At 36.9% G+C, this 71,853-nt stretch overlaps 2 protein-coding genes and 1 pseudogene across 2 annotated transcripts; 2 read left to right on the forward strand and 1 right to left on the reverse strand.

Moving 5' to 3' along the window:
* Positions 1–1,308: 1,308 nt before the first annotated feature.
* Positions 1,309–2,247, reverse strand: LOC149138552 (uncharacterized). The gene has a single exon (XM_089450390.1). The coding sequence runs from the start codon at positions 2,245–2,247 to the stop codon at positions 1,309–1,311; it is 939 nt and encodes a 312-aa protein (XP_089306516.1).
* Positions 2,248–28,360: 26,113 nt separating this feature from the next.
* Positions 28,361–39,106, forward strand: LOC149138553 (putative LRR receptor-like serine/threonine-protein kinase At4g37250; annotated as a pseudogene).
* Positions 39,107–42,019: 2,913 nt separating this feature from the next.
* Positions 42,020–48,426, forward strand: LOC149138554 (large ribosomal subunit protein eL14z-like). The gene is made up of 5 exons (XM_089453214.1): positions 42,020–42,265; positions 46,124–46,225; positions 47,625–47,754; positions 47,876–47,988; positions 48,091–48,426. The coding sequence occupies exons 1-5, from the start codon at positions 42,263–42,265 to the stop codon at positions 48,145–48,147; spliced, it is 405 nt and encodes a 134-aa protein (XP_089309340.1). The 5' UTR covers positions 42,020–42,262; the 3' UTR covers positions 48,148–48,426.
* Positions 48,427–71,853: the final 23,427 nt, after the last annotated feature.

Raw genomic sequence — 71,853 nt, forward strand, 5'->3', positions numbered from 1 at the left:
TTCTCCTCACTGTATTGTCCCTAGTATGTTAAGATACCTATCACAAAGCCATTGCATTTATCAGAGTTATAATATTGAATCAAAACTATTTCCCATTTGCCCGTTTTCTTTCCCTTTCCAGGGTTTGTTACCTTCGGGATTTTTGTCAGAATGGGTTTAGAGCCAGTCCTTTTTTTTATAAGGGTTTGGTCTTTGCTTGGGTTTCTTCCCATTTTCCCTCCATGGCAACAGTCTGCACATGGCCTTTCCATTTTGGTCATCCTCATGGGTTCCTCCCCGGATGAGGTCGGTTTTTTGTTCCGCCTTTCCCAGGATCTCCCTGGCTTGTCAACAGGTTTCCTCCTAGAGCCGGCTCTACATCCCTCCCCCCAAGGTTTCTTGATTTCCTAGTTCACTATAATCCTTGGGTTTTTTCCCCTCTGGTTGCTTCCATTTTGCCTACTGGCTCTCTCCCATCAATTCCTACAGGGCTGGCTAGGGTCATGCTCTGTCGGGGATTACTACGGGCTTCTGTCACTGGATGGCCCTCTCCCTTCCTGGGTACGAGACCCTCCCTCCCGATCTCCCTACCCCGGAAATTCAAATGCACTGCGAGATTGGTTTTAACAGTGTCGCGGGAGGTTCTATTTTCCTTTTTAACAGACTTATGCATGTTCCATCTCAGATATCCTATTTTCCTACTGTAAATAATCCTGAGCCTAGCAGGGATGGGGAGCGTAGGAACTACATACCAACTTGCCAGTCTGTTGCCTCTTTCGTCTGCCATCTGATTCTTCACTCTTCAGCCACCTTCCCTCTCGCCAGCTCTTCTCACCGTCGTCTGCATGCATTTTGCTATATTCTGATTTCCATTAAGTTTTATTCCTCTCTCCCTCTGGTCCCTTGCCTTTACTGCCACCTGTCTGGCATTATTACCTACACAGATCCCTACACCCTCCTCTCGGGATGCTGCCCCTCTGTCCTTACTGCCATCTCCTCTCATTAATCCACACTTTCTCCCGGATTCTCTTGTTGTGTACCTGTTGTCCTTGTCCTGCCACTTGTTATCATTCTTTTGCCCACCCCCCTACTCGCTGCCCTTCCCTCCTCTCTGTCGTTCTCTTTTGTCACCGCCCTTGTACTCTCGAGAGTTGTACCTTCTCTGCCCTGCTCCGTCACCTACCAGATTACCTGTCTACTCACTTCATTCTCCGCATCTGTCCTTTCCCCCACCTGTCCTCTTCCTCCCCCTTCCTGGTCGCGTCTCCCCGGTCTCTCTATATTTCCTATGATGTTCCCTGATTTGGGGTTCCTCTCTCCTCCTTCGTCTTATGCGAGGAGTTGCACTAAGTTTGCCATCTCCTCCATCTGGACTAGCTCTGCCTCGCTTGCATCTAGAGTTCTTCCACCATGCCTGCACCCCCAGTTTGCCAGGTTGTCTGCTGGTTCATTGCCTTTCCTTCTCACATGGGTGGGAAGGATGTAGTCTACCTGTCTTATAAGTTTTCTAATCTCCTGCACCAGCCAGGCAGTTCTCCAGCTACGACTGATTTTCTCTGCTTGGGTTCCTTGCTGTAGCTGTTTGACTATATCAACTACCATTTTCGAGTCTCCTTCAACCTGTAGATTTTGGTATTCCTCCCTTATGGCAATTTCCAACCCTTTTTTCAGTGCATGGAGCTCTACTTCATTGTTTGTAGCATTACCGCAGTCCATCGCATAGATTCTAAGAGTCCTTCCCCTGTCGTCTTTGAATACTCCACCAGTCCCTGCCTCGCCTGGGTTCCTTTTCGTAGCCCCATCAAAATTCAACTTAATAAACCCCTGTTGAGGATTTCTGTAGTGATTGGCCACCTCCACCTCGTTTTTTTGGTGTATCCTTACTGTCTTGTGCGTCATACTTGGCTTTAGTTTCAGGCGTATCATTATTCTTGTTTCTGTTGGGTCAGTTTTCCAATCCTCCTCGTACCACCTCTCTGTAAGAATGGTCTCTCTGATATTTTGTATGATTTGGTTCCATATCTCTGTTTTTGCTCTACCTTCCTCCTTGAAAATCAGGTGGTTTCGCTCTTTCCAGATATTCCACAGAACAAATCCTATCAAGAGTCTCCATGCCCTGTTCAGGATCGTGTTCTGGTAAGGTTTTTTTCTCCAGTTCTCTATCGTTGTTTTCATGTTGTTTATATCTCTGTCACTAATTTCAAATATTTGTTGATGTTGTTTCCACAGGTTTACGCTAACTTTGCAGGTGTTGGTTAAATGCTCCATGGTCTCTTCCTATTCTCTGCAGAGGGCACATCTCAATGGGCCTTGCGTTCCTTTTTTCCTCAATTGGTCCCATGTTAGTGCTCTCCTGTGGCTCAGGATCCAAGTAAAGAATGCTACCTTCGACCATGTTTTTGTTTTCCATATGCTTTCCCCTTTTTTTGTTTCTGGATGTCTGTTGTATCCTGCTTTTAGATGGTATCTTTCTGCTATTGTCAACATACCTTTGATTCTATGTCCCCATCTTAGAGTGTCTGTCCCATCTTTGATCACTACTTTCCTTGTTCACATTTCCTTTTCATAGATTTCCCATTGGGCTGTTGCTAGCGCTTCTAGCCAATTTTCCTTTTTTTTCCACTTTCTCCAATATTCATCAGATTCTAGGCATGAGTAGTTTCGTATTATGTCTCCCTCATTTAGGCTGGTGAATTGGTGGATCTCTTGGAGCTGCGGCTGATTGTTGAGTTTTTCTCTCTGTTGCCACGCTTCTTCCCAGAAGTTGGCTTTATCCCCTCCTCTGACTTCCCAGAAGCTATGCTCCCTGATCAGATCCCTGTTGGCACTGGCCAAATTCCAGATTGCAGAGCCTTTCTTCTCATTTTGACTTCTCAGCTTTCCTTCTGGAGACCTGGGCATCTCATATTTTCTCTCCCATAGTTTTTTCCACAGGTCTTCCCCTCCCTGTGTCCATCGCCACCACAACTTTGCCCCCATTACCTGGTTCAGGATGTATGGGTCTCTCAGACCTAATCCTCCTTCTTTTAGGGATTTACTTAGCTAACTCCAGGATAGAAGCGCCCATTTTTTTGTCTTACTAGACCCTTGCCATAGAATTTTTTTAAAAATATCTACCATTTTCTAGCAGATTGTTTTAGATGTGGCTTGGCTGGTAAGTTGATATATTGGGATGGACTCGAGCACCGATTTTAGTAGAATGATGTGGCTCGGGATATTCAGCGCCCTAAATGTCTAGTTTTGCATTCTACGTTGAATCTTTCCCATCAGGGTACTCCAATTGACCACTCTGTTTTGCTTGTCATTTAACAGGATGCCTAAGTACTTAGTAGGGAAATTCCCAATTCTAAATCCCATGGTTCTTGCCAGGAAGGCTTGGGAGGAAGCTTGGGTATTGAAGAAATAAATTTCCGATTTCTCTTTGCTTATCTCTATCCCAGAGGCCCCAGTGAAATCTGTGAGAATTTCCATTATTTTTTTTGCTTCTTTGAATGTTGTATGTCCATGTAACATAACGTCATCAACAAATTGTTGGTGGGTTAGAGGTAGGACATTTCCCCAAAGTCTTAAGCCCTTCAGTTGTTCGCTATTAACTTTAGCTTTTATCAGTCTTCCTAGTCCATCCGCTGTGAGGATAAACAGGAACGGGGATATCAGGTCACCCTGCCTGAGCCCTCTAGATGGATTGAAAGCTTCTGTAGGTGACCCGTTTAGTAGTACTGACATAACTAGCATAGTTATCATTGACATTACCCAGTTTATCCACCTGTCGTCAAAGTCGTATGCCTTTAAGATTTTTTGGAGGTATCCCCAATTAAGTCTGTCATAAGCTTTGGCTAAGTCTAATTTTATCAGCATCCCTTTGGTTTTTGAATTTTTCAATGAGTGAATTGCTTCTTGTGCTACCACTATGCCATCTGTTATTTGTCTGCCTTTGACAAACCCCATCTGCTCCTGGGATATCAACTCTGGTAGTATTGGTTTTAGTCGATTCACCATAATTGTAGCTAATATTTTGTATATAACGTTGCAGAGCGCTATAGGTTGGAATCCTTGTGGTTCTTCTGAGTTCTTCATCTTTGGTATCAGGGCTAGGAATGTAGCATTCAAGGCCGGATGCATTCTTTTGGTGCATCTGGATTCTTCTACTGCATTCACTATGTCTTGGCTCATGAAGTTCCATGTAGCTTGATAAAATTCTGAAGTGAATCCATCAAGCCCAGGTGCTTTATTCTTTGCCATATTTTTTATTACCTCCTCCACCTCCACTTTCGTTATGACCCTTAGGAGAGCCAAGTTCTGATCTCTAGTCACTATTTTAGGGATATGTTGACTAATTTTACCAATGTCATCCTCCCTTCTGATATTGGGTTCTGTCAAGAGCTCTTTAAAATGTTGTACCAGCAGATTCTCCATTTCAACTTTCTGCGTTAGCCTGTTGCCTTGGTGGTCTCTTAGGGAGAATATTCTGTTTTGTTGTCGATGTTGTACCATTGCCTTATGGAAGAATTTCGTGTTTCTTTCTCCTTCTTTTAGCCATTGGATTCTCGATTTTTGTTTCCATAGGATTTCCTCTTGTTTTCTTCTTTCTTCCAGTTTATTTAGCACCAGTCCTTCTTCTTCTACCAACTCTTCATTTCTTCCTTCATCTATGATTTTCTATTGTATTCGTTTCATCTTTATCTGGAGTGTTTCTTGTTCCTTTTGAATGTTTCCAAATTCTTCTCTGTTCCACTTCTTTATCCTTCCTTTTAAGTCTTTTAATCTGAGTTGGAGGGTGTGCATTTTGTTTCTTCCTTCCATCCCAGTCTCAGTCTCCTTCCACCAATTCTTCATTTTATCTATGAAGGTGGGTTCTCTTAACCAGAATGCCTCAAACCTAAAGGGTCTATTATGGTTCTGTTGATTCATAGCTATTTCTAATTTAATGGGCCAGTGATCCGACCCTAAACACGGGAGGATTGTTGCTTCATAGAAGATATCTTTTCCAATGAAGTGTTCTGTTGCTAAGAATCTGTCTAACCTGGATGCTATTTGTCTGCTCCCTCCTCTTCGATTGTTCCACATATATTTTCCATTTATGGTTGGGATATCTACCATTTTCAGTTCTGCTTGAAGATCCCTGAACCTCTCCATCTCTAGCTCTTCTCTTTGTAGTCCGCCTTTCTTCTCATCTTTTGATGTTGTCATGTTAAAGTCTCCTACTATCATCCACAGTTTCTCCTCATGAAGGTTTCCAAGCTGCTGAAGTTGGAGGAGAAAGCTTCCTCTTTCCGCTGGTGTATGAGGGTCGTATACTGCCGAAACTAGAAACCATTCTCTGTTTCCGATTAACCAGAACTTCCCCGTGAGTATTCTTTTCAGAAGATATCATGAGTACGGAAATCTATTTAGGGAAATTCCCCGTGAGTATTCCTATGCCTCCCGCACTGCCTTTCGCATCTATGGTCATGCATTCATATTTCAATTTTATTTTGTTTAGGATTTCCTCCATTTTCCTTCCTGAGATTTTTGTTTCCTGTAACAACATTAGTTGGGGTTTTTCTTTTCTTAGCCTTTCTAGGATGTAATTATCATTGGGGTGTTTGCCTTGTCTGGTGGAATACTGCCAATAGCGGTACTACTCTCCCGGTGTTCACTAACATTTCTCCCATGATCTGTATCAATTCCTGTAGATTTCTTCGACCTCTTTTCTTCCCGCCTTTTGATGGTCTTGAGTATTATCCTGTTGAAGGCCTAGTTGTTCTACCATTTCCATTTTTCCCTGTCCCTGTTTCGCTTGGTACTATTGAAAAGTTTCTCTGTATAATCTTTTTTGCTCTTCTGGAATGAATATTTCGTCCAGGTGTCTCCACTCATTTAGTAGTTTCCACAATACTTCTTCTTCTGAGCTTAGTTCTTCTCCTCTGCTTGTGTCAATTTCCATTATTGTGTTGTCCATCTTCTCCCTCGCTTCCTTTTCCTCCTTCTCTGTTAGTTCGCTTTATGCCTTCCTCTTGGTTTGTGATTTGCCTTGGCTTGTGCTTCTTTCCTTTCCTTTTTCTCCCTGATATTCCATTGTTTGGGTCTCTGAATATGGTTTTTTCTCTGTTGTTTGTTCGTGTGCTCCTCTTCTTCTATATTGAGTGGGCATTCCTTAAACAGATTTATGTACTCATGATATCTTCTGCATCTGAATGGGATATGTTCGTAGCCAAGGGTTTGCTACCATACCTCCTCGTGATACTCTAGCTTAACTGTGTCTGGAATAGGGTCAGCTATATTCATGTAAACACAAATTCTAGCATATGAGGTGTATCTTCCTTTTTTTGTAGTTTCTGTTATTTTCACAAAACTGCCTATTGTGTTTCTTATTCCCTCTAAGATCTCTGGATCCCAAAAGTCCATAGGTATCCTAAATAACCTAACCCATACCAGGGCTGTTACACAAAAATATCGTCACCATGACTATTTGCAATCAGTATGGGTCTATCATCACTTGTACTGTCCTCCTAAGCAAGTCTCAAACCTCAGCTCTTCAAGTCAAGCTTTGAAAATGAGAGAAAGACATTAAAAATCAACAAAGCTCTGGTTCTGCACTTTCTCTCACTGTTCCCTGCAGTCCCGCACCCCCTGTTCACAATACCTGCAGACCTGCCCGCTCTGTCCCTAAAGGAGTGGGTGCAGACCCCTGTGAAAGTCAAAAAGGCGCAAGTTTATTCTAAAAAACTCACTTTGGGTTAATTCTAGATGATTCTAGAAGGAATTTTGACGTGGATTGATCGCTCTTAGGTGGTTCATGCATCCCACAAGAGAAGGAGCTAATCCCTTGATGAGAGGAGCTATCCCTTTGAAGGAGAGCTTTATCCCTTTGAAGGAGGACCTAGTAACTTCCCTCCATTGCACTATAAATTAAGGCATTGGGTTGGTTGCTAGGGAGGTTAGAAGCTGAACATTTTTTAGGGTAAATGCTGGTGGAATTGAGACTTCCTAGTTAAGCTTGAGAGGAGAGATCACATACCTTTTTGGTTTCATTGGGAAGAGAGTGAAACTTGTCAAAGTAGAGGAGACTTCTTGTTGGACCCTGGGAGGAGCTTGTACAACATCAAGGCACAGGTTGTAAAGTTCTTCTTTGATTTGAATTAATACAATCAGATTCATTTTTCTCAACAAATTGTCTTATGTCATTTGTTTCATGAATTCCTTGATCATCATGTTAAGTATGCTTTATGATATTGGCTTTTCAGGTGCTATTTAATTTGTTTGCTTGTTTGTGTTTGCAGATTTGCTACAAGGGAGCTCATTTGGATCAAAGGAGCGAGGCTTCCACAAACTTGCATTGGACCCAAGGTAGGCCTAAACACTTGTTTGCCTTTGTTTATAATTGCATATTTAGAGAAAGATAGTTTTTGATTGGCTTGCCTGTCACTAGATATCATTAAATTCTAGGAAGGTCTATCTTGTCCGCAAGATCGACTCATTCCGTGTGACAAAATGGCGACTCCGCTGGGGAATTGATTTTTTCCTTGTTTTTACTTTGACCTGAGAAACGGGACAGTACGTTCCTCAAGGTCAACCCCAGACTCAATATGTACCTCAAGGTCAACCCCAGTATCAATATATACCTCAAGGTCAACCCCAGTATCAGTACGTGCCTCAAGGATATCAACCCCAAGGTCAGTACTCGAACCAAGGTTTCCAACCACCCTCCGGTCAATCATATGTTCAAGGAACGAGAAATGTACCTTTAAATTATCAACCCTACCCTCAACCCGGTTATGGTCATCAATATTCTCAACCTGTTATGGGTCCATACCCCGGAATGAACTTAGTGTGGGATCCATCGCAAACTCAATAGGTCTTGCAATCGAATGTACAGTTGTCATCTCAAAATGGACAACCCTTAGTTTCTGGTTCACCCCAGCAACCTATCCAGTCTACTATTCAAACTTTTGTACCTTCGGTAGTTTCTCAGCCTGGGCCTAGTACGCCTCGTACTCCGCCTCAAACGGCTGCTGCAACATCTATTCAATCTACCCCACCTACTTTTGGAGTATCGACAGCTCTGGTTTCCACTGTTCCTGTATCAACTCCTCAGACATCTTTACCTCAGTCTAGATCCACAATTCAAACTTCGGTTCAGATGCCTGTAGGACAACCTGGTTCAAGCAGGGTTGTCACAAGTCAACCACAATTTACTTATCAACCGTACCAGGGACAGTACCAATTCGGTCCTGCTGTGCAGCAGCCAGTCTATCAGTATCAACCGTACCCTGGGTATACATATCAACAACCTCAACAACCCTAGTACGGTCCGGTTAATCCTGGTTTTCCGGGAGGATACAATATCATAAATGCAATTCCAATTCCTAGTTATCCTGGATATCCTCCTCCTGGGGTTGGTCTCATGACCCGGAGTTTTAGGGACCCTAATCGTCAGTTACCATTTATCGCAACTTTGGACTTGCCTGACTTGTCGCGCCTAACGAACGATCCCATTAACTATCTTCCGTTTTGGCTGCCAATGCCGAATAAGTTGCCTAGTGATATTCCTAAGTTTGAAAGCAAATCAGGAGAGGACCCGTCGAACCATGTGATGACTTATCACCTCTGGTGTGCGTCTAATTCCATTTCAGATGATTCAATCCGTTTAAGGCTTTTCCAGCGCACTCTAATTGGTCTTGCGGCCAAGTGGTACATTGAGTTACCGCGAGCCACTTTTTATAACTTTAGTCAGTTAGCTACTTCGTTTTTAACTCATTTTCAATTGCCAGTGAGATATGACAATGGCACAGAATTACTAACTTCATTAAAGCAGTCGACGTCCACTTACATTTCAGATCACATTCATGAATGGAGACGTCGACGGCATTTAGTGAAGGTTTTTATTCCGGATCGGATCTTAACTAAATGGTTTGTAAAATCTTTATTGCCAAAGATCACTGAGGATGTAGCTAAGGCCGAAGTCGTTATTGAGGAGCAAGTAATTGCTCAAGCGCAATACCTTGACTTAGTTTATACTCAGTCAGGTACATTACACGAGAAAATCCCCGATCTTCCTAAGCAAAATCAAATCGCTGCAGCTCCTTCAGGGTCTCATGCCGCTGACGGTATGATTGGTACGGTTAATACCAAAAGTAAGAAGAAGTCTTCCAAGAATTCTTCTCCTATTATAACCCTGCCAGATTCCCCAACAGGAGATTCTTCCGCATAAATTTCCGTCGATATTCATGTTGTAGAGTCATCTACAGCCAAATCAAAATTCGGTGGTAAGAAGAAAGGGAAGAAGAAAAATAAAACAGATAAAAATTCGAAAGAGAAACCAGAAAAAGCGGAATCAACTGATGAGAAACGCAAACCTCGTTATCTTTGTCTCATTTGTGACGAAGAGCATTTTACAAGAGACTGCCCTCATCGTGCAGAGGTTGCGAAAATTGTCAAAGGTTCCCAAACGCCTACTATTTTGAAGGATCCTTTTCCAAGTCAAGACAGTAAGATGATAGGTTCTTCCTCAAATGCCAATGAAGAACCCATACTGATGATGTCCCATGTTAGGATTGCGACTCGATCGCATGATTATGGAAGTAAAAGTCATGTTGATGGTAAAGAAGCAGAATCTTCTCATTCTAACCCATCACCTCAGTTCCCGGTTCCGATCTGCTACAGATCGAGAAACCTAATCCAGACTTAGTAATCAAACCGCCCGCCAAGGGTATACTTCGAAAGTCAGCTTTCAATCCACATGCGAGAGCGGCTCAGAACTATAACATTGTTGAAGATTTAGCTATTTCACCTTCAGCGATGTCGGCTTTGGAAGTGCTACAATCATGTCCAGCACAGTGTAAATTACTTTTGTCGGCTATAGGAGCTGTTGACGTTCAGGACTCGAACCTAATAATTTTTTATCTAGAAAATAGTACACCTCGCTTACCTCATCAAATGGCTTTCCAGATCCTAGTGATAGTAAAAAACAGACCTATTCATAGGACTGTGATTGATGAGGGAGCCTCAACATGTATTATTTCGATACAGTGTTGGAAATCGCTTGGTTCTCCTTCACTAAATCAATCCCTGACGATTCTAAAGGCCTTTGATGGCCGTGGGTTTCATCCTTTTGGCATTCTACAAGATTTACCTATAGGGGTTGAAGGAAAAACTGTTAATCTAGATGTGGAGGTGGTTGATGCCCCTCTAGATTACAACCTTCTTTTGGGTCGTAGTTGGTCTTACGCTATGACAGATGTCGTTTCATCGGTCTTTCGGGTTATAAAGTTTCCTCATAATGGAAAGATCGTAACAATAGACCAGCTGGCTTACTTTTCGTCCGACCCAGCCTCTTCTGAAAGCATTCAGCATGTCGGCAAAACGACTATCCCATATAAGGATGTTGGAGTAGGACTAGTTAAAGATGTCGGTTTACTAGGAACTTTTCCTTTTCCTCTGATCAACGCATCGTCTTCTTTTGCAACCATTCATATGATTTCGTCAGACACCATTGTTTATGATGATCCTTGGATCGTACCTTCTGAATCTGAGATAGACTCATTTGGTGATGTTATGCCTTTGAGTCCATATGAAATTGCGTATCAGGCCGTGCAGTCATTTTCCGACGGGTCTTCAACCAAAATTGACTTAATGAATGTGTTCCATGAGGAATCACTTTTCACATCAAACTCGGAATCAACAACGTTTTCCGAACTTGTTCACTCTGATGAGCAAATTCGTGAAATCCTATGTGTCGATGATTTACCATGGGAAGATCTTCATCACAGATCTTCGTTTTTACCCGAGAGTGATCATTTTGAAAATGATTTCTCATCAATTTTTATGACTGAATATGTCAAGGAACCTCAGAGTCCAATGAAAAGTCTTGATTCCGAGTTAAATTTGGGAAACATTTCTCGAACTATTCCTATTGATATTTCGGTTAAGCCTGGAATTGTTGAAAACATTCATATAGGTGCCTCGTGTACGGAAGATGAAATTCAAATATATAAGGCCCTATTTCAAGAATTCCGCGACGTGTTTGCCTGGTCGTATGAGGAAATGCCAGGAATTGACCCTGCAATTATGGTTCATGAAATCAAAACTTACCCGGGCACTAAACCCGTCCGACAACGTTTGCGTCAGATTCACCCGAGAAAAGCTGCTGCTATTAAAGCAGAAGTTGAAAAATTACTCAAAGCAGGTTTCATTTATCTGATTCCGTTAACGGATTGGGTATCGAATATTGTTTCTGTTAACAAAAAGCAAGGGACAATAAGAATATGTATCGATTATAGGGACATTAATCGAGCCTGTCCAAAGGACAATTACCCAACTCCCTATATCGATCAAATCATTGATGATTATGCCGGCAGTGAAATATTCTCCTTCATGGATGGTTTTTCCGGATACAATCAAATCAATATTCTACCTGCCGATCAACCAAAAACGGCTTTCATTTGTCCATGGGGGACATTTGCTTATTGCAAATTACCTTTTGGGCTCAAGAATGCCGGGGCAACTATTCAAAGGGCCATGTCTTATGCATTTCATGACATCAAGCACATTGTGCAACCCTATCTCGATGATTTGCCTGCTCATTCATTACATCGAGCTGATCATCTCATCCATTTACAAGCAATCTTTATGAGGTGTAGGCATTATCGAATTAGGTTGAATCCACACAACTGTGTTTTCTGTATAGAAACGGGTCGGTTGCTGGGGTTTGTTGTTTCGAAAGCCGGCATTCGCGTTGATCCCTCTAAGGTTGAAGCTATTGTCAAATTGCCTCCTCCTTCGAGTCTTCGCCAACTCCAAAGTTTGCAATGGAAAGCAAACTTTTTACGACGATTCATTCCTAACTACGCCAAGGTTACAAAGGGTTTTACCCGGTTGTTGAAACAGAATACTCCATTCTATTGGGATGAGATAGCTCATAAATCTTTTGATGCACTAAAACACGCGTTGACCCATGCACCGTTATTGCATCCTCCCAACTACAACTAGGACTACTTCTTGTATCTCGCCGCCTCCCATTCCACCATTGTATGGTGTTAGTTCAGGAAGATGAATTCGGTACTGAACATGTGATATATTACCTTAGTCAAACTTTAAATCCAACTGAGCTAAAATACTCACATGTGGAGAAATTGGCATTGGCAGCTGTTCAAGCTGTCCAACGTTTTTGTCACTACATTTTACTAATTAAAACTACAGTAATTTCTGATTGCAACCCTATGATCTACATTTTGACCAAGCAATTGCTAGGGGGCAAGTACTCCAAATGGATTGTGATCCTGCAGGAGTTCGACTTGGAATTTGAAAAGTCTAAGTCTAAGAAATCTTTAGTTTTTGCGGAGTTAATGTGTGACTTCCTGCGTGCTGACATGGAAACTATGGCGGAGGAGCCCATTGCAGATGAATCCTTGTTTCTAATCAGCACTTTAGATCCGTGGTATGGGGATATCATCGTTTATCTCTAGACCCAATCCTTTTGGCCAGAAATTTCAAGGTCAGAACATCGAAAAATACGATTCCAGTCCCAACAATTCAGAATTATTGGAGATACTCTTTATCGCCGTGGGGCAGACTCTGTTTTTCGACGTTGTTTAACACATGAGGAAGCTGAAAGGGTTCTAAATGACTGTCACTCTAGATCATGTGGCGGTCATATGTCTAGGTATGCCACAGCCCAAAAGATATTGCGGGCTGGCTACTTCTAGCCGTCCTTGTTTAAAGATTGTATTAACGCAGTCCGAAAATGCCACAACTGCCAAATTTTTGATCGAAAGATGCGCGCTCCACCTGCTCCTCTCCACCCTATAATTGTCGTTGGTCCTTTTGCCAAATGGGGTATCGATTTTATTACATGTAACCCTCACTCGGCCGGGGGCATGCGTATATCATCCTTGCGGTAGATTATTTTACCAAGTGGGCCGAGGCGATGCCTACATTTGAGGCAGACGGCAAAACAGCTGCAATTTTCGTGTTCAATCATATAATTGCTAGGTTTGGTGTTCCACAAGCGATTATCATTGATCATGGGCGTCATTTTCGAAACGTTATGATGACTGAACTTACAGGCCAGCTTGGCTTGCGTCAAAATAGTTCAACTCCTTATTATCCACAAGTTAATGGTCTGGTTGAATCCATCAACAAAGTTTTAGTCATCATGATCCGACGAATCATTGGGATTCATCGGTCGAATTGGCATAACATGCTATTTTCAGCGCTTTGGGCGTATCAAACCTCAGTAAAAACGTCAACAGGGTTCACTCCTTTCCAACTAGTTTATGGTCTGGAAGTTGTGTTACCCATTGAATGCGAAATCCCGTCATTGCAAATGGCCATCGAGTTACTTCCAGCCACTTCCGAAGAGGAAAAACGTTTGTTATACTTGGCTCAACTAGATGAGAATCGACGTGATGCTGCATTGGCGATCGAAACTCATGCAAAACGTATTAAAGCTCAGTATGATCGAAATGTGACCCCTCGAAATTTTTCGGAAGGAGACCTAGTCTTATTGTACGATCAAGCTAATGATAAATTAGGCGCTGGAAAATTCATTCCTATGTGGCATGGTCCCTATGTTGTCAAGCGAAAGCTAGCAAAAGGGGCCTATGAATTGGTAAACTTTGACGGGGACTCTTTAGGTAAACCCAGAAATGGTCTTTACCTGAAGAGGTATTATGCTTAAAGAATGGGTGTGGAGATTTTTAGTTAGGATAGTTTTCTTTCTAGCTGGTGTGTTTTAGTTTTAAAAAGTGTGCTTAGCTTAGAGAGTGTTTTTCGTCATTATTCCTGCTTATCTTGGTTTTACTCTTGATTTTATAGATGTCGATGCCTCTCCAAACATACATTGGTTTCGTTGATGGTGCTTGTCGTAATACACGGAACATTTCTTCCGCAGCTTGGGTTATCTATTCGCCCTCTGACGAGTTGGTATCTATGCATGGGGTAAGCCTCAGTCAAACAACGAACAACATTGCAGAGTATAGTGCAGTGATTGAGTTATTATCTGAATCTATTTCATTTGGGATTCGAAGTTTGATAGTGAGGTTAGATTCTGAACTCGTTGTATTACAGCTTAATTGAGTGTATGCCATTAGAAATCCAGTGTTATTGAGATTGTTTTTGAGAGTGTGTCTCTTGGAACATGAATTTGATTATATTGAATATCAGCATATTCCAAGATCTTTAAATACATTAACAGATGCAATTGCTTCTCGAATGTTAAGTAGACATTTGCAATAATCATACATGTAAATATAAAAGCATTCCATAACATGTTTTACAAGATAAGCCGGTAATAGTGATATAGTATAATATAGGAGTGTGTCAAAATATACATCGTCCTCGATCATAGGTTGAAAAACACCTTATGATCGGCAAAAATGATAAGTACAAAAAGCAAAAAATGTCATATGTATCTACAATAGGCGATCATCCTATCACTGGTGATGATCTCGATAAGGAACCACTATACGGGCCACCTTACAAAGGAACCTCCTAAAAGGTCCTGGGACCCCAATCACATAGCGTTGTAGTCGACGAGGAATGTCATCTATGCCGGTCTATGGAATGTCCCCTGTCAAACGCTCTAGATGACTCTCCAACTCGGCCAAGGTCTCTGCTGATTCGTCCTGTGGGGCTGGTGCCGCTGCAGCTAGTTGTTTCCTCTCGTAAGGCCGGAGAGCGACGGTCGCTGTGGACCCACATCTGCATTTGAAACTTTCACTATCAATTTTGGGATGAGATAAAAAACAAAAAAAATTAAAATAGGAAAATGTTGAAAATGATTTTACCTGAGTCATCCCATTGCTCTCCTGGTGGAAGAGCCATGTCTGGGTCACCGCGAAAATCTACCCTAGCATAAGGGAAGTCCTGAATAGCAAAAACCTAGTTTTCCAACCAATGGAAATACTCAGGTTTGAATCGAACGACCTCTGTCCCCTCGTCAGGATGACGGGCCATAACTGCAACCTATCGCATCAGTTTGGGCTCTCGAGGAAGTCCAGCTCCAACAGTGAGGTGCTGCGGGACCAACATTGGGACCCTCTCCAGACCAAAGCTCACAACCAAAGCAACATATCCAAAGGTCTTCAGTTGTCCATTCTTGGCTCTGGTTAGTTGGCCTTTTACATTAGCCAACATAGCATCGCACCAGTTGAATATGGTGCCTCGAAAGCAGTCAACTGCCATCCGCATCTGGGATCCAGTGGCAATATGTAGTGCGGCACTCCCACAGAGCCTGGTAACAGTAAACGTGATCACCATGAGTCCAGGACGGGATATGGTTTTAATGTCTATCCCTTTGTCTCTAGCCTGGTTTTTGCAGAACTCTAGCTGGAGGCTATCGACAGACTGGCCACCTGGCCTAGTCCCGAATAGAGTCAAGTCTTTGCCTCTCTTAGGCAAACCAGTCAAAAAGTATATGTCTGCCGGCTCAATTTCGAGCTGGTGGCCACCAATGAAGAAGCATTGGTCCTGTATGCTCCACCTGTCTACCAGCCACTGCAAGAAGTCCACCTGGGCCCTCATGCTAGGTATGGCCCAGAATTTGTACAAGCCGCATGCCTTCAATGCATCGATCGAAGGTTGGTGATTTAATGCAGCAAGATCTACGTTCTCATGCTCCTGTTCTCACCAATCAAGCATGATGTATACTCTACATCCAACAAAAAGGCAAATTAGAATGCAAAAAATTAAATTGTTTGGGTCAATTTTGAGAAATTTAGGGTTAAAAACCCTTGCTGCAGGGACCGCACCCTCTCTATTAGAGACAGTGCATGGGTCCGCACCTTACCTTCACGACAGGTGCGGACCCCTGACTTTTTCCCCATTGAGAAAAAGTCGGGGTCCGCGGGCTGCCAGTGTTATGCCTGCGGGCCCCCGCACACGGTTTCTAGCCTAAAAACCCTCTAAAAAATGAAATAAAACCCTAGAAAATGATTTTAAACGGATGAAATTGAAGAGTAGGATGATGTGGATTACCTGGAGGAGACGGCGCTCGATTCCAACGGATGGATTTTCCGCAATCTTCACGGGAAGTTTCTGACCAAAAACACTATTTTCTCACCCAAATCTCAAACGGTAAAAATGAATTGACGAAGGCCCTTTTTATAAGTTTTTTGAATAAATGAATTGTAAATTTGTTTATGTTTCACTTTGGAAAGGTAACTTTTGCAGCATTTTTATCCGTCTCAAACAAGTATGAGTAATGTTTGCATTTTTGTTCAGGATAACGGATTTTTCAGGTGAAATCGGTCATTTTCGACAAAAAAAACATTTAGAGTCACCTTTAAGCTCTTTTCTGACTCCTAAAACATGAAAAGATCGTCGAGTTTTTCTTTTTAAACTCGTTAAAACGGAACTACAAAGACGGTCCACTTACAACTCTTTTTCTGACCATAAAAACATGAAAAGATTGCTGGATTTTTGTCATTTCAAATTCGATATTGGTTATAAAACGACGTGTCATTGATCGTTTTTTTACTTTTTCAGATCAGAGGCACTAATTACGAAAAGTACTCCTTGGTCGTAAAGATCAAGCGATTCTCTCAAGTATTATTTTATACTTTTTCGGGCTAGGGAGACACAAATTTACGAAAAAGGTCAACCCTGGAGTCTTCTTAAGTTTTTCAGACTCTCTAAAATTGAAAAACGCCGAGTTTCTCCTATATTGGACTCGTTAAAATTTAACAGTAAATGACCTGTGCAATTACAAACATGAATGGACCACTCCTTCTTAGGGTTCGAATTTAAACTAAGTTGGACTCATCCGAAGGATGAGCTTATAATCAAGAAAATGTTATCCTCCTCAAGCTTGTCAAAAATAAAGAGGTACTTGCCAGAAATGGTGGGGGAAAAGAGAGAAAAATGAGCTTGTTGTCATACTTTGTAACCACTCTTGAACACGACACTTTTATTCACCTGGGTTGGGAAATCTTTTGCCTAACAGTTGATCAAACCACATTGAAAGTCTTCAGCCGGTTTCTGGGTATTAACTTTGGGTCAATTGTCACCAAACCATCTGCTGTGTCGTTATGTGTTCAAGAAGACAGTGCCAATAAGCCATTCATCTACAAAATATCTGTCATCCATCTTGACCATCCTTGAGTCAGTCCTTGCAACTAAATTTCTTCAACTTGATCGATGATTTCGAGTTGTGGGCTTGCCTACGACGGATCGCTTTATATCGACTTTAGCTCATTATCTAGAAAGATGATCTAGAAATCGTCAGTACCTTGGGATCTACATGCCTCAATGGCAGGTTTCTCGCCTTCGACGATAGGTTGCATCATTGACCTTCGATCAAAGGACTCCGTGACATGTTTGACATCAACACATCTATTCACATCTCATGGATTGTACTAGGTACTTTGAGAGCCATTGACATTACTGGTGGTTTCTCTCACACTTGTTAACAGTTTACATCATTGGCTGGTAATCAAGTGGTTTCTACCATGTTCGACTCCAACACATTCATTCGCATGGATAGAATCGTACTGTTTCGGGAAGTAGAAATGAAGACCCTGGATCTAGTTTCCGCAATCCAGGCTGCGAGGAATTTTGTATTCATTATATTGTGGACTAATCATAAACAGATGGTTGCGTCCATACTGTGTCTACATGTGTCTATACTTGTGATGTATTACAAGATCATTCCTATATCAGAGCAGTAGTTAGTTTTCTAGTCAGCTTTGATCTAAGTATGGGAATGCCTATCTCAGCGATGATATGATCTCATATATATATTTTGCATTGAATGTTTTTACAAGTTCCAACCAGGCTCTCCACAAGATAATCCTCGAAATGATAAAGTACTTCACTCTTCCTAAATGATAAATGAAATGCTCATCTACTACAGACTTCGCACTTTAGGGGGCAATCTGTTACACAAAAATATTTTCACCATGACTATTTGCAGTCAGTATGGGTCTATCATCACTTGTACTGTCCTCCTAAGCAAGTCTCAGACCTCAGCTCTTCAAGTCAAGCTTTGAAAATGAGAGAAAGACATTAAAAATCAACAAAGCTCTGGTTCCGCACTTTCTCTCACTGTTGCCTACGGTCCCGCACCCCCTGTTCACAATACCTGCGGACCTGCCTGCTCTGTCCCTAAAGGAGTGGGTGCGGACCCCTGTGAAAGTCAAAAAGGCGCAAGTTTATTCTAAAAAACTCACTTTGGGTTAATTCTAGATGATTCTAGAAGGAATTTTGACGTGGATTAGTCGCTCTTAGGTGGTTCATGCATCCCACAAGAGAAGGATCTAATCCCTTGATGAGAAGAGCTATCCCTTTGAAGGAGGGCTTTATCCCTTTGAAGGAGGACCTAGTAACTTCCCTCCATTGCACTATAAATTAAGGCATTGGGCTGGTTGCTAGGGAGGTTAGAAGCTGAACATTTTTTAGGGTGAATGCTGGTGGAATTGAGACTTCCTAGTTAAGCTTGAGAGGAGAGATCACATACCTTTTTGGTTTCATTGGGAAGAGAGTGAAACTTGTCAAAGTAGAGGAGACTTCTTGTTGGACCCTGGGAGGAGCTTGTACAACATCAAGGCACAGGTTGTAAAGTTCTTCTTTGATTTGAATTAATACAATCAGATTCATTTTTCTCAACAAATTGTCTTATGTCATTTGTTTCATGAATTCCTTGATCATCATGTTAAGTATGCTTTATGATATTGGCTTTTCAGGTGCTATTTAATTTGTTTGCTTGTTTGTGTTTGCAGATTCGCTACAAGGGAGCTCATTTGGATCAAAGGAGTGAGGCTTCCACAAATTTGCATTGGACCCAAGGTAGGCCTAAACACTTGTTTGCCTTTGTTTATAATTGCATATTTAGAGAAAGATAGTTTTTGATTGGCTTGCTTGTCACTAGATATCATTAGATTCCAGGAAGGTCTATCTTGTCCGCAAGAACGACTCATTCCGTGTGACAAGGGCTGCCAAGAATTTTTCCTTATCGGGGTTATAATATTCTTCCCAATATCTCATGAACAGTCCAACATTATAATGAAAGTAAGGACCATTTTCAAACACTTTTTCTTTATCTTGCAAGTTCGAGAAAATTACCGTGAAGAAGCCTCTTGCTCCCAACTTTAGCTCAATGTGGCCTCGAGGTTGCCAGTTTTGCTGGAGCCATCTGGTGAGGTCCTTTTCCATCGACTATACTCCGATGAACATGCAAATGAGCGCATGGTCTTTCATGTAGCTTCTATATCGCTCCAATTTGTTCATCAGGATTATAAATCTTGGTTTCTCCATCGCACATGGTAAACACTTGCCTCTGTTGCCTGCCTGCCATCGTGCTCCAAGGACAGGTCCTGGTTTTCTTGTTTCTTTCACCTGGTTGCTAGTGTTCTGGCCTTTTCTTGTCGCCGCGTCTCGATAGGAGGGGATCTCTCCCCTCCTCTCCTCCTCTATCATTTCTTCTGGTTCTTGGTTTCTATGTCTGTCGCTTGATGCAATCTGTGGTTTTTCCTCGCGCCGCCTAACTCATGGCTGCCTGACCATTAGGGTCGCAGAGCGTTTTTTTTTATAAAAATCCTATCCTCCTCAGATAAACATATGATTAATCCCTACTTTCATTATTGTAATGTCAATGCTAAGGCATTTTATTTTTTGTCATGACAGCATGAGAGGGGATGTAAGAATCTGCTTCAAGAGTATACACAAAAGAGTGATTTACCACTCCCTATCTATCGTTGCAAAATTTTCAAAAAATTACATTTGCCAACTTACATAAGTTTTGTTGAAGTCTCTGGGATTCAATACAAAGGGGGTGCTGCAAGAACTAAAAAGGAAGCAGAAACGAAGGTTGCCCGAGTAGCATTACGGGCACTTGAAGCACAAGCTTGTGGGTTGCTACATATTCTGTTATGTGAATTGTTTTTTCTTGCATGTTGCTTTGATGATAATGTTGTTAGTTTCTTATTGGGATACTTATTTATGACATGCATATTGTAGATGTTTCTGTCTCAAGCTACTATCCCAAACATTTCTCCCTCTTAGGATGTTGGTTTTATTGTTTTGACTTCTCTGGTTGAAGCCTCTCTAAGAAAAAGGGACATAATACAATCAACCTCTGAAGAGAAGGAGACTGCTAAAACAAAACAAAATTTTACATCTAGTAATTCTATGCAAGTTGAAAATGGTCAGGGGAATGTTAGTAAGTTTGTTCCCTTCAGCATGGCATTGCACCCCCATAAGATGGCATCGATGTTGCAACTTGACATGTCGTACAAGGTGAAACTTTCCTTCCACATTCCCCCACTCCTCTTATCGACGTTCCTTTGCACCTCTTGGTGCAATTGCTAGTTTATAAAAGTGAGTCACTTCATAAAATAATTTATTTGTGAAAATGAACTTATAAGCAAAGCTAGCAAGAGAATAATGTCACGTGGTTGTTTGTTACTGTTGGTGCTTGAAACTGGCTATCCTTGTAGGTTTCGCCTTGTTTTTCCCTCGACATATGACTCATTTTGTATTCCTATGGTCAAAATTGCATACTTGAATCTTCATGACAAATCAATTATATTTGTCTTGCATTAATATTATCACTATAATAGTCATTATAACTTATAAAAATTATTATTATATTAAATAAAAAAACTAAAACCTTAATCTTAAATTGATAATTATCAAAAATTTTACAATTATAAGATATAATTATCATTATAGTAATTTTAAAAATCAATTATAATCAAAATACAAAATTTTAATTATTAAAGTAATTAAAAAATTAAAATATAAAACATAAATAATAAAAATTTCAAATAAAAATTAAAATTAAATAAATTTAATTTAAAATATAAAATATAAATAAATAAATAAAATAAAACAAAATTTAAACATATATAAATAAAATAAAATAAAACAAATAAAAAGAAAATAATATTAAACCTAAACTTGACCAAGTAACCCACTTCCCTTACCATTCGAAATGGCCAGACGTGAGTGTATTACTTAACATAAGGTATGAACACTTCATGTCCCATTAAAATATTAATGAAAATATGAGCGTGTGTGCATTACTTAAAATATTGGTGACCTATTTATATTAAAAAAGTTTAACATTTTTGCCGGATCACACTCCCCGATCAGGGTGTAACTAGGATAGAGTAGGTCTGTTCCTCCCAGTGAATTAATATGATGATTTTGATAAGGTACTCTGCGACCTTGTACATGCACAAGGCACATGGAACGGTGGCCTCTCGCATGCCTTTACTTAATGACATTTAAGAAGGTGGTAACAATATTCTTGAGGGGAAAGTTTCGAGTTTTCATATTGATAAGTTTGGTAATTTCTCTGTTCGTAATCCTTGTTCGAATCCACCTTGGTTTGAGCAACTCAATGGCTTGGGGGAGGTGTCCTTTGCGGTCCTTCATTGGGTGTCGGCTCATCCATAGTCACTTCAAACCACCGTAAACGAGTATGTTTTCGGTCCTAATCTTTGTCTCTCTACGACCATGGCTAATTCCCTAGTTTTGATGGTCTTTGAGAAGAATGGAAATATTTTGCATTGGATGGTTTGGAAGGTGTTCCACTGGAAATCTCATCTGGAAATTGCAGTATGGTATCAAGGTTTCTTTATTTGCTTTACTCGTGTCTATTTATTTTAGAATTCTCTTGCCGCATATGGGCATTTGGGTGGGCAGGGCCTTTGTCTTGTTCTTGACTACCCTCTTGGCCTTGCCCATGGCGTCGTGGAGTTGGTTTCCTTTTGAATGTTGGTAGAATAGGTTCTGAGGCTTATGGTTTTCGATATGAGAGTGACTCGGCTCATTCTTATGGCCTCAATTGCGCTAGACAAAGAGGGACCCTTGTTTCCTGGTTCGGGAATTCTTTATATTTTTGGGTGGAAGTCTGCATCAGAGGGAAGCATTGGGTTATGAACAAGATGAGACTCTCACATATGGTTAATGTGGCAGGTCCCCTGGTCCGGCACGACCCATCCTCGGGTTGGCTAACATGGTCCAAGTCTTCAATCATCATTTATTTCTGCAACCTTTGAACCATGGCCCGTGCCGTTGTTCGGAAGGGCAAGGCCACCCGGGGCTCTCGTGGCGGAGGCAATAAATCTCGAGGCATGCCTGAGTCTCGTCTCCTTAATGAATCTGAGGGTAAACCTTGTGGCCACAAATTTGTCTCCCGTATAATCAACGAAGTTGCCTCTGCGTACCATGAGGGCAGCTCTGCCCAAGTTCGCCAACTGATAGAAGCATGGGAAGTCGAGCTTAACCAACAAGTTGGCCTTATGGATAATGATATGGAAGATTGGCAATCATTAGTGCCTGACCCTGGACACTCTTAGGGAAGAACCTCTTAGTATAAGAAAACTCTCCATCTATATTGGATGATGAAGAATCTGTTGGTGAAAGCTTTGACACATCTCCCTTCTGGTTCGACCCCGTCTTCTCAACGGTTCCCAGATTATAGCAAGGATCTCCAACATATCCAATTTCAGCTCCAAAGGCAGCATGGTCGCCTCAGTCGTATTGAACAACATATCTCATGTATCCCACACTCTGAGCTTCAAGGCTCAAGTGTGAAGGATCTTGCTCTTGTTGATTAAGTTGATGATGAATAGTTGGATGTTTCCTTGTTTAGTTTTTTGTATGCAACAGTCCCAAATTTTACATGCTTATGCTTATAGTTATCTAGAATCTAAGAAGTTTAAGGACATACATACTTATTTAGCTTGGATTGACAGACTCAACATTTTTTTTTGGATGGCTTATCATGTTGTTAGGTGGTCAACATACTCGGTTTCCCTCTAAGCAGGTTGAGGCCACCTAACCACTCAGTTTTTAGATGCAACCTGCATGTTTTTGAAAGATAATGAAAAGAAAGTTCATACCAAGCTTACAAAAAAAAGTTTTAACATTCTACATTCCACGCTTATGATCATATGAAACTTCCACTCATCGGGCAACAAAATTAATTGACTATTAAGTTTACATATGAAACACATAAAACCTATCTGATTTGAAACCTTTTGACGACTAAAATCATTTTGGGTCTAACATGCCAATTGTCTTCTCTCTCCTCCAATCATCCCACAAATAAGTTTAAACGTTTTTCATATATATATATATATATATATATATATATATATATATATCTCTATATATATATATATATATATCTCTATATATATATATATATATATCTCTATATATATATATATACACACATTTTAGGGGGAGGCAGGGTCACGAGGGGTTATCTTTCGCCACAATGGAAAAGTTGAAAAAAAGTTCGCGTGGGATTGGGTTTCGCCTCAAACAACCAAGTGAAAGAACTAGGACATTGGCAAGGAATCCTCCAATTAAGTGTTTTTGGAGACTCCCTCATTAGAATACAAAAATGCTACAAAATGAAGCTTTGTAAGGAACTCGATATAAGGCCAACCTTACAAAGAATCCAACTGCTTATGGAAAAATTTGAATCCTTGGAGTTCTTCCATATCAAGTGAAAAAATAACATGTTAGTGGATGCTCAATCCAATATCGGAGTTAACTTGAAGCAAGGAGACTTGATGGAGGCGAATGACAAAATAATTAAATGTCACATTCCATGATTACAAATAATACGAGAACCTCGAAATGGTTGAAGGTCATTAAGGAGGATTTAACGACTAACGGAATGCATAATTATGGCAGTCAATACAAGGAACAATTGCTCTATGGTGATCATTCTTGCAGAACGATTCTTGCAGAACGATGGGCCCTTCAATCAACAGGTGGATAAATGCGAGGAATAATGTTAAGCATGCAGACAAGTGGGATGGCGTCAACCTGGATTTAAGGTAGGCTAGTAGAGCAAGATTTGTTAGTACCGTGACCGAGGAAGGACAACCCAACTCGATCGTGTGTGTTTACGGTTTAGCCCAAGTAATAATGAATTCTCAATTGTGCACAGGGCAACAAAATGAGAATGGCATTAAATTTGAAGGCAATCCTCCTGTCATCATTATGGAGTTAAGCCTAGCTATAAGAGGATGGATGTGCAGGCTCCATGTGCAGTGGCTCTCCATTCGATCCCTCCAAGTTGAAAAAATGGCTTCTTAGGCAATGACGTTGGTGGCTCCCCAGATGAGATAGATTGAGCTTTTAAGCAAGAAATTAAGGAGATGAATTCTAGGATACACAGGTAGATCATCTCTGAGGCTCACTCACATTTCGCCCTAATATCGAGCCAGATATAAGGCTTGAAAAAATATGTAGAAAACATGCAAACAACGGTGGAGGTTATAATAACGAAGATAGAAAACCTCGATTATAAAGTAGACAACTTCGAGGTCAAAATGGGGACTACATTTATTAATGTGTTAAAAGAGGTGTTTGGCCTTAGTGACAATGGTGAACAGGACATGGAGTTTAGTGATGGAGGGGCTCTCCCACCTGTGTTTATAGACCAACAAGAGATGCAACAGGCGCAAGAGCAGCAAGTGCCAACAAAACCATCCCAGCAAGAGGAAGCGGACAAGGCAAACATGGAAGAATTCAGCGAGAACAAAGAGGAGGGAACTGGATAGTCATTTTCATAGCAATAGTTAGATTATGTTATGTAGGTATGTTAGTATTAATGGGGTATTTTGGAGAATTTATAAGAAGAATGATGTAGTCAATCTAGAAAATACATTTTTGCATATCAAAAGACACTGGTCAAAGCAATTTTGGAGGACTGTGGAAATTATGTTGCTTTTGAATGTAATGGCACTGGCCAGATTCCAATTTGATTAATAGATTTTTGACTGTTTTTATATATATATATATATATATATATATATATATATATATATATATATATATATATATATATATATATATATATATATATACTAAAATTTTATATTTATATTATATCATTATTAATACTTACTTTATATATGATATTTAAAAAACTCATTTTATATAAAAATATAAATATTAAAAATATAAATATTAAAGGTATAGTTAAATTTTTATTTTTAAGGCTTATAACACACACATATTGGATTTTATTTCATTTAAATTTTGTAATTTTACTTCTAATGAATGAATGGAGAAATTGTGCATGCAGAAATTTATTTTTTGACGGGATAGAGCATTGAAGGAAATTGATCAATGATTTGAAAAAAAAAAATGAAATTGTTTCCAACACATTAGAAAATTTAATTTATTTCTTCCATCAAATCTAAATTAGTTTTACATAATTAAAAAATTAATTGATCAATGGTTGTATTAGATTTGAAAGAAATGCAAAAATTCAATGTTTAAAAAAAAAACAATTTTAAATTTAATGCACATTTAAATTCTCTGTTTTTATGCACCATTAAAACACTGTGGAAAATAAATTCGCATTAAATATATTTTATAACCTAATGTTTTCATATAGCTATAAATATTTTACCCAAGGTAAAAAAAAAAAAAAAAAAAAAATTATAAAGGTACTTGAAATAATTTTATGGGGAGAAAATTACAAATGGTAAGTTTTATTTATTTTATTATTATGTTTTTATATTTAAATTAATGTTTGTTTTTCCTTTTGCTTTTTATATAGGGAAAATAAATAAATAAAGATTTAACGTGAACAATTTGGGTGAAATCAGATAAATTCAAGTATTATGGTAAGTTTTGTTTATTTTATTATTATGTTTTTATATTTAAATTAATCTTTGTTTTTCCTTTTGCTTTTTATATAGGGAAAATAAATAAATAAAGATTTAACGTGAACAATTTGGGTGAAATCAGATAAATTCAAGCATTATGGATAAAGTTAACACTAAGGAGGAAGGAGTTACAAAACTATCTCTATAAATTATTTTTTATTTTTCTTTTAATTATGTGAGCAATTATTCTTTTGTTATTGAATATTTTTGTGTATAAACTCTCATTACTCATTTGAGAGGGTCATGATAATTAGTAGCAAGGCTTTTCAGAGAAAATGATTCATGCTTTGGAGAACTCTGACTATACATATTGTACAGATTGTATTCATGGAAATTTATAATGTAAAGTTTGCAATTTTTATTTTTTTATTTTTATTTTTTTTTTCACGTTTTGTTCTTTTTATTTAAAATTTTTGAATCTAACTTGGTAATTTATGATTTTGACTTGATAAGTTTAAATCTTACTCAGTCGTTACTTTATTTGTTTACTCTTCACAATATGCATACTACCTCGAGTGATCAAATTGAGAGATTTCTTTAGTATATTGTAAATTAAATATTATGATGTATGACATTAAATATTTGCTTACAATTATTCATAAGAAAATTACATTAATCGGAAAATTCACTTTGTGCAATATTTGTGATTTAGCTTGATTATAATAAATATTGCACTTATAAATATATTAGATCTTTATAAATATGTGTTATTTAAAAAAAATCATATTTAAATTATATGTTGCAAGTTGGGGTCATGATGATACATGCTATCCATGTCTTATATGCATATTTAATTTAAATATTTTTCAAACTAGTTTCTCTTTATTTATTTTTTATTTTCTTTATTTTATTCTGTTCATTTTCTTTTCTTTATATAATTTACCGTGGTTTATCCCTATGCCTTGATAATCGCTAACAAGTTGACAATAGGCGTGAACTTCATTACTCTGTTATAATTTTTATTGATTTCATTTATTTGCCAATATATATTATTTGTAGAGTAAATGTGTTGGTTATTTATTTTATGTATTATTTATAAAGTAATTTAATACATGATATTAGTTTTTTTTTTAGTGTAAGTGAGTAGATTATATTATATAACAAGTATAATACAAAAAACTGTTGAAGCAGTGTGAGCAGGGATGTACAATATTCCTGGGCTTATCGCCTGCTCTGAGGAAGTGATACAAGTAAACCAAAATGTAGCACACCACGCAGGGTGGCGAGGAACAGAACAAAACATTACTAAACCTCAGGAACTACCGTAAGTAGACAGGAGAAGTAACAACAGAACACTGGGCACAAACTAAAGCCGAGATAACAGAGTGAAAAGATAACAGAGAAGCGAGAACCCGAGTCGGTAAGAGAGCCATCATAATGACCTTAGAAGTTGTAATTCCCCATCTGGGCGATGGTGTCCAAGCCGATGTCCCTGATGTGGCTGTCGACCTTCGTCTGCATTTCTTCCAGGGAAGCAGGCTGAAACGCTGCAGAAGTGGCTGGCATAGCAGCTTGGTTCGCACTTGAAGTGCCTGGCTGAGCCGCAAGAGCAGTATTGATGGAGTTTTTGAGAAGCTGGATGAGCAGCCTGAGCATACGGTTGTTGGTTTTGATCTCCTCATACACCGAGGTAATTTTTCTGTCCAGGGAGCTATTGTAGTCTGTAATCTTGGCCATCTGTTCTGTAGTGAGATTAACCTCAGTAGTGAGATTAACCTCTGTGACGAATTCCAGCGCCTTAGCAATTAAGGTTTTCGTGCGCCAACTCTCCGCCTGGGTGCGCACAAATTGTGTGGCTCTCTTCGTGGGAGTACCGGGGTCTGTTAACCAGTTGACCTCAGCAGCAATTTCTATATCCGAACGACCACCTTCCTCAAGCTTCGCCTGAGCCTCTAATTCTGCAATTTTGCGTTTGATTCTGGTCGCGGTCCTGGTTTCGTAGCCACCTCTGGCTGCCTGAAGTTCCCTATTAGCTGCCTTGCAGCGACTGCCTCCCGCCTCCATGGTAAACCTCTTGTGACTAGCCCGAAATAAACCAGACTCGTATGCAAACCTGCTCTCAACACGGACTCTAAGAACAATGAGGAGAACAGGGCAATTGCCCATGTTTTTATAATGGAAGCAATGATGTTTCCTCAGGAGATTGGAGTAAATGCCTCTGATAGTGGAGGTACCTTGCTGATGGGTGAGCTGAAGAATCGCACAAGCGAGCCTGTCATTGGAAGAATTGGAGCTAATGATGTAGCTACCAAGCTGATGAGCCGGGCGCCAAGTGTAAGGTGAAAGCCTTCTTAAGAGATGGTAGCGCGTGAAGGGAGATATGCCCCGTATGCTGACATGCTTGGTGCTGTTCCTTCGGGCCTTGTTCCGCCTCCTTCCACTCAGAATTGCCATTAATGGTGATGAAACCTCTTCATACGGATCCTCTCCATGCGTGCTGAAAGGACGGTGTCTGATGTAATGGATCTCGTCGCTTGACTCGTCATGATCGCCTAACTGCAGGAGCCGCTGCCGCCAGGAGCTCCATCTCCCCCTATGTCCCATCAACCCATTGAGGGCTTTGGGTTGATAATCCTTGTCGATCTCCTCATGATTCCGAGACTGTAGCCAGGTGCCGTCCTCGATTAAGGTTGGGTGACCTGGATTAGGTCCTTCGCTGCCAGTTGTATGCATGCTTCCTTTATGATTGGGTCGTCAAACTCCCGCCAGCACCTGTCCATGGCAATGTTGGGGTTGTCTGCTCCACAGTTTGCCAGATGGTCAGCAAGACCATTCGCCTTTCTCCTGATCGTTTGAAAGATAAGACCTTTCATCCCCATAATGAGCTCAGCTATGTTTTCCGTAGCTTTGGCAAGCCTCCAATGCTTGGTTGCTTTGCTTACGGTCGTGCCTGTCTAAAGGCGTTTAGCCGCCATATGATATTAGTTACTTTATATTTGCAGTTAAATAAGTAACATTATAACTAAGATACATAGATATTTTAGTTTATTTCTTTTTTCTATTTTTCTTGTATGTGTTTTTCTTTATTGTGGGTTTGAATTATTTATTTTAATTGTGCACTTTAATTATTTATTTTAACCATGAATCTTATATTTGCACACATGTTCATTTCCCCAAAGCTAGACTATTAAACTTTTAATATTTTTTTCACTCTTTCATATCAATAACTTGACCTTATTTATTTGCTTACATGGAATATTTATTTAATTAATATTATTACCAGGGAATAACCCTTGTGGTGAAAGGGAGGTCAACCCTTGTCACCTAAAGCGAGAGGATTTATGATTCTCAGTGAATGTCTTCTTTGGTTGTTCTTAGTTACTGGGACAATCCGAGAACCAACACTTACCATTAAGGCCCTTTTTTAAAAGGGCATAATTTTCACATTCGAAATCCATTTTCAATGTCGTTTTCTTAACAACTTATTTTTTAGAGAGCTTTCGATCCAAATAGTTAATTTCAACCTTTGAAACCATATTATTTGCATATTTTAATATGGCCACTCCAAGTAAACTTTTGCTTACTGGTACCAACTACTTATGGAAATCCCATATGGAGGATGTACTAAAATGTAAATGATAGTATGAGATTACCTTGGGGAAAAAAACACTAATGCTAATAAGAGAGTCAAATGGGATAATATGAATGACAAAGTATTTGGATTAATTGAAATGTACATTTCTCCTTATTTGTGATTTCACATTCAAGGAATCGATGACTTAAATGAAGTTTGTGAAAAATCGAAAAGGATATTTGGACAACCTAAAGTGATAAGATCTCATCAACTTGAAAATCAGATCATGTCCTTAAATTTTAATAATTTATCTTCCATTGAAGAGTATTTATCTAAGTTCAAAACACTTAGACATTTACTTAAAGACTACCAGTCGAACTAAATGTTGAGCATATCATAATTATTATTCTTTCCCAGCTTATTATACATATTATGTTTTTGTATATAAATTTTATGCCACTAGAGAAACTCTAGCGTTTGCATATAAAAAACCTTATGTCGAATCTTTTGGTGACTCTCTAATAAGAGAGCAAGCAAGATATGTTCTTGCATATTGGAGTAATCAACAATGCATGTACATCTAACAAGGCCCTAGTGACCCAACAAAAAGATAAAACCAAGCATCCAAAGAAGCAAGATCCTCACAATAACAAGCAAAACAAGGGTTCCAAACCCTATCAAACAACTTCTACTCCCAATGGTGACAAAGGACCAAAATCAAAGAGTAAGAAGACTGATAGACATTGCAATTATTGTGGGAAAGATGATCATCTAGAGTCTAAATGTTTTAAAAAGATGGAAGCCTTGGAAGTAAGAATGAATAAGCAAAACAACAATCTTGATTATTCTTCTAACACTTCTTATCATGGACATGTACACTCTATTTCTAGTTTCTCCTTAAATGCAACTTCAACTTCTTCTTATGATCAATGGATTATTGATTTTAGAGCATCTTATCATATGGCTAAGAATAAAGCCATTTTTTCCACTCTTGATGGTTGTAAAACCAAACAAATATTTGTTGGTAATAATAGATCTCTTAGTGTTGTAGGGCCTGGAAGAATTCAAGTGGATAATGCTCATTTCAATGATGTATTATGTGTTCCAAGCCTTTCCTGCAACGTGCTATCAGTTTATCAGATCACTCATTCAGGTGAAGGTAAAGTAGTAGAATTTTCACCTCAACAAGTTGTAATTAAGGATTTAAAAGATCCTAAACATGTCCTTGCCACTAGAATAGTTGATGATATTGTCAAGTTGTACAAGTTTGACAACTTTAGGTCATCATTTTTTCCCTTAGTTTTTATTGCTCACAATGATGACTTATGCAAACTTTGGCATGAGTGATTTTGTCATTTAAACTATCACTCATTACAACAACTATGTAATCAAAATATGGTGATTTGTATTCCTCTTTTTTTCTTGCAGAGATGTTTTTTGTGCCAATTGTGTTCTTGGCAAACATCATCGACATATTTTTGACAAGTGTGCCTCTTGGCATGCCTCAAACCCTTTGCAATTCATAGTGATTTATGTGGTACACTTTCTTCTCCTCCCTTCTCTAAGTTCAAGTATTTCTTAATGACTTCTTCGAATGCACTTGGATTCGTTTTTTAAAACTTAAGAGTGAATTTTTTGAATTGTTCATGGCCTACAAAGCCTTTTTAGAGAGATCATTTATACATCAACTACAAAGATTAAGAACGTATAATGGAGGTGAATATGTCAACATTTTCACGACTTATAAGCCCCAAAGGATAGCTCAGTTGGTTAAGTTCTTGTTGCTAAGTACCTCGCCTATTAGGAGGTCATAGGGTAAAATATCCTCGACGCCCTTGGGGTTAGGCCTTACTAGTTTGGTCAGCGGGTAGATCCCTTCGGGTTGATCTACTTGGATTTTCCCATGGATGTAGCGACCACTTAATGTCCGTGAACCACCCTTCAAAAAACATTTTCACAACTTATTGCACAACATAGGGCATTCAAATGTAACATATTGTTACATATACACCATGACAAAATGGTATTGTTGAAATAAATAATTGTACATTAAAGGAAATTGTTGATTGTATGATTTAATGTAAAGGATTAAGTCTTAATTATTGGGTGGAAGCAATCATTTGTAATTATAAGCTTAGTGATCGATTGATAACTCTTTTTTCTAACATTTTTTCTTTTACATTAATGAAATTGCCTCAAGTGGCCATGTTGGTTGGGACTATGGATTGTCTCCCTATTATAGGGTGTTAACCACATAAAAATACTAACATTATTATCTTTGATTTGATTGTGTGAATCGTCATTGAAGATGTTTGTCATGTATGGAATACCATGTTTTCCTGAAAATGGGAACTAGGGCTTTCCCTAATTTGTGTTGGCCATATTCCTCATTGTCAAGTTCAATTCAAAACTTTCCTAATACCTCCATGTCATTATCAACCTATCCCCTATCCATTAGTATACCTTTAACCGTAAATTTAGACAAAACTATCTAGTGAGCAAGCTCTTCTCGTAGACCAAATTTTAAATAAGGTTGGGAATTATCGAGAATTTTTATATGTTGCATGCATTTTTCTAAAGCATCATTTTGGTCTCTTAATGCTTGAGCCAAAGAGCCCTCCTTCTAGCATTCCACCTCCTTATTACTAGATTAATCTACTTCATTATGCTCCTTCTCCTCCAAGTTTATTGTTGTATCCATTATCAATTTCTTCCCAACTTCATCTTTCTTCATAATCATTCCATTAGATACTCATTTTATATATTAGGGGTATCTAAACGTCCCTTTTCCCTTCCATACTTGTTTCCTTGGCGACTTGGGGCAATCCTTCTAAATGTGGCCACTTATATAACCATTCATATACTTAAAAGGGATATCCTAATGATCTAAATCGTGGATAAAATTCCATTCACCCCATAATATTTCCATTTTTTCAAGCAAATCCTTACGTAGGTCAATTTCCACTAGGATCCTCACCGACATTTTGTCCACTTTAATGGAGATATTAACCTCAAAGTCTAAGAATTTTTCTATTCCATTCCCTAATATTTTAAAACTTTTGTACTCCACATTTTCATCGATACCCTGGATAGTTTCATATAGACCTCTTGTGAATTCAGTGACTCTCTTCTAGTATTAAAGCTAGTATTCCATCCACACAAATTAAGGAAAATGTATCCCCAAGACCACTTCTAAGAGAACACCTTTTTAGATCTTATGTTGATATGGACTCGAATGCTAGTCATCCCTCAACAAGGATATGAAATTTGGGATTGTAACTTGACAATCCTCTCTAATTCAACTCCAACTATCCCTCATAGATCCCTCCACCACTTGTTTCCTCACAAGTTTTATTGCTAATGGTTTCTCCATCAGATTCATAACGTCCCCCATACCTACATATTCTCCAAAAACTGAATTCACCTTCTTTGGACTTACTTGATTTAACACACCTCTTTCTCCATTTGAATTTGTGACCTAGACTATGCTCCTGCTTCTACCCTTCAAACCATACAACTCCTATATGTTCTTCAATAAAAGGATTACCTAGACTTCTACAAGGACTTAAGGTTATTTTCGAAGATTTCCTATCTACATAGTAATGGAATTCCCTTCAATGGATTGAATGACCTCTTTTCATCAAGCTCTTTTCCACTTAGAGTCCTTTGATAACATATCCATTGGGAACTTTTGAAATTTGCTAGTGGTCCCTTCTAAATGCAAGTTAGACCTTTTCATCCAAGAGATTCACCTTCATTGGACTTGATTCATCCATGAGATTCACCTTCATTGGACTTTATTTAACACACCTCTTTCTCCATTTGAATTTGTGACCCAAAGTATGCTCCTCCTCCTATCCTTCAAACCATACAACTTCTATCTGTTCTTCAATAAAAAGATTACCTAGACCTCTACTAGGACTTAAGCTATTTTCAAAAAGTTCCTTTCTACGTAGTAATGGCATTTCCTTTAATGGATTAAATGACCTCCTTTTTTCAAGCTACTTTCCACATAGAGTCCTTTAATAACCTATCTGCTGGGGACATATGAAATTTGCTAGTGGTCCCTTCTAAATGCAAGTTAGACTTTTTGATCCAAAACATCATAAAGACCTTGTACCATTGGTCCTATCCAAAAAAATTTCACTACTTCATGATTCCACTAGTGCAGTCTCCCTTTTGATTTTCTTTGATCTCATCACTATAAGTTGTTCTTCATTTCTAGATTTTGACCAACTCACCCCAAATATTTTAGATGGATTTCAAGATGAAGTCCCCTGCTTCTTATAAAAAACAAATTAATTTCTTCTTCATTATGTCCTAAGTTCTACTATCCCAAAATGGTTGAAATTTTTATTTATATTAATATGTAAACTCTAATTACACCAATATGTGTTTCTCTGTGGGGTTTGGGTAAGCAGAGACTGTTCACCCCAACTAGTTGCATGTGTTTATTTTCGTCCTCCTTCTTCCCATTATGAATTTCCACATGGCTGTCTCTTATTGCTTGTTCTGGCATTTAAATCCCTATTCCTATTCTCTTGTCGGACGACCCTGCATCACGTGCATGTTAGAAGGTTCTGATAACCTCCTCTTCTCTTGCTAGAAGGACGACTTAAAGCTTCACGATGTTTGAAGGTTCGAAGGTAGGCGATGTTCCGCAAATTCAACTTCTTTGTTCAATTGTCTCTTCATATTATTTGACTTTCACTACCAACAATGCTAAGCTATGGTCAAACTTGACACTGTGTTTCTATGTAATAGCCTTTTTTACCTTTATTGCGAAATGTGTTTCAATTGTACTCCCTCATGCCATGAAAAACAAGTAAATTCTTATTCCCTACTACTTAGTTTTGATAAGGGTTTTTCTTAGGTTCACTTGGTGTATTTTTTGGTAGCAGAGAAAGTTTATTTCTTTTTTCTTAATTTGTTTTGTTTACGAATTATCTACATGTTTTGTAGGTCTTTAAAATTGGTTCAACAGACTCCCAATTTTTGTCTTATGAAGGTGGCTAAGGTGGTTATTTCCCTTCCACTTCGGTTATATCCTTTCCCTTGATACTTGACAAGGTGATCCATTCTCCGTGGGTAGAAAAACACCCAATGTTGGGTTTGGATTATGGTTGTGGCCATCCTCTTTTCTAGATTAAACTTGACGATGAATACATAATCTCCATTCTTGGTGGTAAGACTGGTTACAATCTGTTTAAGAACTTCGTTACCATCGAGGTTTTTAACATAAGGGTCTTTATAGTTATTGTGTCTTTCTACCCCTTGTCCATAATTCTTTTTATGTGTCTTTGGTGGTAAGGTTTTCTGACTTCCTTCAAGTTTTGTTGTTCCAGCCTTTACCCATGTTATCAAATTTTTTTCCCACTTTGATTCTTTTAGTAGTTAACGGGTTTTTACACCCCACTTATTTATTGGAGGGGTTTTCCTGCTACATATTATTTCTACAGGGGTTTGTAAAGGTTTTTTGGGGTGATGACCTTTATACAACCAACTCGAACTCTGTTTGAGCGATTTCTTCTCTTCTCAGGTAAGACCCTTGCCCCTTTTGGTTATAATTTCAGTTGTTTTCTTTATCGGTCTTACCTAACCAAGCTCTTTATGTTTTTGGAAACTTGTCATCTCCTTCACTTCCTGGAGTTATAATACTAACTGGAATAATTTTTTCCCCAGGTTTGTGAGCCACAAAGCTCTTTCTGGGTAGAATTTTTAATTTATATTCTTTGATTCGATTTCAGGGTTTTCTTGTAAAATTTAGTTGAAACCATCTAAAAAAGGACTCTTGTCTCTTGTTATTTCAGGTTAATTTATTGGAATTTTTACATTGGACTTATTGTATGTAAACCTACCTCACAGGTACATAAACGGCTAGGAAACTCTTCATCTTCTCTCTTTGGTGTAGGGTTCACCAGAACTGGAATGGTGACCGGGTTAAGACCATCTTAATTGTTTTGTCTACCACTATGTTTGGTCATAAGATTCAACCTCAAATATTATAACAATTTTTATTATGATTTTTTTTTTTATTCCACTCAGTTCTGCCTTCAATACCTTCACCACCTCAACCTTTTTAGCAATAAGATCAATGGAATGATTGCCTGTGAGCTCTTCCAGGAAAAAACATGCAAAAGCTCAGTTTAGCCAACAATTCAATCTCTAACACCCTACATTTGAGCATAAAGCAGCTAAAAGCTTTATAATACCTTGACCTTTCAATCAATTACCTCATAGGAACCATCCTAAAGAACATCCCAACATTGATAGAACTATGAGCTGTCATTTTGAAAAATAACTATTTTTCAGGACCTATTCCGAAAGGATTAAGATCACATGTAAAATCTCTTGAACTATTTGATTTGTCTTAAAATCTGCCTAATGAATCTATCCATCTCGACCTTGGCAACTTATCAAGTCTATATTACTCTCTCAACTTGACTGGAAACAACATTTCTTTTACCATAACTACAACGTTAGGGCATATTCCAATGAATGCAAGTATAGACCTTTCCAACAACAATTTGACTAGACCCATTCCATAGTTTGGAACTCTTTTTTCATCAAAAAAATGATGTTTTTTTGGTAATCCAGGTCTTTGTGGTCACCTACTAACAAATTTATGTTCAATTCCTTCAACACTCTCATATCCTCAAAAAATCAACTCACCTTAGCAATTGTAGCCATGCATGTTATCAACCAAAGCAAGGGTTTAAGCAAAGGTACCATAGTTGCCATTGTAGTTGGTGATTTTGCCAGAGTAAGCCTCCTTTATGCAGTTTTTATGTAGCATTACTGGGGAACGATAAGAAAGAATGAGTTAGAGGATAAGCCCAATTCCAGGAATACTCAGCTAGACGACAATGGAGAATGTTCTTCAAGTTTGTGTAGGGTTGGGTGGCTCTGGCTTAAAAAAAGTTGATGAGAGCTCAGATGGAAGTGTCTTGGATAATGAAGATCAACAACAAGGAACATTTGTGACATTAAATGGAGATCTTGACTTAGAATTAGATAAGCTACTCAAAGGCTCTGCATATATATTAGGTGCCAATGGTTATACTATATTTTATAAGGCAATTCTAGAAGATGGGTTGACTTTTGTAGTAAGGTGACTTGGTGATGATAGTTTGTAAAGGTACAAGGATTTTGAAGCAGAAGATAAAGCAATCGGTAGAGATAAATATCCCAACATTGTTCGCCTCTGAGCTTTCTATTGGGGTATAGAGGAAAAATTGTTGGTTTATCACTACCTTCCAAATGGAAGCTTGGAAAATGCCTATTATGGTGGGTTCTCCTGTTCTCTTTATTTATTTATTTCGTGTATGTTTGTAGGAGATCTTCAATTCGTTTCTCCAAGGTTTTTTTGACAAATATTGTCTTTCATATTCCTGCACATTAGTAGTTCCTTATGGATTCCACTCTCATCCCCTCTTCCCTTATCTAGTCACTACCAGTAACTACAAAATATTCAATGAGATTTGATCTAAAGACCTCTTTGAACATTTGCAGAAAAACATCTTCCAACCAAGCTAACACTTGGAGCTATCTCTGCAAGGTTTATGTCAACTAACCTCGGTGGGATTTTATTATTATTCCAAATAGGTTGTAGGCTTATACACAAGTATCCCATGGGCTCTGTAATTGCTCAAGTCCCTAAAATTGAAGGCATCACCAGTGATGTTGATTTCTCCTTGCCTCTTAGAATGACCCTGTATGAAACTGTAGAATTTGAATAATCCTTTATATTTTTTCTGAAGGATACAAACACGAGGAACGAGAAAATGAAGGAAACTGAAAGTTGTAGGTTTTTTATGGCAAGTGCATCATATATGTGAAATAAGATTGTTACATCAAGGAACTAAAGAGAGATTATACAAGATCACTATCTCTGCACAAGCAATTAGAGCTAGAATACAAAGTTTCATTCCAACATCAAGAATCATATCTTTCAAAATGAAAATGAAAAGTTTAGGAATAGGAATCAACTTTTTGTGATCTACCAAATTTTTTGGGATTCTTCATCTTTGCTGCTCCATAAAATAATTTATTAAAAGAAACGATATCAATGATTCTTGTTCAGATTTTGGATTTTGCAGAGTCTATCTTGGTTTCTCTTCTTTAGAATATATTCTAAGACCTTTCTTTTATTTCCAGGTTATGTGTAGTTTATTTCATTTCCCCTTTATCTTTAAGATGGATATTTATCTTTTTGTTCACGAAGTTCTCTACGATTCATTTAAATTGGATATTTGTCAACTTTTTCACTTGGTTCTTTCTATTTTGTTATAAATGGCTATTGATAATTTTTCTCATTGAGTTCCTCGGGTTGAGTATAATTATTTCCTTTCTTATCAAAGGGCATTGATTCCTTTTCATTTTCAACATTTTGGATATCCAAATCTAGTTCTCTGTAATTATTGAAAAGGGAGTCCATTATCATGTAGGGTTTGAATTGTTATTTTCCTCTTGTTGCATGTTGATCTTGATCATCTTGTTCAACTTCTAAAGTTTTTAGTGGCCTATCCTTTTCAGATCCTTTCACATGCACATTGACTAACACTATATCTCTCCAATCTTGCAGGAAGGTCATCAAATTCTCCCTTTTGTCTGCCACGGTTGGCCATAATTACAATTACAAAGGGAGTAGCCAGAGGTATGGCTTATTTACACAAAAGAAATTATGTTCATGGAAATATTAAGCCAAGAAACATCCTTTTGGGGCTTGACATGGAATCACACATAACAGATTTTGGACTAGAAAAACCATTGACAAATATCAATGTCACTGGTTTCTAACTTCTGGCATCACCCGCGAAGCATCAGGCCTGTATTTATGTCATTCCGTTAGTCATGCCTTCATTTTACTGGTGTGATATTCAATGTTGAAAACTCAATGGTCACGACTCGTCCATTTTACTGTGAAATCAAATGTTATTTCTCTATCCTCTTAAATAAAAGGACCCTGCTAGTGGTCTTCACCAACTTGGATATTTTTGGTTGCATGGGATTTTAATGTGAACACATCGTTTCCATTAATTCAAACCAAAAAATGAAATTGTTTGAATTCAAACTGAAACATCCAACGCTTACTCTCTTGGTAAAACTTACTTTCATTCATTGTGGCTCATTAACATTTAAAATAGCTTGCTATACTCAATATCGAGAAGACGCTAACAAATTTAATGTGAATTTTTCCTTGAAATGTCAATGTAGTTGTTGTCCAAATTTCCATCTCTGACAGTGTTAAAGAGTGGGAAAATTGGACCTGCAACCACATAAGGAAGGATAACACAAAAGAGAGAATAAATAATGCATCATTGATCCATCACTCAACATAAGTACATATATATAGATGAAGAATCGCTGAAATAAATTTGTTCTCAGGCATAAAATACCAACCATCAAAGAAATTTTATATATAAATAAAATAAATGTTATAATTTTCAACACACATTCTAGATAACATAATTTTTTTTCCTTATGTCACATCTAAGTATTAAATTATCAATTCATTTAATCATTTGTATTATAACAACTATCAATACGTATAATCAAATGTAAAACTTTTATATTATAATTATAAAGTTTATCTATCCAAAATATTCAATTATTTAGATGATAGAAAGAAAAAGTGCAATTTATGATAATTTATTGGACAATGCCAATGTCAAGGTATAGTAGCTCTACCATCCACCTAAGGAACCTTGAAGATATATTTTCAGGGAACAAGCGTTGCACTAGATCCCATGATAGCTTACAGACAACATCCGCATTGCTTGGCAGTCCATGCACATCGAAGAACTTTGTATCTCCATACCAGGCCCTAGAGGCATTGAAAACTCTCAAACCCAACCAAAAGTGGGATGTTTATTTATGTGGGGTTATTTTTTTGGAGATTCTTACTTGGAAGCCACCCTCAAATAAGGATTTTGCAGCATGGGTCAAAGCTTGCTTGATTACAAGCATCGCCTTTTGCACATCATAAATCCTACTCTTCGACCAAAGGTTGAAGGAAAAGGGAAAATATCTCAGTATCTTTGGGGATTGCACCATCAATGAAGGAGATATTATATTTTCTAGAAAAGCTACCATCATCTACAACATATTAACCAATTCTTTCTACTTAGGTACCATCCTTGCTTTGAAATAAGTTGGACAAAGCTGAGGACTTACACCCACATTGAGATGACTCATATAAACAAATCTATGATTAGCACTCAACAATAGACAATTTCAGCAGGCAACTCAGTTGCTTATGAAATGAGCATAATCTCCTTAAAGATTTCGATATTTCTACAATTGAGGTTTGTAGCAAAGCTAAGGGATCAAAATTAACTTGATGCTTATGAGGCATCCACGTTCTCATAGTTTACTTGTAACACATTCTCAATTTTGATAAGAAGGTGATAGATGGTGTATCAACATTGCAATGACAAGGGATGGATTTTAATTGCAAGTTGGACCATAGCAGATTAATGAAAATCCTTATTGAAAATTGGATCTGTTGGTTCAACTATAGTCATAATTTATATATACATAGAAGAAACTGCTCCTTTTTCAAGCTAGAGTATTTATATATACATGTGCTTCTCAATATCAAATGATAACTTATCAAAGCCATGAAAATGCTACATAGTTGTCTTCTTAGGAAGACCATGAAATATGATAAGTCATAATGTGTTTGTATTTGTATTTTATTCTACATAACATCTTCTTAGTTGGAGAATAATTGGTTGTAGTATGTATATCAATTTCTATGGAATGTTTTTGTTGTTATAAATTGAAGAGGTCCATCATACCATATTCCTCGTAACTTATATTTTATTGATGACTACATTGATTACTTTATAGAGTTTGGAGGATGAACACATCATAATGAATCCATTAATTACATTACACTATTGGGATAATGTTACATCATAACAATATGGATTGGATTAATGGACAAATATATTGTAATGTTATGAGATATCATTAATTTAAATCATGCTAAAATTATGCACCCATTATACATTATTTTAAATGCATAGTGTTATTTTTATCGTAAACTGGTTAAGCATAAACTAATTCACTCCATTCCACATGAGTTTAAATGCAAATTGTAGTGATGAGAAAAAATTTAATTTGTTAAAAATAATTGTGAGAGAAATATAACTTTGGGATATTATTTATAATTGTGTTAAAAAGTTAGTTTGCCTGATATAATTAACATAAAAGCTTTTCTAACCTATAAATTGATTTTCGTGTGCAATTTTTTAATTGACAATATTGATTTGATTATAGATTTTATCTTTCACAAAGGTTGGATTCCAAGTAGATATTCACATGGGAGAACATGGTGGTGGAAGTGATTAGTACAATATTTGCTATATATATATATATATATATATATATATATATATATATTATTTTTTTAATAATCGGGTTAGGATTGATGTCAAAGGTGTACCCAAAAAAATAAAATATATACATAAAAGTTATGTCTTTTCAGAAAATATTTCACTTTGAAATCTATAGAAAAAGTTGATATAATTATTGCACTAACTATCATTGGTTTTAACCTTTAATTATTTTCAAGTTTGTAAAACAAGGAATTCATACAAACATATATTAAATCTTTCAACTATATTTGTATTCTTCATACATGGGAAGTTTTGTTTCATTTAATTTATATTTAAAAATAAATAAAATCAATATTTTCACATAAAAAAATTAAAGGTTGATATAATTATTGCATTAATTATCATTGGTTTTAACCTTTAATTATTTTCAAGTTTGTAAAACAACAAATTCATACAAACATATATTAAATCTTCCAACTATATATGATTCTTCATATATGAGAAGTTTTGATTCATTTAATCTATATTAAAAAACAAATAAAATCAATATTTTCACCAAAAAATTATGTAAGAGGTTAAACTAAAAAATAAATAAAATCAAAATTTGCACCTAAAAAGGCATGTAATAAGTTAAACTAGATATAATTAATATTTTTAAACAATTGAAATATTAAAATAGATTTATATGTTACATTTTTGATAAAAAAGTTTAATGAATTAGTTATATTGTTATGTTTGGATAAAGTGAACAAACATTAATATGAAATAAAATATAAGTTAAATTAAAAGTGAAATTAAGGAAAGCCAAGGGTTTTTTTGGCATTCAATAGTCAATATAAACATAAGAATGTCAATTTGAAAATGTTTTTAGTTACAAGTATAATTAAGAAAATATTAAATTTATATCTATAACTAATGGGCAAAACCCTATGTTACATATGATTTTTTTTAGAGTAAGTTTTTATTAGATTAGTAGAATTTATATAGAGTACATGCATGTAGAGTCTTGGATGGATGGTGTTCGAATTGAACATATTCAAAAAACAAAAAAAAAAACTTATCTACCCTGGAACTAGCATTGTGCAAAGGCTATATATATTGTGCTGGTAACGATTGACATTGTTTTAAGACATTTATGTCACTTCAATTTTATTTTTAAATTAACGTCGTAATATATTATTTAGAAGATATATAAAAACTCAAATTTAAATTATATTTTATTATCTCTTTATTTCTATATTTGATTTGATTATTACCTTCCACACCTCCCACTCTTCCTTCTCTATTTAATTTAATTATTACCTTCCACACCTCCCACTCTTCCTTCTCTATTTAATTTGATTATTACCTTGCACACATCCCACTCTTCCTATCACGGTCACTTTACCACTCTTGGTACAATTGCTAAGATAGGATTACCCTTCTAATAATTGAAACAGCCACAACGAAATAACACTTATTTGACCTAGCCGAGTGGCACTCCAACATAGTAAGGCAAATACAAAACTTTAATGAATCAATTAGAAATTAACTCGACTCGACGGGGCTAAACAAATCCGCCCCACCGCGTGGGAATGCGACGGTTCGACTTAAAGCAACTAGGGTTCGTTAAAAAATAGGGTTTTGTAAGGGTTAGGGTTTTAACCTAGCGTCCTGAAGGCCTTAAGGATTTCTCAGTTTGCTCTGGTAAGGCACAGGCATCTGGCCGAGCGCAAGGAGTAGAGGAGCATTTCTCAGTTTGCTCTGGTAAGCCACAGGCATCTGGCGGAGCGCAAGGAGTAGAGGAGTGCGGAGACATCATGGTTAGAATTCCATGGCTCTTGCTATTTGTTTTTTCTGTTATGATGTTTACAGTAAGCGTTTTATTATGCTCCTGAAGTTGTAATGCATGGATCTCAACACTGCTGCATTTCTCCCATATGCAGATCGAAAAACCTGATATACGAGTTGATTTTTCACACGATCATTATATGTCTCCTAAGTTTGTTTAAAATCCTCGTTATATGGCTTTTATCTCGTGTACATGTTCTTGTGTTCGAGTTGCAAGGGCTTTTGTTTAGTAACGGAGTGAGAAGTTTATGGATTTGACTTCTATCTTCCACGAGGCAGCATAAATAGACTTATCTACTCTGCATAAACATTTTTTTCGTGTAACATCCATAGATCCTTTTTCTGTAGTGTTTCCTTCGTGCGTTTGTTTTTATGTATTTGTTTGAGAGAGAAGTATTTTATTGATACACAGGAGAGGGTTTAGGTTTTTCTATATTCTTCTTATTCTGATGATCTGTGAGTGGGTCGCTTTCTAGATTATTTATATAATCACCACCTCTTTCATGAGTAATCATCTTCATCTTTGTATGAAGGCTTATCGTTACAAACCAAAATGTGCCGTTTTATGTTAATTGCTATGTAAGTTGAAAATAAATTTCTCCCGTTTGTTACTGCCTATACTGTCGCCCCTCAAATGATCTTGAAAAAGAGGCTTTTTCATAGTTATATTTGTTTGTTACTAGTGCATCCACGAACGCGATCCGAGGCGCTGCACTGCATACCCCAAACTTCCTTTGCGTTAGATTCTAGGTCAAGAGGTTTTTATTTGGTCGGATTCAACTGGGACTTTCTGTTGGCATCATCCCTTTATGACATGCTATATTGGTGGGGCAGACCACAATGAGCATGGAACACTCCTTGGCGATTCGAGGCTCGCCATCCTCACCAGTGGATTAAAGGCTCATTAACAACATATAAGGATAGAGTTGGTTTTCGACAAAAATACCAGAGTTCAGATAGCCCATCCTCTTGAGGTGCTTTGCTGCACTCATATTCATCCGTGCCGTCACCATATTCACCATGATTGCAGCATGTACAGGATTGCTGAATCCTCCTTTTGTTCTGGTGCATTAGCTTCATCGTACTTCTTTTGACTGGCTTGGGTTGAATTTGATGTATTTCATCTCAGCAAGTATACTGTTATGCTCTAAATTGTTCTGGTCAATTCAGTGTTCATAGCTGCTTAAATATTCTTTTGGCCCTTGTCCTTCAGGTCTGAACTGGGAAACCAAGGTCACCCATCTCCTTCCTTGTTCTCCTTAAGTCCCAGCTTGGCCAGACAACACCAATACCATTCCTCATTCTTCTCCTGAGCAAGAAAACAACATGATGTGTAAGGCTTATCCATAGTCTCGGATAAATCTTGCAGAAATTTCGTTATCACAGGAAATGCTGTCTAAATCTCAAGCAACTTGTTCCCTACTCCAAACAGACAGGCAATATTTTAGGTTTCATGACTGTTCAATCGATATATCAATATCAATCTACCTAATTTCTTAAGCTATGTTTACTTGTGCTGACGTTGCCGTTAAATCCATTGATTGCATCAGTCTCATGATTCCCATAGGTTAACCTCGCAGTTAGCTCTCAGGTTGGCACAATGCTACCATTCCTTATTCTGCTCGTGAGCAGGTGAAGAACAACGAAAGTTAAAGGTCCAAGTATGACTTTCAGCACTTCTATCATATCTGAATTTCTTCCCACCAATGTTCTAAAACTTGGACTCAGACTCAGAATCGACCGCTCAACCAAAGGGAGAAGAAGAATGGCTCACTCACCACCTGCTAGATAGACATTCTCTCTGTAGCAGCCCTAGACCATGAGGGCTTTTGAGGGAATCTACCAGACCAGGAGAAGTGCCGGATCGGATCGGGGATAGGGAATAGGGAATCGGATCATGAGGGAGGCCCTTACCCTTCTTCTTTCTTATTGCCTGAAACGAGCATTGATTCAGTGAGTGTGCACTCAACTCAGACTCCAACTCGGTATCGATTCAGACTAGTACATTAAATATTTAGTTTTTAATACATAACATACATCAACAGATTTTCATTCATGTTTTCAAACTCAAAGCATTATAATAATAGAGAGAAGTCAACACCTGACCAAAGTATGCTCATGAATATATCTATTATATCAAAATGGCACTCAGTGCAGTGTCCAATACATGTAATATATAGAGATCAGAACAAAAACACATAACCAATGCTGCTCCAAAAACCAACTCCTCAGTGCTGCTCCAGAGATTGCCCAACAACCTCTTCAATGCTGCCCCAAAAACCAACTCCTCAGTGCTGCTCCAGAGATTGCCCAAGAACCTCTTCAATGCTGCTCCAAAAACCAACTCCAACTGCTCACAGATTCCTCATAAATGCTCACATAAATGCAATGAGATAGCTGTGAGGAAATATGTGGGGGTTGGGTCACCTTTATAGGCATGGGAGAGGGGTAGAGGGGCTAGGAAATAGTTTAAACAAAAAAAATGATTTCAAGTCTGCCCAACCCGCCTTTTTTTCCTGCTGCCGAGACCGGCCAGTTTAAGTCGGGCTCGGCCGCTGCATTATCGGATTGGCCAAGTCAATGACCAACTTGGTCTGTTCGGTAACGGACCGGCAGCTGAACTGGATAATTGACCTAGTCAGTCTGGGCAGGGGTATGGCTTGTCAACCAGGCTGAGTCTGAGTTAGACCGGCCTAGTTTTAAAACTTATGCTTCCCCACTGCCCCCTCCTGTATGAAGGCATGATTTTTTGAAAGATTTCTTCCTCCTATCATTCTTCACTAGATGCAGCAGGCTTTAGCAGTTACATCATTATATCTTTCAGATGGTCCTTTATTATTTGAAATGCTGTCTAAATCCCTAAGGACTTGCTCCTGTACTCAACAAACATGCAATGATTTAGGTTTCATGACTGCTCAATTGATGTATCTATATTTCTCTCCAATCCATCTCAAGCTATGTTTCCTAGTGCTACCATTGCTATCAAAGTCGTTAATTGTATTGGTCTCACAATTAGTATGGGTCACGATCTATTGCAACAACATTATTTGTGAAGTCTAATGGTTTTACATTGATCCTTCAATCACTTGCTTCTCGTGGATGTGGATATCTGGAATTTACTTACCAGCATTTTCCCGCACCCTTATTGATTTTTATAATGTATACAGCAGATATGTTACATGTGGCTACGGAACAGGGCACTCCGTGTTTAGGGCATGTGTATCATGTGTTGCAGTGTCTGACACTTGGGACATATGTGACATGTGTGCTTTTAAATTTTTTGTTAGACTTATTTTTAGTTTTATATGTGTATATTTTGCTCCTTGTGTCTTACTGTGCCAGTGTTAAGTGATTTAGGCTTGTATACATTCTAGTAAAGTTGTACATAAGGATTACTTAGGAGTCAATTTGCCCTGTCTATACAGTTCTCAGAAATACGGTATTCAAAACAGGAACTTTGGATTGCAATGTTCTTTTTAAATTCCTTTCATAGGTAAGGAGTTGCACCACTATGTTAATGGATCTTTATTTGTTGATGCTCTCTTCTATAGAAATTAACAATTGTTGTGGCTATTTTATTGGAATTTTATGACTTGAAACATAAAAGTAGTGCTTTATTCTATTTCCTGTATAGGACAACAAAACCTATAACAAAAATTATTGTTAAGTATATGTCTGGTAGCCATTGTACATATCGAAGAGTGGATTTGCCATATTTATTCTCAAGGTTCAAATTTCCATTGTTAGCAGGTTTATCAGAGGGGAAAAATAATAGAACAGGCTTCTTTTGCTTACTGTGCCTGAGATTTATTTTTGGTTTTTGGTTGCAGCCTTTCAGACGCTATGTCGAGATTGGGCGTGTAGCTCTTGTTAACTATGGGCCTGACTATGGGAAGCTTGTTGTAATTGTCGATGTTGTTGACCAGAACCGGGTATGTAGCCTCAGCCTGCCTTCCTATTTGTTCTGCTTACATAGTGAATCTTTTTGTTCAATGTAAGACCATAAACGAAACTTTGATGCAAGACAATAATTATGAATTGACACCAATTACAAAGACAGTTTGGCACAAAATTGGCTGATTTGAGAAGCATCTTGCTGGGTGGGTATGGTCGGGTGTATTTTACAATGCTCCTTTGAATACCATATACTGAGATTTACATCAGTGGAACCAGGAGTTCAGTCTTATTAATGAAATGGATTTTATCAGACCTAGGTATTGGAAGCATCTGATTAGTATCCATCCTTTACAGTAGTTACGAATACATTTTGATTTGCATATTTTATCCCCAATTCTACATTAATGTTACTTGCCTGGGTTTCTGCATTTGTCGTATACTATTAATAATCCAACTCTGCATTTTCTTTCATGCTTAGTTGGTTATTGATCTGACACAGAATAGTCTATTATGCAACATATAAGTGGAATCCCGGTGACAATTAACAAGGATAGAGTGAGAAGTAGTGCATGAAACCATTGACAAAAGAAATAGGATTCAACATGTGGAAACTGGACCTCTCTTGCCTAATTTATTAGCCAGACACTAGAGTACTTGAATCTTGAATGGCTTCTCAGGACACATATTAGTTCAGGAATAAAGTCAGAACTAGTGCATGAAAACATTAATAAATGAGGTTGAATACATTGTTTGGAATCTGGATCTATTTTACCTAGTTTGCCAGCCAAACACTAGGGTACTTAAATCCACTTAAATCTTGACTAGTTTCTCAAGTTAAGTCTTGGTTCAGAAATGAGTTCTTGGGATAATGTCAGTATCAGTAGATCAAATATTTTGAAATGCTTAGAATATGAAAGAGAGAAATCATAAGAAAACATTGGCATGCCTAAATGTTGAGCCCTAAATTACATCACAAAACTCATGTACATGTGGCTAGTTTTTTACAATCCTGCACTAGTATGGACCTGTGTCAAATGATTGACATGAAATGGTACATTGGTATATGTCCTTAGCTATTTGAAGTTATCTGTGTTCATTTAACCAGAGTGTGTTTTGTAGGCACTCTGGGTGTTTCAGGCCTAGAAAGCGCACATTGTGTATCACAAAACTCATGTACATGTGGGTAGTTTTTTACAATCCTGCACTAATATGGACCTGTGTCAAATGATTGACATGAAATGGTACATTGGTATATGTCCTTATCTATTTGAAGTTATCTGTGTTCATTTAACCAGAGTGTGTTTTGTAGGCACTCTGGGTGTTTCAGGCCTAGAAAGCGCACATTGTGTGGTCCACAAGGGTCATACTATACGGGTTTTCTATACTATACTATACCTCTCTATCATTGATTGCTACCATTTTGTGTTGTAACAGGCATTGGTTGATGCACCGAAGATGGTGAGATCTCAAATGAACTTTAAAAGGCTTTCACTGACAGATATCAAGATTGACATTCCTAGAGTACCAAAGAAGAAAGTTTTAATTGATGCTATGGAGTCTGCAGGTTTGAAATTTTTTACCGGGCAGTCCTGTTTTGCTGATACTTTTGGTATCCTAAATTTTGGCAGTGGGTGGTAACTTTTTTTAATTGGGTAATAACTGTTGTAATTTAATTTAATTTACAGAAGTTCAAAAGAGATGGGAGAATAGTTCATGGGGTCGAAAATTAATCGTGCAAAAGCGAAGAGCTGAATTGAACGATTTTGAGAGATTTAAAATCATGCTGGCTAAAATCAAGGTTTGTTCTTGATCTCTTTTGAAGCAAACAATGAATGATCCATTTTTTTAGTCGGTTAAAATTTTTCTAATCGTCTCACAGCTTATCTTATATTGAATGCAGAGGGGAACACTAATCAAGCGCGAGCTTTCAAAGTTGAAAAAGGAGAACCCTGTCTGAGAATAATTTTTGAAGTACTGTTTTTATTCATTTTTGTTTTTAGAGACTGCTGCAAATTCGAGCTCACTTGTGGGAAATTTAGGTTGTATTGGTGCTTATGTTATTACAATTTTCATGAAAATTTTGATCTGTTGGGTAGTGTTTATTTGTCAAAGCAAGCCTTACATCTTGAGATCAAAACCTTGGATCATCAAGAAAGCAAGCATTTGAGGCAGAAATCAATTAGCATGTGGATGTTATTTATCTAATATTTAGAACATTTGATATTTGGTTAGTCAATACCTTCAGTGGTAGGAAATGGGATTTTAAATATTTAACTGTCCATGCAATGGTAAAGTTTCTTTTGGAACTCTCTTTTCTCGTGACATGCTTTGAAATTCCTAAAAGTTCCAAGTATACAACTCGAACATATTATCAGAAGTTTATAAATATTGTTTGCTTGTTTGTTCTTCTTATTCTTGTACTACTTTACTAGAGACCTGACCAAGAAACTTGTTTCTTCTTCTGATCTCATTTCCATCTTGTCACTATCGTACAATATAAATCAATTTAATATACCTAATACATGCACATCTCTTCTTCCATGAACGGCTTCAGTGTTGTTTCTTGTTCTGCATTTTGCATTTGGGTGTGTCCTGTTTCTGATAACATCTTGGATATGGATGCTTCATTGTCGAATTGGAAGTTGCTTTTTGTTTTTTTGTATAACTGTAACTGTAACTTGTATTCATATTTACAACAACGTTTGGGGCACGGCCTTAAGCCTTACATAAAAAATCCACAAATTCTATGTGGCAGGTAATTACAATCAGTTCTTTCCATCTGCCAGAATGCATAAAAAGCTAGTCTAAAGAGGTTGCAGTCCTATAATATCTTGTGGTGGAAACTTGCCAAAAACTCCCAAAAGTTTGCATGGTTTTATATATATCGTAAAGCTCAAAAGCAGGGGGGTTGGAGTTTCAGAATGACCTTCGGAGTTCCTAGATGGAGGAGAGCCTGACTGCCTCAGACTAAGGGTCATTTGCACCTCAAGCTTTTGATGTAGGCATGCTATCTCATCCCCACTCCTCTGGATGAGTGTCCTATAATCAATGAGCATTTCCACTGTTGAAGTGACACTGTAAACCAACTGATTATACTTCAATTGCAGCTTGAGAATGTCTGTTTGCAGTTACAACTGCTTCCCTCAATTGACCCAGATTGCTCGGCATATTGACAATAATTTTGTCAGTTTTTTGCTTCATATTTTGATGGGATCCTTCTAGCTTCAGAGCAAACTTTGTAGCAAAATGAATTAACTGCAATTCATATTGCAAGCCCCATTTCCTACAGATAATTCTTGAGACAATCTGTGAGTTAAGGATTTAACATAGGGATTTTCTTTCCTCTTCCGGACCAATGCCACACAATGCAGCTTCCCAGTTTTGAAGATAGCCAGAACTGAATTTAAAAGGAGCTCACTTCCTACGCTATCATGTTGTTGCTGCATAACCGTTAGTCCCAAAATCATTCACCTTGTTTGCACAGGGGGAAGAGGATTGTTCACAAATTCCTCTGATGCCATTTACATCATCGAGACTTAAAAATTCTAAATTAATTATTGTGATGCGAGGGTGAGCGTGCCAATTCCTGGGGTATCCATCCTGTTTTGGCTGATTTTCCAAACATTAACTGAATTATTCAACACAAGGGCCATAAGCTGTACCCTTGGCATATGCCATCCGATGTTAGTGCACTAAATGATCCATATTGAACTGATCGAAGTTCGGTGTATGCATGAATCTACCTCCAGTGCACAAAACACAGTCCTAGGGTGACCTCGTGTCCTGCATAGGCAAGACCTGTCTTCGCCCCCTTTCCCTTCTCATCAATGTGGGGGATGCATTAGAAAAGCTCCATATCCCCTGTTGCACCAACCTATGGATCAATTTCGTGACGACTGCATGCTGCTTTTTGTTTGATCATGCCACCTGTGATCTGCCGTTTAGGAAGTATCCCTCTTGTTTTTTCATCCACAAGGTAGGTGCATTTCGACATCCTCTGCCGACCACTAGTAGCGAATTAAGTACCTAGAGTCTGAGTAGAACGTTTGAGTCGTACCTAAGATTTGTCTAGTTGTTCATGCTATATGGCAGGCCAATAAATAGGATATTGCAGTTTTTCCTATGTGATAAAGAATAACTTCCTTGCTCTTGCCACTCTTAAATTAGAAGCTACGTTTTCAATGCTAGTGTATTAAAGTATCTTGAATAAAAGTAATAGCTGGGATAAATATTTGGTTGGCTTCTTTTTAACAATTTCATGGACAGAATTGATCTTTTATGCCTTGTTAACTTGCATTTTGATTGTATGGTTATTGTGGTGCTGCAAAGGCCACTACTTCTGTACGGCCTATGAATTATCGCGTGATTCTACATACTTGGCTCGTGCTTGTTTTTGTACTTTTTTGGCTGCTGTTCTAACAATTTTTTTTTGCAAAAAGCAGCGTGATCAGTCTACTTACGTGATACATCTTTTGTGCACACTTTTCTGTTGGCATTTTGGCATTTTGGCAAGAGACGAATGAATATTATATCTCCCCTGGTTGTTATCTTGAATTCAGAAGTCAATTGCAATTAAAGGGTTTCAATTATTGATTTTTGCTTTCTCCTTTGTGTTTTTTGGATAAGATTGATGATTATTGTTCCGTCTATATATATTTAAAATAAATTAATGATAGGGATTGTTTATTCGCCTCAATTTGTTTTGGTAGTTGCTTTTGGATACACACGATTGGGAATTGCATCCCGTACTGAGATGTCTTCACACCCAACACCTTGAACTCAAGTGCTTGCTTTAAGGGTTTTTTATTAGGTCAAAATTGGCCACCCCTGCAGCTGGTCTCATTGTTTTCTCGACGCAAAGCTAGATTTCGAGGGTTACTGCTAGGTTTGACAAACAATGAGAACTGAACCTTTTGACACACGATTGGGAATTGCATCTCGTACTGTGAGATGTCTTCACCCAACACCTTCAACTCAAGTGCTTGCTTTTAAGGGTTTTTTATTATGTCAAAATTGGCCACCCCTGCAGCTGGTCTCATTTCTTGACACAAAGGTAGATTCGGAGGGTTACTGCTAGGTTTGACAAACAAATGAGAACTGAACCTTTGTGGACAGGTTTCTTTGTTTTTGTTTAAAATAAATTTTATTTCATTTGTGAATTATTAAATAATTTTTATTTTTTGGTTAAATAATTTTATTAGGTGAATAAATAGATTTGTTGTATGTAATCAAGGAGGTTCGGGGTTGAGTCGAAGGCATCTTACCTTGAGCTTGAGCTTGGTGCTGCTATTCACAAGCACACCAAGTAAGTCAAGTTTTGAACCTAAGCGGGGTTTGATATTGGTTAGCAAATACTTGTGTGTGGGATGTCTACTGTTTAATGCTAACCTGATAGGTTATTAACCCGTTAACTTCATTGCGTGGCACTTTCATACCATTTTGAAGTGTCATTTTGTATCATTATAAAATCACAAGATAATATTAAATTACAGAAAAAATCTGTAGGTACCTAGTTAATATAATTTCTACACAAACGTGCAGAAATTATATTATTCCCCTTTCCGACACTCGATGCAAACAAGTGGACATTAATGATCGCACATGTTAAGCATTTCCTCTGGAAATTCTGTTTTGATTTAAACTTTAATTTAATAATGAAAAACCTCGAAGTACCTAATTAATATAATTTCTACACAAACGTGCAGTGACATAGATCCCCTTTCCGACACTCGATGCGAACAAGTGGACATTAATGATCGCACATGTTAAGCATTTCCTCTGGAAATTCTGTTTGAATGTAGACATTCATGACCACACGTCGAGTGAAATCCTTTTTAAATGTTGATTTTAGTTATTTCTGCTAAGAAATTAGGCCATATATTTATAGAGTGTGAAAACAGTATTTACAAAAGGAGTTGTCTTTAGTGTGATTTTTTGGAGATTTTGGTGACGGAATTCGGCAGAAAAAATTGAGGTTAAATCTTGATTTATATTATTTAAAATGGGTTTTTAACTGCATATTTGGATTCAGCACCCTGAAAAACCCTTGGGATGCTTTGATTGTGCAGAAATTAGCTATCAAACTTGCGATTCCAATAAATTGCTATCGGATTTTGACCGGAAAAATCCACCAGAAAAGCTTCCAAAAAGTCTCTTTAAAAACAACTCCTTTATAAAATGAATATAAGAAATTCTGCCATTGTTTGAACTCATGTTAACATTACATTTTGTAAATGAATACCACAAATTCTACCTTTCTTTGTTTATATCAATGTTAACATCTACATTGTTATGTATAATTAAATAAAATTTGCATGAAAGATAAAGAATAGGTTGGATTAAGTTGTCATTGATGTCAATTTGATGAAGATAATGGAAACCCTAAGTATGTGATAAAGAAACCCTAGCCTTAGAATTGCTATTGTTGATGGAGTTGTTTTTAGTGCGATTTTTTGGACTTTCTAGTGCTAAAATTTGGTAGAAAATTTTGAGATCAAATCTTCATTTCTATTATTTAAATTGGTTTTTTCACTAGATATATGGATTCAACACTTTGAAAAACCCCTAGGGTACTTTGATTGTACGAGGGTTACCCATCAAACTTGTGATTTCAATAAATTTTTGTTGGACTCTTGATGCAAAACTAGATGTAGAGGATTACTGCTTAAGAACTAAACCTTTGTAGACAGGTTTCTTTGTTTTTTTAAATAAATTTTATTTCATTTGTGGATTATTAAATAATTTTATGAAGTGAATAAGTAGATTCTTTGTAGGTAATGAAAGAGGTTCGGGATTGAGTCGAAGGCATCTTCCCTTGAGCTTGGTACTGCTACTCACAAGCACACCAAGTAAGTCAAGTTTTGAACCTAAGCGAGGTTTGATAATGGTTAGCAAATACTTTCGAGTGTGGGATGTCTGCTGTTTAATGCTAACTTGATAGGTTATTAACCCGTTAACTTCATTGTGTGGCACTTTCATACCATTTTGAAGTGTCATTTTGTATCATTATAAAATCTCAAGATAATATTAAATTACATAAAAAAAATCTCAAGGTACCTGATTAATATAATTTCTACACAAACGTGCAGTGATATAGATCCCCTTTCCGACACTCGATGCAAACAAGTGGACATTAATGATCGCACATGTTAAGCATTTCCTCTGGAAATTCTGTTTTGAATGTTGACATTCATGACAACACGTTATTGTTTTTTTCCAGGGAAATCCTTTTTAAATGCTGATTTTAATTATGGTCTGCTAAGAAATTAGGCAATATATTTATATAATATTGATTTTATAAAGTGTGAAAACACTATTTACAAAATGAATATAAGAAATTCTGCTATTGTTTGAACTCAATGTTAACATTACATTTTGTAAATGAATACCACAAATTCTATCATTTTTTGTTTATATCAATGTTAACATCTACATTGATATGTATAATTAAATAAGATTTGCATTTTTTAGGTTGGATTAAGTTGTTATTGATGTTAATATGATGAAGATGATGGAAACCCTAGGTATGTGATAAAGAAACCTTGCCTTAGAATTGCTATTGTTAACGGAGTTGTTTTTAGTGCGATTTTTTGGACTTTCAGGTGCTAGAATTTGGTAGAAAATTTTGAGGTGAAATCTTCATTTTTGTTATTTAAATTAGTTTTTTTACTATATATATGGATTCAACACTTTGAAAAACCCTTAGGGCATTTCGATTGTGAGGGGAAAACCCATCGGAAAAACTTCCAAAAATCTCACTAAAAACAACTCGATTGTTGATGCCCTTGCTTTGTTAAAACAACCTTTGAAGTGGCAAGCCCTAGAATTGTTGACAAATACATTAGAAACCCTATTTGTGCTTGGCTTATTAAGAAGGAAATCAAAACAAAAATGGGTGAAGGCAATATAGCCTCTCATAAACGACTGCATTAAATCATCCATAAGTTGGTACTTAAATGTCATCATTACTATCATAAAAACAACTAAAATATGATCAACCATACGAGTTGGCTCCTTTGCAAAAACATTACTATTCATTAACAAAAAAATAATTTGTAAAACTTTCCTACAAGTTGTTTTACAATTATTTGTGTCAACTTTTCACAAATACCAGTAGACACAATTGTTCACCCAACTCACGTCGGCTCCTCCATAAACATTTGTAAATGATTATATAAATCAGTGTGTTGACCATTTGTTTGTTTATCCATGGTAGAGTAGTTTGAAAAATATAGAGTGAAGACGGGTTTATACCAAGCAAAAATATAGAAAGATAGGCAGAGGAAATACGAAGAGGTGTTCACTACTGGTAAACAAGAAGAAAATGAGTTTAGGCTTCAAATTGTAGTTTGGATCTGTGTGACTAAAGCAATTTGCGTTATTTGTGTCTAGTGAAGAAGAAATAAGTGTAGCAAGAAAAGTTTGAAGTCTCCTTGCTCATGTTCAAGATTAAAGGTCGAGTTTGTGTGGGTCATCTTTTTGGAGAAATTGAAGTTTTTGAGGTGTTAAACTTTGTAGAATGCATCAAAAATTTTAATTCGAAGTTATGAAGTGTAATATCTATATATGGTATAGAGATCTTAAATCTGTTATCCCCCTCAAGTTCTGGATAGTGAGAAGTCGTCGAATCTCTATAGTGCTATAAGTTTGTGACAAAGTTGTTGATACACTACCTTGTGATAATATTTGAAGGAGGAACTCTATATAATCTTTAGAAGGTTGACTTGGCACAAGAAGAGCATTATTGAGCTTCAAATCTAACCTCAAAAGGCGATGGTGGACAGTGGCAAAGATTTGGATTTGTATTGTATTTGGACCAAACATTGGGCCTTGTAGCAACATACCTTAGCAAAGAACATTCTTTGTATTTGTGTTGGAGATAGCCACAAAATGTGAGGTTGTAACCTTGTTAAAGTCCTAAATGGAGCAACTTTTTGAAAACAAGTGTAGAAGCAGATCTTGGAGCCAACCTAGAGAAGCTGTTGTAGAAGAGTTGTTGAAACCCTTATTGACATACTATTGGAAAATTGTTGGAAGCATACTTTGGGACTCTTGCAACTAGTATCTTTGGACATATTATACAAAACATTGTTAAAGACCTAGAGCTTTGGCATTGTTGAGAATCTTGGAGCCATTGTTGAAGACTTGTCTTTGTGCTGTTGTTGGAGCAGACCTAAGAAACCTTAATTTTAGCAGCATTGTTGAAGTGCTCATGGAGTAACCCTAAAGAAGATTCCTTGTGTAGATGAAGAGCTTTGGAGCACATGTAGAGAAGATCCTTTGCAGTAGCCATTGAAAACTTTGTTGAAGAATCATTAAAGACTCTCTCGTTGCCTTGGTTGAAGATATTCTTGGAGATATGTGAAGATGATGTTCATGACTTATTGAAGATGTTTTGGAAGTCTTGAGGAATCGCTAAATTGTCTTGAAGTTGTGGGTTGGAGCCCTAGAGGTTGGAGGCTTGGAAAGATCAAGTTTGGAGTTTGTATTGTAGAGAGGTTTAGAGTCCTCAAGAAGACCAAGTTGGAGCTTGGTGGAGCACAATGTTGGAGCCTTGATGAAGTACAGGTTGGAACTTGGTTTGACTAAATATTAGTGTCTTAATCTAGAGTTAGAGCCCTGAGGGGCTCATTGGTGTGATTATACAAATTGGAAGTTGTTTTAATAGAGGATTGGAGTCCTCACCATTTGTTGTTAATAAAAGTATTTATTTTGTTGTTCATTTTGTATTACATTTTTAAGTGGTCTTAACTGGTAAACATGACAATTGTGAAAGTAAATACTGATTCACACACCCCCCCAGAATATTTCCAACAATTGGTATCAAAGCCAATATGTTCACTCACATCTGGAAGGTAGATCCTTAGAACTCAAATGGCAAAGTCAAGGAAAAAGGTTTGCAAACCCTCCAAAGGTGTCATCTCCTCAATGGATGATCCAATGTGCAATGCCCCTATGTTCAATGGAATAAATTTTGAAATATGGAAAAGAAGAATGGAGGCCTTTTTGATGACCTTTGGATTTGAGGTATGGGAATCAGTGACTATGGGAAGCTTAGGAGAGTCAAATGAATTCAATGCAATAGCTATGAAGTCAATTATAAGTGGCCTACCAGATCCTATAAAAGTCAAAATGAAGAAATGTTTTTGAGTGAAAGAGCTTTGGGATAATCTTCAATATCTTCATTCAAAAGGACTTTTACTTGTGACCCGAGTTTCGGAAGATGCTGAACAAGAGCACAAAACCAATCAATAGTCAAAGGAGGCAGATGAAGGCACCAATTGCATAAATCAAGAACCAGAAATCAAAGATACCAAGAGCAAGGATAAACTAAATAATGAAGAAGACCTCAAAGGAGAACTTGTGGCTGCTCTAGAAGAAATAATTAAACTCAAAGAGGAAAATGAAGAACTCAAGAAGTAGGTACAAAATGCTAATCATGATCATACAAAGGAAGAAATCAACCTTTTCAAGTTTCAAGTACAAGAAAGAGATAAGAAGAGACATCATGAAAAAGTCATTTCCATGACAACCCAATTAGAAAAAGTGAAAAGAAGGGAAGATATTTTGGAAAATCGTCTCAACCAGAGGTTTGAAGAATTGAGTAAAATCCAAGTACAAATTGGCCAATGTAAAGAAGAAGTCACCTCCCTAAAATTTCAGCTAGAAGAAGCAAAGAAACAGATGTAAGGAGTTGAAGTTAAGAATTTAAAGGAAGAATTGGTCCTCCTAAAAGGACAAGTTGATGAAGCAGAGAAGGAAAGAAAAATCATGGCATGCCAATTAAAAGAAAAGGATGAAGAGACTAATATATTTGAAGCAGATGTCATCTCTTTTAAAGTCCAAGCATGTGAAACAAGAAGGATGAAGGAAGAAATGTAGAGTTTGGGAAAGAAAGATGAAGACTATGAGAAAATGAAAGAAAACATTGTTTTTCTAAACAAAGAAATTGATCAACTAAACAAGAACTTGAAGAGTTCTCAAGTCTTGGATGACATCCTCAGTCATCAAAGATCCCCTCTTGACAAATCTGGTCTTGGATATGCAGGTGAGTCTTCTAGCAAATGTGATACAAACTGTAATGCATCAAAATACAAGAATGTGGAGAAGCTTGAAAGTTGTGCAAATACCCCCAGCTCTAGCAGAAGCAAGGAAAGGAGTCAAAATAACATTGGAAGAACCTATGCTCCAAGAAGATATGTTGATGTTGTCAAAAATCCACGTGGTGATCATCAAAGAATCTTAAGGCAAAATGACCTTATAAGTACTTCAAGGAAATCCTCATCTTCTAGGGTATCAAACTATATTCTTTGGCTATTGTTACTCTTGTACAGATTTTGCGCATATGGCAAAGGATTGCATGGCATATAACAAAAAGGACTCCAATCAGTTCCCCAAAAATAAGATTGTAGGGAGATACTCCAATACATTCACCAACATAAATTATGCTCAGTCATTCATGTACAAAATTGAATGCTTCAAATGCCATAATGTTGGACACATGGCTCATGATTGTAACTTGAATTGGGTTCCTAGACAATTTGAAAAGTTGTCAACCAAGCATGGAAAAGGAATCATACAAGTTTGGACAAAGAAGCACGTTGAACCAGAAAAGGAACGTGTTGAGTGTGTCTTAAATGGTCAAGACATCAATTCTTGTCACTGATCAAAAGTAGGCATCATAGGCAAAAAATACTCCACCAAGCTTTGATGCTAGGATTCTGCCTATTAAGAAGAAGATCATGCATATTGTTAGGGGGAGCTTGTGATTTCAGATGCTATCCTTGGATAAGCCCTGTGAGATCCTTTAATGAGTCATATGTGGACTTTTAGTCATTCTGGGAGACAAAGATATATCTTATGATGAGTTTACGTAAGTTGAAGAGTCTAAGGAAATTCTCTCAGGGAAAAAATATCTTACTTGACAATTTGGTCTCTCTTGCAAGTGGTAATATCTTGGATTCAATGAATGTCATGTATTATTCTTGAAGAATGCTTCAAATGCTTATCATTTGATTCACTCATTTTCAAGTGGCATGCAAGGCTGGGGGAGAGTGTTTATACTAATTGAAGAAATAAAAAAGTAGTTTCTTGTCTCCACTATACATATGATGAACCATTGTTGAAAACGCCTTCAACACGAATGATAACAATGATATTTTTCTTGAATTCTACAAGCAAAAAGAGAGCAAGAAGAGTCTATACAGGCAGGGGGAGTAGTTGGCATCACTTGAAGAAATGCAAAATAAGGGTCATCTCTTTTGTACCAACTAAAATAAAAGGATGAAGAGATTAATAGATTTGAAGCCTTCCTTCACAAATATCATAAAAATATATAGAAATGAAATTGATTTGTTTACATCACCTATGCTTTCGGCACCCTTACTAACACACCTCCATTGCACTAGTCACTTGTGCCAGAACACGTTATATTGACCCTTGGCTTACAATTCAATTAGTGCTTCAAGAAACCCCTTGAACAATCGTTAAAATTGCCTTAAGATAGCATTGATGCAAACCTGAAAGAGTTGAAAGATACTTCATATTTCCTTAACAAATGATCTCTGTTTTCACAAGATGATAAGATAAATGAGCTCAACAAACCCTTTAAAATTTGGCATAAATGATCCTCTCATCAAGCCTCTAGAAAAGGCCTAAAACAATGTTGAAATGACCATATAAGGTCCTCTTTGGAGGGCCGAGAAAGGAGGAAAAGATAAGCCCTAGTTCTGCTTTGGATTGGGCTTAATTAGGTGTAAAAATGCTTCATAACTTATGCAATTAAACATTAATCCATTAAACTATCCTTAATCCACCTCAGAAACCACAGTAAACCCCAAAAAGAACATGCCTTAAAACAAGGTTGAAATAGACCTTAGAATACTACCACAAAAAGTTGTGAAATAAGCCTCAGAGCGAGCCTCAAGAAGGGGGCCGAATGATCTCAGGACCTGTGAGATTTACCTTAGAGCGAGCCTTAGAAAGGGGGTTGAAGTAACTCAGGGTCTGCGAGACTACGTCAAAGTGATCCTCAGGAAGGGGGGCCGAAAATAGGCCTCAAAAGGCTCAAATTTCTCCTTCCTCAAAACTAGTGAATAACCAAGCAGAAATGATAAAGTAATAAGCCCAAATAACATTAGAAAACCTCAGCGTAATCTTATGATCAACGTGACAATTTTGGCCTCGTAAAAGAACATATTACCTCAAATTTGCGAGTTAATGATTCATTGCCTTTTGGAGGGAACAAGTTCTCTATATATAGATGATGGAGGGGCTTCCAGAGGGGGGCCAACATGGCCTAAAACAAAAGCCAACCTTAGAACTCAAATATGAATTTTCAAATATGGAGTTGACTTGAATTTGCATATTTAGAATTATTTCCTCAATAAAAAAATCTGGATGTAATCCTCCTTGGATAGTCGATTTGTGGTAGGTTATGCCTCATTCCGAGGGATGATTGAACAACACAAGACCCACAAAAATCATCCAAAAATATTTTAAATTTCAATTCCAAATTTGATCAATCATACAATTGTGTTTAATCATCCGATTGATACAACTGTTTTTAATCATCCATTAAGGCACCATTACCACATTTTTGGGGCACCAACTTTGACAAGGTATATCTCCTCAATCGTGAGGAGTTATGAGGCCTTCCACCTATAATTGGAATCGGTTTGATGAGCTTTATCAATTGATGATGGTCTCAATTGCATTTCTATTGAGATTCTCATCCAATTTCTTTAGAAAAAATGGGGCATCATGACCATACCACAAGAGCTTCTCATCCTTCCAAGGCTTCTTGACCATTGGAGCTTCCAACCAATGTAATACACAGATGAATATTAAGAGCATTCAAAGTTTGGAATTGGCATCAATGATAACATCATTCAAACAATATCCCCCTTTGTCATTGATGACAACACACATACTCCCCCTGTCACTATTGCTCCACCTGACTTCATGCATATTTTAAATTTCAATTGCAAATTTGATCAATCATACAATTGTCTTTAATCATCCATTAAGGCACCATTAGCACATTTTTGGGGTACCAACTTTGATAAGACATATCTCCTCAACTATGAGGAGTTATGAGCCCTGCCACCTATAATTGGAATCTGTTTGATGAGCTTTATCAATTGACGATGGTCTTGATTGCAATTTTATTGAGATTCTCATCTAAATTCTTTATAAAAAATGGGGCATCATGACCATACCACAAGAGCTTCTCATCCTTCCAAGGCTTCTTGACCATTGGAGCTTCCAACCAATGCAATACATAGTTGAATATTAAGAGCATTCAAAGTTTGGAATTGGCATCAATGATAACATCATTCAACAATATCCCCCTTTGTCATTGATGACAACACACATACTCCCCCTGTCACTGTTGCTCCCCATGACTTCATGCTTTTGATATCCTTCTCTTGATTTCTATCCCCCTTTGACATCAATGGCAAACTGTTACTCACCTTGATGAAATATATTCCGTTCTCTTTTTGTAATATGCCTTTCTTTCTTTGATTGCTTCTCTCCCCCTAACATGCTATGCCTTCCATTAATTGGTTCCACCGGTCAATAAGCATTACTGAAAAGGTTTACTTCTGTGACAAAGACAACGAGTGCTAAAAAACTGTCCATGACTTTGCTTTCCAAATCTTCTACTCCATTGAACACAAAGTCGACTAATATTCCCACAATGTTGATTATTGTCCTAATGACTTCTTCACATTTGCCATTTGACATTCCAAATAAAACTGCCAAAGGATAGATCTTCAAATTTGTAAACACTGATACTTAGACTCCCCCTCTTCAACATTCACGGGACATGGAGTCTTCAAGCTATATTATTCAGAATAATGTATGAAATTGCTCTACTGCAAGCTCATTTTGAACCTTGACATCTTCCTTTGTACGTGTAGATTCATCATGACCTTGCGGATTTACAAATCCTAAGAGCATGACCACTTGGATTTCTTCATTCACCTGATATTCTTGCTTTTGTTTTCTTCTTCAAATCCTTTTGTACCTAATATTAGAGTTCTCCTTGGTGGAAGATTCCATCATTTATATGCAATCACGAGCTACGTGTTCATAGTTGTGGCATTTGAAGCATTCAATGTTGAACCTATATGATGATGGAGTAGCTAACATATACTTTCCTTTGAAGAGGCCATTTGGATATCTATATTGTGCTCCTGCAAACTTGCTTCTAGGGTTTGATAATATCCTTGATAATCATCGACGTCATAAGCTTTGTAATCCCTAGCCTTATGCCCAGAGTTAGTACATGACAAACAATAACCACTAAACATATTAGGTAACCTAGATTAGACGTCTTGTCTTGATGATCTTTTGAAGGCATTCTTTCTTGGAGGAGGTTTAGCCCTTTGTTTATTATTGTCCTTGATTACTTCAAAATTACTTCTTGGATCAACAACACTTTCAATCTTCTTTTGTCCTTCACTTCGATTTGGCCTTTGAAGGATTTTGCTAACATGTTTCTCTTAAACCTTATTCTATAAGGATTTTGAACTAATGCCTTTGTTGCATAGAGCTTCATCTGTTTCTTTTGCATTCATCTTCAAGTCAACAATTTCTTGATCTCGTTCATTAATAGTGTGATTCTTTCTTTCAACATTTTGCAATTTCTCCTTTTGTCATTCCTTGAGCTTGTTTATTTCAACTAGAGCAACATCAAGCTCCTTTTTCTTTTGAACAACTTCCGCCTTATAGTCATGAACTCGAATTTTCAATATTTCTTCTCTTTTTCTTTCCTCTTCTACTTGAAGTTTTAGGAGGGAAACTTCTTCAAGTATTTGATTTTGCTTCCTTGATTAATTTAGATCACTTAAGGTACTGATCAATTCTCTCTCTATGGCCACTACAACTTCCTCTTCGTCATCATCACTAGATTATTTGACTCGAGTACATGATTTATTTGAATCATGCTCATCAAAACCTACATGCTTCTTTGAGTAGAGATTAAGAAGCTTCTTCCAAATCCTTTTGGCTGATGAGCATTGATCCACATTGGCTTTCATCGAATGAAATTCATTGCTTTTGTATTCAACCTTCTTGATTCATTAGTAGATATGTCTCTAGAAATAATTGAATGCTATACATCATATTCAACAACATTCGAATAGATTTTCATATTTTGATTCGTCAACCTTAGGAGCTACACCAACTTGATTCTCTTCATCATTTGTAAAAGGTTTTGAACCTATTACAGTACCAAAGACTTCTTTTAATTATTTAGACACATACTTTCATGACTTTCCCATCTCGATTCGTTTGTGATCTACATTCCAGCTGTTAGGCTAGAACTAAAGGAACCCGCTCTGATCCCAATTGTTGGAAATACTTAGAAGGGGGTGAATCAATATTTCGCTACAATTAATTAATTTTAATATTTATGGCATTAAATAACATTAGCATCAGGTCAAAACATAATCAACATCACATCACATGAACAATTAATCATTCAACAATACACAACATCAAAGATAATATGCAAGATATTTTTAGGTGGAAACCATTCCTGGAGAAAAACCACCAAACATTTTTAATATAAATATTTAAAATATTACATCAACATGAAGATTAAACTTCTGATATTCTCTAGCAACAACTGGAAGGAGTCTCCAACCCCTTGATTTATCAACTCCAATTGAAAGGATGCTCCAAAACCTTGATTCAATAGCTCCAACTAGGAGGAGACTCCAACCCCCTGTCTTTATCAACTCCAACCAAAAGGATGCTCCAACACCATGATTTACCAGCTCCAACTCAAAGGAGGCTCCAACCCCCTAGTTTTATCAACTTTAATTGAAAAGATGCTCCGATACCCTATAAGGTTCAACTTGTCCTAGCACCACCCTGCCACCCAACCCAACAAGCCACCACTTGCCTTGAAGGCTCCAACCTTCAATTCACCACAGTGGACCACAATTTCATCTCATTTTCAAATTGGATCCGCCTCTACTTAATATCAATCATAAAATCAATTTGTTGACTGTGTTAATCTGTAATACTAGCACAAGGTTGTCAGTGACAACTGCTCATCAAAAAATCAAACCCTAGCTAAACAATCCAATAGTACACAATACTCTTTTCTCAATAAACACATCCACTACATGCTCAACATGTATATCTAATGACAAACCTTAGCAACATAGAGATAGATCCATAACAAGCATCTCTTGCACAACAACTGCTCTAATCATATGTCTCTGCTTTAGCCCAATAGATTATTCTCGCTATCACAACAATTGTCACAAATTTGTCGCCATTGCTAATGTACAATCTGAGGTGCCACAAGTCTGCAATGCTACCAATAATCATGAATATGCAACGAGAAGCAAACCAACAACAACTAGGGCACACAACAGTGTTGATTTTTTTCCCAAATATGGCGTAACAATTGCACCTTTCTATATCTCAACAAAAGCACCAAATTGGAATAGATTTTGAGTTTTTAACAGTAATAACACTTTAGCATCTGTGAATTTATACCTACATCACTTCTTAGTTCAATTCTCTTCATCAAATACAATTATCTATTCAACATATTAACTCCAATTCTCAAAAATTTGTTCTGTAATAGTATTAGGCTTTAGCCTTGCAAACACATAATTCTTTTACCAAATTTAAAGCATGAATTTGCATACAACCCTCTATGATTTGAATTTTCACTGTTAGAAAACCATGGATCAAGTGGCACACATATTGTATTTCAATTCCAAAGCTAAGACCCCTACAATTCCTTCACAAATATAATAATGATATATAGAAATGACACTAATTTGCTTACATCGCTTATGCTTTCTACACCCTTACTAGCACACCTTCATTGCACTAATCATTCGTGCCATCAAATGTTATTTTGACCGTTGCTTACAATTCAATCCTTCAAGAAATCCTTTGAACAATCTTTAAAGTTGCCTTAGGATAACATTGATGCAAGTTTGAAAGGGCTGAGAGATACTTCAAATTTCCTTAACAAATGATCTCTTTTTTCACAATATGATGAGATAAATGAGCTCAAAAAACCCTTAAATTTTGCATAAATGATCCTCTCATCAGGCCTCTAAAATGAGTCTTGATCCAACCTTAGAAAATGCCTAAAACAATGTCGAAATGATAACAAAAGGTATGCTTTAGAGGGCTGAGAAATTAGGCCAAAATAAACATTAGTTCTGATGTGAATTATCCCTCATAGATATCCCCAAAAAAATGCCACAAAAATAGGCCTTGGACTTCTTTGGACTGGGACCAATTAGGTGAAAAAATGCTTCATAACTTGTGCAATTGAACCTTAATTCAAGCCTCTTAGACTGTCTTTAATCCACCTCAAAAAATGCAGTAAACCCTGAATAGAACAAGGCTTAAAACAAAGCTGGAGCAAGCCTTAGAATATTGGCATACAAAGTTGTGAAATAAGACTTAGAGCAAGCCTTAGGAATGGGGTCGAATGACCTATGAGATTTACCTCTGAGTGAACCTCGGGAAGTGGGACGAATGACCTTAGGGCCTGCGAGATTTACCTCAGAACGAGCCTCAAGAAGGGGGCCTGAAAAATAGGCCTTAGAAGGCATGAATTTATCCTGCCTTAAAACGAGCGAATAACCAACCCAAAAAAGATAAAGCAATAAGCCCAAATACCCTAAAAAAACACAAGCTAATCTTCTTATCAACATGACAGGTATGGCCTCAAAAAAGAACATATTACCTTGTATTTGCGAGTTAATGATTCATTGCCTTTTGGAGAGAACAAGATCTCTATATATAGATGATGTAGGGGCTTTTAGAGGGGGGCCTACATGGCCTAAAATAAAGAGCCGACATTAAAAATCAAATTTGAATTTTCAAATATGGAGTTGACCTGAATTTTAATATTTAGAATTATTTCCTAAATAAAAAAATCTTGATGTAATCCTCCTTATATAGTTGATCTGAGATAGGTTATGCCTCATTTCGAGCGCTGATTAGACAACCCAAGACACACAAATCATCCAAAGATATTTTAAATATTAATGTCAAATTCGATCAATCATACAATGGTCTTTAATATTCCATTAGAGCACCATGACCACATATTTGGGGCACCAACTTTGGCAAGGCATATCTCCTTGACCGTGAGGATATATGAGGCATGCCACCTACCATTGGAATTGGCATGATGAGCTCTATCAACTAATCCTAGTCTTGATTGCAATTTTACTGAGTTTATCATCCAAATTCTTCATAAAAGCGAGACATTGTGACCACACCACAAGAGCTTCTCATCCTTCCAAGGCTTTTTTACCATTAGAGCTTCCAATCGGTGCAATCCATAGATGAATATTAAGAGAATTCAAAGATTAGCGTTGGCATCAATGGCAACACCATTAAACATCATCATGGAGTGATATGTAGTTAAAGGTGGAAGGCTCGAGTTTGAGACAAATAAAGAAGGGACAATGCGATAAATAGTTGATAAATATTCCAATCAGTATAACCATAAATTTTGTGTTTTCTTGTTTGTGTATTTGTTGTTTAAGTTTGATTTAATTTGATATATTGTACATTATTTTTACTCCTATGGTGTAGATTAGTTGGTTTGCGCGAGGTTTATTCCCTATTAAATTTTACATTCAAACTTCATGAGAAGGGTTGGGGGTGAGTGTCACACATGGGGGGAATAAATTATCTTACGAGTCATCCAAGCTCAAGATCGAGTCTCCACAGTCTTGGTCACAACACCCCACTAATAAACTAATTGTTATGTTTATGTTGTTGACTTTGATATGCAAGTAACATCTCTGATCATTATGTTTATGTTATGGACTTTGAGATGTGAGTACCATCTCCTTGTATGAGTAACTTATGTTGTTCCAACAAATACATGGTATCCAAACACCTATACAAATATTGATCTCATTTAATCACATCATGTTTGGTTAGGCACATTATTTGTTTTCTGAATTTTTCTCCAAAACCTTGCATTATGATCACTCTCCTACGAAATGTATTTTGCAAATCATTTTTCTCATGTGTTTTCTAACTCTTCACAACATTGCATTATGATAACTCTCATGCAAAATGTAGAGCATTGCTCTCATTCATCATACACAATCAATAAAACTAGATGTGAAACTATCACCCTTGAATAGACATTACAACCACTGCTCTCATGTTCGTTAGATAATCACCGAAATACTTTGAATCCTATTAATTGGATACTTCTATTCTCATGGTCCTAACTACTGGGATATTTTGACTTTTATACGGATTTCCACTTCCCATCTTTACCATGCGTTCTTTCTTGACATGTAAGTTTTCTTTCTTTTCCAAAGAATTGGTTTCGTAAAATTTGTTTGGTTCATAAATTATTTATTCATGTAAATTTTCTTTGTTTCCAAACCTTTGATTTCACAAAACTTGTTTTGGTTCGGTTGTTTTATTCAATCTTTTTTTCTTAGGGGTTTGGTTTTAAGGTTCATGTTATAATCTAGCTATATTTTATAACATTTTTTCCGTATTGTTGTTGGAATGACCAATTAAAAAAAAAACACCTCCTCCATTACATTGATGTCTAACTTGATATTCCAATAAATAAAATTTCAAACGAGATAAATTAAAAAGCATACACATTGTGACCAAATTAAATATTTGAATTTTAAACATTGTAGCTTTGACATCACTTCCTATCTTTGTTCTAATGTAATTTCAATAAATAAATATCTTCTATAAAAATTCTAGATTAGTCTACCCTCCATGCCCATAATTTCTCTTGATGTAATCCTCTAGGGTACCATTATTGTCTAATGAACACTAGAGAGAAATTACTCTACCTTCAACATGAGGGAAAATGCAATCCAAGGCCTATGAATAGTTCAAGACAACATGATTTTTCTAGTAAATCAATACACACCATGATAAGTTATTCGAGGGACTCAATGGATGGTAGATGACCAATATACAATGTTCAAAGTTATGTTTTTCATTTTGTAAAATTTTTGACTTTGGTTGAATGTGTATGACACAAAAATATAAATATATTGAATGTATACTTAAGTATACAAATATATTGAATGTGTAAAGTAACATGTCCAAGTTTATAACATAAGGTTAGGTTAGGGGTTAAGTGGTATAATTAACTTAACCAACCTAAAGGTACTATACATTAATATTATAAGAAGTGATATACTAGTATAGCACTTGTATAGTGTAGGTAATTGTCCTCAAATTTGTTGGGTATGTATTATATTCTTTACATGACTATTGCCACGCGCGATACGTATGTGCTAGGAGTAGTTGGGTGATCATGTGGGGGCAACCCTTGCATAAGGTACAAGGAAACACCAATGGTGGATTTTTGCATCCGTTTTCAGCAGTTTATGGTAAGTGGTTTTCGTTGTTAGCAGTTTTCGAGTGCATGGTGGTTTTTCCCATGGTTTTGTAGATCCAGTCTAAGGAGCTATGATTATATTCTAATCCTAGGTTAATGGATTGGGAGTTTATGAGTGGTACATGTATATAATGTATTGTAATGTTGTAAAGGAGCATGTTGAAAAATCAATTTGGTTTTCCAGGGTTCTGGGTTCCATGAGAAAAATCTGTGTATATTTTTCTGTAATTGCCATTGTATCTTTTCTGTTTGTTTTAAGAATTTGTTTGCAAGTATTATTTGTATAAAGTTAAAATGTACAAAGTTCTTGTATATATAATTGTTACACCATATCATTTAATGTGACATTTATTATTCTCTCCAACGATGTGTTTGTCAATATGTATGCACCGATATCTTAATTTTAACATTCGGCATATGAAGATATTGGATTATTTTAAGGGATTGATGGCAAGATAGGATGCCAATCCACAAAATGTCATATAGATAGAAGAAGCTAATAGGTGTGATAGGGATTAGTTGGGGTGCTGTCACATATTAAACAAAATTCAAATGAGACTTCAACACCAACAATAACAATCCTTAATGTTGATGCCTTCTACAAAGGATGGGCACAATGACTTAAGTAGAGGCTAGTTTGAGCAAGAAAAGTGGGCCACTAGCATTTCCATTGAAGCTTGTTTCATTTCTTTGAGCTTTTTTAATTACATTTTGTATTGACAATCTCGACTCTTCAATTTTATGCAATTTACATTTAGATGTTGCACTACCAAAATTTAGAAACACATGATGTATCGTTGTCTTTCAATTCAATTTAAACAAAATGATTTTATAATAAGAAATAGAAAGATGGTTGATTATATAACGTTGATAGTTGAATCTTAGTGTTTAAATTGTATAATTGTTAATGCCATAAAAAATAATAAGAATAAAACGAGCATGGTTATGCATAATGAAAGCAATTTTTGGATATTTTGATATTTCTCATATAGTTAATATTTGGGTAGCATCCCAAACCTATGACACCCCTAAATTTTGAGTGGTATCTCCAAAGATCTCAAATATGTGCCCCCTAAACTTGGTGGAACATTTGCAAAGATAACCCATGTTTCCTAAATTAGAAGATGAATAAGAATATAATGAACAAAGTTTATCTAACCATATATTTGGAGATGAAAGGCTATGGATCGGTAAATCTTCATTTCAAGTAAAAAACAAAGGGCTTTCCAAAAGAGATTAAAAGGGTAGACATCAATAAGCCAAAGTGAGGCCAAATATGGAAAAATAGCTTCATGAAACTTCCAACATTGAATTTGATTTATAACTTACCATATAATATATTATTTGAGAATAACAATTTGATAAATAGATGTAAACCTACAAGGAAATCAACACTAACGAACTTCCAAGGTTATTAAAGACATGCAAGGGACTATACAAACCATGTTTCCAATTGATAAAATTGATAACATTGTAAAGCATATGTGATTTAACACGTGTTTCAACATATTGACACACATTAGGCTATTTGAAATGTGGTACAATCATTAGTGTTGCTAAGGTGGAAATGTCTAATTGTCTTCAAACAATGTAGTTCCAAAATAATTTGTCTAAGAACTTTCTCTAGAAATGAGAATGTGAGGTGTTCATGTGAGCCTTATATTGTTGTCTTGTTAAAGTGCAATATAGATTGGTGCAAAGGTGGCCACAATCATACACCAAGCTTGACAATTTTTTCAACGATATCCTCACATTTCAAGAGCAAATGAAAGTGTTGTTGTAAGGGTTTATTGAGGAAATCTTTCATATTATTGCCACAACCTTATTATGTTTGATAATGAATGTTAACCATTGAAAAAGATCTCACACTCTATTTCAATGACTCTCCAACTTGTGCCTACAGGGTTTGTAGTGTATGCAACAACAAACATGTGGGTACATTATAAAATCCATCCCCATGTACTTTAGACTAGTTGAATGGTGAGAGCCAAAATCAAAGTAACTATCATTAAAATCACTAACCATTATTAAAAAGTTTAGGGTAAAAAATGGGTCTCTTAAGAGAAATATTAAAATAGTCGAGTGTATACCACATCATTACCACATTATTCATGTGAATATATATTTTTTTATTAATGAAAGTTTCTAAGGTAGGTTGATGTAGAGTTTTTTTTTTAAAATGGAATACACATCTCAAGGAAACCTTCGAGCAGTTTCCAGCGTCTTGATTATAGTACTAGAGGTAAATCAACCCATTGTAGTTTTGGTAATCTAACCCAACATGGAAAATAAATGAGGACTAATAATATCCACAGAGGCAACTCACCTAGGGACTTGATCCCACAACCTACTATTGAATTTTTGTATAGCATCAAGAGACATTCTCGTATGCCAAAAAATGCCTCTTAATTCGGCTAAGGAAAATTATGAAAATGAAAATGAAAAATATTATTTTTGGACTTCATGTAGGCCTCAATTGTCAGATCAACCACACATATGAATGGGTGTGACTTTTGGTCAAAAGTCACCCATTTGTCAAATATAAATACATGAGACTCCTCCACTTTGACCAATTCAGACATCACATTCTCTCTATTTTGATCCACATGTGTGAGAAAAAGAGAAGGAAATCTAAAGTTTGATCGAGTATAGAAGCTACCATTTGAACAAGTCTAACCTGTTTCATTTAATCGAGATTTTGGTTGGCTTTGACTGAGAATTTGGCAAAGTTTGACCGTAGGAAGAAGGCCGAAATTAACTATAGGAGGAGACAATTTGACTACAAGTTGACAACAAGACTAACTACAGGGGTCAACCATAGGTCTGAAATTTGACTGCAAAAGATAGGTTGAACCATAGGTCTGAAATTTCATTGCGAAAGATATGTTGACCAAAACAAAAAGTTGACCAGAATTGACCATTTTGAAGGCTTGATGTGCTAGGGTCCTATGATAATAGGATTGATAATTTTGAATTGGCTATGGTTAGTCTTGTAATATTGTACATACTTTTGCTTTCTCCAAAATGTTTTGCATATTAAAAAATTAAAAAATATAAAGAAGGTGTGTCCTAAAAAAACAATCAAAGGATAAAAAGAAGGAAAAAAAGATTAAAAAAAAAAAAAAAAATGAAAAATATGAACCCCAAAAAAAATAAAACAGATCATGAAAGTGTGCAAATTCAAATGCCCCTACTTTTTACTTTACTAAGCAAAATAAGGTTGTGTGCAACTTCTTAAAAATGCCACAATCCATGATGGTCAAAAAGCTTAATCTTGACTCATTCATGCTTTAAATTTCATGTTGATAGATAAAGAATAAAGATCTAGCCAAACTTTTAACGTTGGCAGATCAGTAGTTAGGTAGAGAATAAAAGTGAGTTCATCAGTGTAATCTGAGCTGTTGGAAGCTATAAGGTTAGAATTAGATAGTTTTCTTATCAAAAGAAAAGGAAATAAAGGGTCAGCAAGCTCAAATGCACCTATTGGAATGAAGAAAAAATGTTAGGGTAAATAAAGGGTAGGTAGAAGAAGTTTTGTAAATGCACAAAATTGCTAAGTCAAAAGCACATTTATCATGCTTAATCCTATGTTTCATGTGCAGGAGGAATTGTGAGAAAGAAAGGATATTTACCAAGTTTGTTTACTAATTTCCCCTCATTTCACTACACCTTCACATACTTATTTGCTAATTTCCCCCATTATCCCTTCATTACTTATAAATACCCTTCCCCCTAATTTTGACCTTTTACCCCTTGGTTTCACACATTTCCCTAGAAATTACCCTTCAAAAATCATCCTCCCTTCCCAAAACCCCTTTCCTTAGTGTGAAACCCATTCCCCATTACAAATATCACTTTCCCCCTTGTTAATTTCCCTTTTCCCCCTTAAAAACCCATAAAACCCATAAAAACCCCTTATCCTAAGTTTTTATTTACTATCCCTCCCATTATGTAATTAACACCCCCACTTTATATTTCCCGACAAAACCTTATAACCCACCAACCCTTGGTGCAGTTAAAGAAAGCCCCGCCATATAACCCATGGTCCCACCTTAATTAACCATTTGTTTATATTGAAAATCAGACACTATTGGTTAATTAATTACAATTATATATAATTAAATCCCAAGCCCTGCCAAATCACTTTCCCAATTCCATCCGTGCAACTTAACTGCGCGATATCCCTCCGATCTCTTGCCCCCAAATCTGACGGTGTATATCCATATCGCGCGGATTCATTGTCCGACTGTTAACAGCCCGAGAGCA

The sequence above is a fragment of the Pinus tabuliformis genome, chromosome X (genome assembly GCF_031772625.1).
Source record: "Pinus tabuliformis cultivar Carrire ecotype Pingquan chromosome X, CPIR1, whole genome shotgun sequence".
Classification (NCBI taxonomy): Eukaryota; Viridiplantae; Streptophyta; class Pinopsida; order Pinales; family Pinaceae; genus Pinus; species Pinus tabuliformis.

Coding starts and splice junctions, on each gene's coding strand:
- LOC149138552 (XM_089450390.1), bottom strand. CDS start 2,247: ATGGAGCATTTAACCAACACCTGCAAAGTTAGCGTAAACCTGTGGAAA.
- LOC149138554 (XM_089453214.1), top strand. Junction 47,755..47,875: donor TGATGCTATGGAGTCTGCAG/GTTTGAAATTTT, acceptor TTTAATTTACAG/AAGTTCAAAAGAGATGGGAG. Junction 47,989..48,090: donor TCATGCTGGCTAAAATCAAG/GTTTGTTCTTGA, acceptor TATTGAATGCAG/AGGGGAACACTAATCAAGCG.